Source organism: Benincasa hispida, chromosome 9 (genome assembly GCF_009727055.1).
Source record: "Benincasa hispida cultivar B227 chromosome 9, ASM972705v1, whole genome shotgun sequence".
NCBI classification, from domain to species: Eukaryota; Viridiplantae; Streptophyta; class Magnoliopsida; order Cucurbitales; family Cucurbitaceae; genus Benincasa; species Benincasa hispida.
The window spans coordinates 17,389,671-17,461,759 of NC_052357.1; the positions used below are offsets into that span (position 1 = coordinate 17,389,671).

Below are 72,089 nucleotides of genomic sequence, written 5' to 3' on the forward strand. Positions count from 1 at the left end.
ACAAAAATCCATAAAGATGTGCAACATAATTAGTAATAAAAAATCCATATATCACTCGACAGTATTGAAAAGTTGATTGCATGTCGTTCTGTTGTGACCCCTTTACCCACATCTAGAACACCTGTGGACTTGAAGAAATTCACCTATAGAAGGAACCCTTGTTGTTCGTGGGCAACCTACTTTTGGAATACTTTTTGAAGGCAATGTTTCCACATCGACGAAAGCCGATGATTGCTTTCACTCCAAAAAGTGTCCAAGTGATCGTATAAGTTCAGCATACACAGCCAACACTGATTCAAAAGAGTATACCTGTGAACAAAGAGAGATATGATCAATATGCCGAATCCCGCATGCAGCAATCGCGTGTGAACAAGGGATTTCATAATAATCAAACTTGCGACAAATGCATGTTCTTGCGTGAATATTTACACGGCCTCCTAAACCTCCATCTATCACCTCGAACTCATGTTGGTCCATTGGCCTAACTTCATGTTTGCTTGCTTTGTCTGTCACGTCATAAATTATTGCCATTGCATAGTTCAACAGTCTTGACGTACTGTTTGATCATTCGTTCGATGTTTGTAATACAAATCCTATAATCAATCTCTAATATGGTCTAGAAATGACGTGATTGGTAACTATCATGCATCTTTTAACACTCCATTTATGCACTCTGTGAGGTTTGTCGTCATTTGATTGTACATTCTATTACATTGGTACACCCTAGCCCACCGCTGAAGACTAATATCTTCTAGGTATTTGTATGGACCTGGATACCCTACAAATTGACTCTAATGGTAGTTGAACACAGACTCACGACTTGCCTTGGCTGTTTTGTCTAAAATATCGAAAATATCTTTATTCTTAAAATTAGTTAATAAATTAGCTTTCAAGTGATGGATGCAGATACCATGAAATATTTCTGGGAAGACCGTGATAATTGTCTTTTTTATGCTTGGGTGTCTATCTGATACGATAACCAAATCACGAAGTTGCCCAATTGCACATCTTAATTACTGAAAAAATCACACCCAAGATTCATCAGTTTCTCCACCAGATATATCGAACGCGACTAGGTATATTTGATTATTTCCATCGACCCCAGTCGCAAGTAGGAGTTTACCATTATACTTACCCCTTAAATGTGTTCCATCTATAATTAAAACAGGGCAAATGTAGTTCAAAACCCCCCCTAATGGAAGCACCAAAAACCATGAAGATGTACTTGAAATATTTATCTTCTTGCAAATCATATTTAAATGTTGAACTGAGATTTTCAATTTGTAAGGCTTCACTAAATTTAGGTAACTTCTTGTAGGATTTTTCTAATGACTCCTAAACAAGCACTAACGCTTCTTCCCTTGCCCTCTATTCCTTGTCGTAACTTAAACTCACACCATACTCTTGTTTTATATCCTTCATAATGTCTTTCGGTCTATATGAACGACTAACGTCTTCAAACTTCAACAAAATTAAATGTTTGAGAACCCAACTAGAAGCTTGTCTATGATCGTTAGTCAATATTTCATTTCTACGTGTGTGGACATTGTCATACTTAAAGATCTTAAATATTTCACAATTTTTCAATTTAATGGCTCGAAGTCTCCATTTGCATTCTCAACTAAGCATATAACTTTGTATAATGTTACGGTCGACTTCTCCACCCTAAACTAAAAGCTACCTCTAATTACTATAGATAACTGCATCTTTAAATCCTTCTTAGATATAAATATGTCACCAACTTGCACATCTTTAGAAGAATAAGACTGGCCTAGTATGGCGATTGTGCTACTAGATAGATGTGATAAGTCATGACCCATTGCATGTGACGAGCCTCCATAGTCTTCGATTGTTCGTTATTCTGCATGAGGTGTATGGTAGGTATTAATCTTGGGTTCCTTTTCATCATCCTTCTCCCTCCAAGACCAATCATTGAAATATTGATCTTGGTCTACATCATCCCCTAAGTTATGAGTCGCCAAATTATTAGGCGACGAAGTAAGTGATGGGCTAAAATATGTGGGGAAAAAATGGACTATTCGACTCCATCTTGCAATGTACTGGCCTAGATGTTGAAGGGATTTCTTCAATTTGTTGGATATATGATTTTTTTGGATGAAATCCTTGATTACTTAAACACTTTGGAAGTGTGGATACGTAAAGAGGTATTACTGAGACTTCTTCCCACGTGAGGAATGTGTGTAGATGTTCATCATTCCGAATTACAAATGCAGGGGCTTTGGATCTCAATTGAAGTATACATCTTATAACAAGATTATACTCATCTAACATTATACCACTTATCCTATAAATTTCGGTCAGGAATTCATTATAGGTCGTGCCAACCTCAATGTCAAACACCTGTAACTATCCTCCATCATAATCCTTTTCCCTCTCATTTCAAACATCACTGAAACAAATCCAAACACGAGGCATTTTTCTACAATTTATAACAAAAATGTATTAATGTAATGTAGTTAAAGAAAAAAATAAAATTAAAAAAAAAAACTAAAAAGAAAAAAATTGGCTCGGTCGTCCACCCGACTGGGTACAACACCAGGCCAAAAATAGAATCCTTACTTTTTGCGCGCTTGGCCGAGTTAGTGTTAACTCTACCGAGCCCCGAACCAGTTCCAACTCAGTTCTTATCCCGTACCCAGAAAGACCGGGTCAATCAATTTATTTCATACCTGGTGAAGCCCGGTCGGGAATCAAACTTATTCCAACAATTATTTTGTACCTCATGAAACCCGACTGAGTAATTTCAACTCATTTTCTTTCTACTCGGTGAAACCTAGTCGGGTATCCAACTTATTTTATCAATTACTTTGTACTCGGTGAAGCTCGACCAGGTAATTTTAACTCATTTCCTTTTTACCCGATGAAGCCCGACCAAGTATCTTAAAAAAAAATTGCTATTTTTTTCTTTTTTTTTTTAATAAATTTACAAATTTAGAGTTCAAGGTATTATAAAAATATGAAATATCAAATGCAATGCATTATTAAAAAAGAAAAAAAACAATCAACAAAGCAAGCATAAATCAAACTCCAAAAATGTCATTTATTTTTGTCAATTTTTCTAGAAATCGAACTATTGAATACATATAAAATGAAATACATACCTTCTTACGGAGTGTACAAAATTACAACTTCGTGAAATACAAGTTTTGGACTTGACGAAATTCGTTCTGGAAATAATTTGGTGAAGAGAACTTTCTGTGGGGTTATAAACAAATCAAATTTGGTGGAGAATTTTTTGTGTAAATATTTTTTTGTTAATGGTTTTTTGATAAATTAATTTTTTGTGAATAAATTTAGGTGGAGAATTTTTGGTAAATTAATTTGGTAGGTTGGTTGTTGAAATTGAAAGTGAGAATTTTATAAGGGGCATAAGAGCAATTGGAATTTTTTGTTAACGATTTTTGGATAAATTGATTTTTTGTGAATAAATTTAGGTGGTAGGTTGGTAATTGAAAATGAGAATTTAATAAGGGACATAAGAGTAATTGTATAACCAATGATTATTATGTGTACATCATTTTCATGATCAATGAGTAAAAACAAAAACTTGTTTTTCAAAAGGTCAAAAAAAAAAAAAAAAAAATCAAACTTCCAACCAATGAGTCATTTTTGTCAACTTTTCCTTTAAATATCTCACTTGGAATTAAATTCAAATTTTCAAATATTTATCTCTTAAATGTGATTAACTTCTAAATGTGAATCGGTCTTAAATGGAAAATGATTATGATTGGAGCGAAGTGATTTAGAAATGGAGGAAAGGTGGTGGGAGAGAAGGGGGTTAATTGTCACTTAAATAAATATTAATGGAATAAGTTTTGATATTAAATTTAAGAAAGATTAAATAAATGTTAGATGAGATTTAAAAAGATGATGTGAAATTGAATATATATAAATAAATAATTTATGAGTCGGGAAATATGAGATATCTAATTTTTTTTTTTTTTAATTAATTTTTAAATCATCTATGCTATAAAACTGAATCCCAATAAAATATTCCCTTAACAAAATTAAAAATGGTCAGATTTGGGGGACAAAATTGAAAAGTTCGGTAGAGAAATAGGTCCTCCATCTCACCTAATAGCTATAAATCATAAATTTAGAGGAAAAAATAAGGTCAGGGTTCATTTCTAGTCATTCTGTGCAATTTTCTAACAAATTATTATTATTTTCAAAAATTAAAAAACTAATAATAAAATTTTGAAATATATTTTTAGAATTAGTTAAAAAATATATAATAAATAAACATTTTAAAAAATCAAGGATTTGTTTGAGAATGAAAACTATATTTAATAACAGTTTGTTTGCTTTTAAAGGTAAATAACACTTTTCTTAATGTAGAAATAATCGTTTCGAAATTACTTTTCAGATTTATTACATCGAAAATCATAAGCCGCCATGAAATGGGTTAATTCTAAAAGAAAAAATAAAAAAGAGTCACCATCCTTTTTTTACGATGTATTGGACAACGAATAAAAGTTAAGAATATCCTAATTTAGAGTCGAGTTCGAGAGTCGTTTGTGTAACAACACCGACTTTAAATTATTCTTTAAAGAAGATTAAAACAATGTTTGGTTATTTTACTCGTCATATCTCCAGTATTTAGAGTCATAATCCTATCAAATAAGTGAATAAACCATCCATTAATTTGACTATATTAAAATTTAGGAAAAATTCTTCACTTCAAGAATTTGAGAAAATATTATAATTTCTCAAATAATTTATCCTAAAATAGCCTTTTAATAAAATATTTTTTTTAAAAAATTATTATTTTAATTAAAATCATTTTATTTTAAATTCAAATCTCGGATTCTCAAAAATTATAAACTTTCACCGTATTTAAAAAATCAGACTCTCAAATATTTCTAGACTTCATTATCAGAAATTTGAAGGAAAACAACATTTGAAAACCATTTTATAAGGTAAGAAAGATTAAAACATTTTCTAAACAAAACTAAAAAGATTAAATTTTTGAAAATAAACTTAAAAAGTGTTGAAAATATTAAAGGAATACTACCAAAAAAAAATCAATTTAATATGCAAAGTTACAGTGATAAAATTAAAGTGATAAATAAACAAGTAATAATATTTACAAGTATATTAGAAATTTAATACAAATATATTGGAAATCGATCTTGGACTCCCAAAGACTCGACTCTTCAATTCAAAATTCTAGAAAATTGAACTCCCAAATATTTCTAAAATCTGTTGTCAGATAAAACTTTTTTTTGGACAAAAATAAGATATTTATTAACTCAAAAGAAAATGCATGAACAATTATCGATGAAGTAAAAGAACAAAAATGCATGAACAAACACTAAGAACATTATTCAATTAGTTTCATGCCACAAATATTTTAAATGTAAATAGACCATAAATTGCAAATTTTCATAAAATAAACATACTTAACAAAACGAAAATTTGGATGAAATCATGATTTAATGTAAATGAGATATATCAACATACATCTAAAATTATATTTAATGAAACAAAAGGTGATTTAACAAAAGAGACAATCTATGATTTTTTCTCTTATTCACAATCGAGACAAACTCAATTTTAAAAAAAATTGCTATGAAGCTTGAATACTACAAGAAAAAACAATGTGAATTTAGAAATAAGAAAACAAAAGAGTGAAAGAAAACGAAGGGAAAAAAGTGGTAAACAATTGTCGGGGTGGGGCAGAGGGGAGACTCTCTATCCCCGCCCCTGTCCCTGTCAATTGAAGGTGGGGACGGGGACGGGGATTCCTCGCTGGGAAACGGGTCCCCGTGGGGACCCATCCCCCTTTTTTTAATAAATATATAAATATTTGTAATTAATATATATATATATATATTAAAATATAAAAAATTAACCGGGGATGGGGACGGGACAGGGATGCCCTCTCTGTCCTCGTCCCATCCCCGACTGGGACCTGGTTAGGATCTAGTTTGAATCCTATCTCTGGTCAAATAAGGGATCTCCATCTCGATCTCGATTTCGTGGGAATTTTTTGTCAATTCTATAAAAGATAGAGAATGAAGATTTTCTTAATCAAAAGAAAAAAGAAGAACAAAAAAAAGTGGAGAGAACTTAGTAGAGGAGAAAGTTGTTGGATATAAAAAAAAAAAAAAAAGAAAATTATATAAAAGGGGAATGGAGAGAATGAGGAAAAGAAAATGAAAAAAGTTTGTAAAAATAGCCACTAAAAATCCTTCTAGTTTTTTTTTTTTTTTTTTTTATTTCTTTCGTGATGTTGTCTCTTTAAATGACCCAATGATCACCGATACTACCCTTTCAATTAAGAATAAAATCAATAAAATCAATAAAATCAAATAAATAAATTATGTCATTTGTTTGAAACATAATTAATTCTCTCTAAAAAGTTGACAATTCAAATTTTATTCTCCCTCCAAAAAAAAAAAACTTCTATTTTATTAAATTTGATAAAAAAAAAATTAAAAAGAAAAATATTTTAATATTATTTACACAAAGATTTATTCGTTTTCTTTGTTTATTTTATCTTAAAACTAGAAAATTCCAGATTCTGTAACTAATCATAAAAATTAGAACGATGAAATAAAATACTACAAATTTATCACATGTTTTTCATTCATGTTTTTTGTTTAAAAGAATTTATAACTTTGAATAAAACACAATAGCAAAAAGATATTATTTTCTAACCACTCTTGAAAATTAATTAAAAAAGACCTAACTTTTTTTTCTGGTAAGAAAATATTCCACAAAATTGTTTAAAGCCTTGGTTACGTTCCAATTTTCCAATTTCAACTTTGATGTAATTGTGACTTTTCAAAAGCTTTCCAGTAATATTTGTACTAGATTGATGCCATCCACTCACTTGGGCATCATTTTCTTTCCCTTTTCTTTTCTTTTTTCCCTTTTCTTTTCTCCTAAAAAAAAAACCTTGTGTGTGTGAAACATGTTTCTTCTTCTTTTTTCCCCCACAAAAATACACTAATTATTATGTCTCAGACTTTCCCTAATATTACTGCTGAAAATGTTTGCTTTGTTGACATGTAAAAATCTTCAACTATAGAGAAAATATTGTTCAACGATAATCGGTGTAAAGCATGGTCGGTATCAACTATTAAAAAACGTCAAATTTTGTGTCAACGATATATAAATCGAAAAAAAAAAACTCATGTCAATAAAGACTAAAATTGTGGTAGTATGTCTCTCAATTTTATCATTTTAATTTGAGGTCTTGAAATATCAAGATTTAGGAAACAAAATTAAGATGCATGATATAAATAACAAATAAAATAATTTCAATTATCATTCCAAACATTAGTACATCGATGTCCACTTCCATAACTCTTAGACTCATATCTTATCCTTAGGAATTGCAAATATAATAATCAGATCTAAAGTATTAGTAAATATAACGCAATACAAAAAAAATTGCAAATATAGAAAAATTTAGATTAGCTTCTTAGAGTCTATTAGTTATTTAGACCATATCATTAATAGGAGTATGTCATTGATAAATTTTACTATATTTGTAATTTTTCAAAAATATTGTTATATAATAAACTATTAATCTTAAAAGTGCGACCCTTTATTAAATTTTATATTCTTTTTCCTTCAAAAGCCTCTTTGGTTTCTTTTCTTGCATGCTTCTCTCAAACTTCATTTTATTAGAAAATGAAAAATTAAACATCCTTCATTTTTTTTGTAAGGGAAACAAATTTATTTTACTTGATGATGAGGTGTAGTTAGATTTTAGAAACGGTCAAATTTTTTTTAATAGAAACAAAATTTTGTATCTGAATATATATATTTTTTTAATAATATATAACTATTTATCGATAATTTATTTAAAAAGACATGTAAATATGTTTTTCTCCCAACATTAGAGGTCACCTGACAGTTTATTATTATTATTATTATTATTATTATTATTATTATTATTATTATTAATTTTATAATATAGCAAATAACAACCTCAATTATGACTTATGAGATATAATGTTAGATTTTAAGAAGATATATTTGGTTACCAATAACTGCATATAAATATAATTTAAAAATTCTCTGTAATATAATATATTTGGTTACCAATGACTTCATACAAATAACTGTATATCATAATGCACTAAAAAAAAAGCGATAAATTACACAACCCATCACAAAATAGGTTGCAAAATTTGTTAATTCATTTTTGTTGTTAGTTATATTCTTTATCTAATTCAACCTATTTCATTTTTTCCAAAAAATTTAAGGCCAATCAATACAACATGTTGGCAAAAATAAAATTTCAAGATAAAAAATTAATAATAATATATAATATGTATGTATAGATTTATCAAGAGGCGCACGTGCCCTCCTCAAGTGGTGACGTTTATATATTGATTTGTATTAAATATATAGAAAATTGTAGTTGTAATTATATATTATAAAAAATTATTTTAAATGACAAAACTGTTAAAAATATTCGCAACTAATAATAAAATCACATGTAATAGTCTATTGTGCTATCATAGATATTTTATTATTATTTATAAATATTTTAGTTTATTTTTCAATATTTTAAAACCGTCCTTATATCATATATTTATAAGTTTCTTTATGGTTACATTATTTTTGCCTCCCCCGTCATATATCCCAGGTTCGAATCCTGGATTCTTTTTTTTTTTTATTAACTTTATATATATAGAACTTATTGTTGTTATTATTATTTAGTGAAAATTTATATATTATTTTAATTTGCAATTAACTTCCTCACACATTTTTCATATTTTAAAACTCTCAAATATATACATATATTTTAAGAATTATTCACCACACATATTTATATATTTTTTATTTTTGAAAAGTATATGTATATTATCTTAATTTTTATCACACTTGAAATAGGCGAGAAAATTTAATTTCATTTTAATTTTTCTCATATATATATGAAAATTGATGGATGCTTTTTTTAGATTATTGAATTATATTTTGCTTATATATATTTAGATAAATAATTCTATAAGGGTTTATACTTTATAATAATTTTGTAATTAGTATTATTTAATTTAGATATCATATATCAATGCATTTTAAATTATTTTTATATGAATGTTATATTAAAGATTTAGTCTCTAAATTTTAAAAATTAAATTTATAAACTTTCAATTTGACTCTAGTGCCTTAAAATGTCTAATAAATCTATAAATTTTCAATTTCATATCTAACATATGTCAGAAATATTAAAAATGTTTAAAAAAATAACCAAATAATACAAAAAATGCGTTGAATATGTAAGAGACCCATTAGAGCAAAATTGATACATTTTTAGGAATTTATCAAAAACAAAAATTGAGAATTCTTGAACCTATTAGACATTTTTTTAAGTTTAAAAACGGCATATAAACAAAAATCTAGAAATTCATCCACTAAACTTCAAATCTTATATACATCTGTACCTCCCTAACATAAAGTTCTGTATCTGTCACTTTTCCAAGTTAACCTAAAACGAGATAATATATATACTTTTAGATACTATATTTATTTTTCAAATTTGAAGTAAAACAATTAAATCTTACGTGCATATGTCTTAACTCATGAAATGATATATGTAATTGAAATAATGTTGGCTGAAAAAAGTATGAGAGACTAAGTAAATACTAAATAATAGAATAAAAAAATTGACCAAAATGATTACTTATATAAAATTTAAAAAGAAAAGTAAGTCAAGGAAAGCTTAACTATTAAAATATATTTATACCATTTAAGAAAATTTACCAAACCCATGAGAAAATAAAATTAAAAAAAATAAAAATAAAAAACATCATAGGAAACGTGACAAATGATTGTTATTTTATTTACACGTCTCATAAAGGTATATTTAAAAAATAGCTATACGGCGATTGTGGCTTATATGTAAGTCTACAAAGTCTTCTGTTTTTCCATTCTTTTAATTATATATATTTCATACTAATGTTTCGATATTGAATTACTATGGTGCCCTTCAAAGACTTTTCCTTAAAGTCCACCTCTTTCGATAATGTCATACCCCGCCCCGAGCCCCCGCTCCTGAGCCCGAGGTAAGGCCTGATATTAATGGTTAATATTTTGGCTAATCTACTAGTTTCTTTTATTATGTTCACAGTGGAAAATATTACATGTTTTTATTAGAAACTAGTTCACAAATTCAAATTTACAAAAAACATGGAAACCCTATCCCGGTAACCAATTTCATTCATAACTATTTCAAAACTTGTGGCAGACCTTAACCAACACCGCAACCTGGACTCGTCAGCTACCTGCAAGAAAACCATAGAGACAAACCATGAGCTTTTACAAAGCTCAGTGAGTGGTAACACAAATACAAATCTTCCACAATTACAATCACGAGGTTCCCAAGCGAACCTCCAACGAAACATGAAGCTTTCATGAAATTCACCTACACACACGGTAGATGTTTAACATACAATATCATAATTACAATATCAGCCTATGTGCACATAGCTCTTCCTATCATAGGCTCAGAAACTAGACCCGTCGGCCCTCTGACCATCCCATTTCAAGGATTCTCTATCCCACACGCTCAGACACTAGACTCCTTGGTCCCCTGTCCATCCTGTAAGGATCCACTTTGGGCTCAGGTTCTAGGTCTTTAGACCCCCTGACTATCCCAACATCATACATATCCCACAGTATATTAATTTACAATATGCTCAAAATAACAAGGGAAGAAACCGTTCACAGTGAGTTTGTGGAGAACTTTCCTCGCAGTTGACCTGGTTTCCCTGGTTCTACCGTTGGATCCTATTCAAGTTTTAAGCTTAGATTACTAACACTTCTGTGTCTTATCTCAAGACATTTTCTTCTTCAAAAATGTGTAAAAAGGTCTTAACTACAATACCTTAAAGTTTCACCTTCAAATTATTTGGTGAAAGTTTCGAGTATCAAATTTATTCCTCCTGGCTCGACTGTCTCCTTTCTTATGAGCACCTCTAGGATTTCCTTAATTTTGATAGCCTTAGATTTAGCATTTCTTTGAAGCAGCCCTCATACAGAAACTACATTTAATTTAGAAGCTTTTGGTTCAAGAATCATCTGATTTGCACGAGTAGTTTGGAAGAACTGCTTGTTTGAAGTTGGCTTTCGCGTCTGTCCGAAACGTTCTGCCTCCTCTGCGTACTTGCTTGTATCTCCGACCCACACTTTATTTTCCCTCTTCTTATTTTTCCTCTCTTTATGATCTCTAAGTAATAACTTGATGTATAGGTCGAAGTGGGGCGTCCTTCCCTTTTATAGGCGTCTAAAAGCCCTCTTTGTTCGACACTTCCCCATCCAAGTGTTTCCCTTAGCGATTGCCAACCTCCAGCCCTTTCCACCTCCTGCTTGAGGTGTCTTCACCTCACCCCATCAACGCAATGTAGGGTGTCCTTCTCCTACATAGCCAACGCATGGGACTTACTTTTGCATGTCTCCTCATGCACCCATCTCAAATCCTTAAGACTTAAGACTTCTTCCTAGCAAGCCACATGTCTGATGACGTCCTCCATATGAGCTCATCCTTCATATGCGTCCACAAACCCTTGGATGTTCAACACATAGTATGCCATCAGCGCATAGTTGGCCATCAACGCATAGTCTATGATCAACGCATAGTGTAATCATCAACGCAATTAATGCATAGCAATCCTTGGTTCCCTTTGGTTTTCAACACAGCACCATCGCAACCCAACTTACTCAGTCATTGCAAGCCTTAACCATCGCAAGAGCCAACCACCATGCGTCTAACCTAGCCCATCGCATGGCTTATGTCCAACATATCCATCGTGCATGCCATCATCAACTTCCAACGCATAACATGGTCGCACGACTTCGACGTATATAATGGTTGCTTAGCATCAACTCATAGCTTGCTCGTCATCAACGCATAGGTCGCTCAACAACATCGACGCATAGGTCGCTCAACAACATCGACGCATAGGTCGCTCGACATGGGCGCTTGGCATCGACGCATGGGTGCTTGGCATGGGTGCTCGACGCATGGGCGTTGTGCATCGATGCATGCCACCCTCCAACACATGCCTTGCCCGCGTCTTCGCCTATTCTTGCGTTCGCAGGCCCTTTGCACCGCCGACCCTCGTGCCATCTAACCTTCCAACGCATCACTTCAACTTTCTTCCTTCAGCCGCATACCACCCTCCAACGCATCCATTGAGCCTAATGAGTTGGTCTAACCTCCAAGGCATGCGTCACTCCCCCTTCAACTTCTTCCTTTGCCCAAGTAATCTCTTCAAGATCTTATGGCCAATATATAGCAATGCATAAACACTTAGTAAATTTTACAGTAGGGTTTTACTTAACCACATCTTCAACATTTAGGGTTTATTTCCAAAGTACTCAATTCCTTTTTATTTTATGCTTATAAAAGGAAATGAGCTCTGGGTTTCATAGATAAATATAAATTTGTTGTGAATTTGAGGAGTACAACAAGAACACGGATGATAATAAAATATAATATTAAAATAAATAAATATAATATCAATAGATGGAATAAATAAATAAATATTAAAATAAATTAAACATAATANAAATAAATAAATATAATATCAATAGATGGAATAAATAAATAAATATTAAAATAAATTAAACATAATATATATAAATATATAAAATAAAATAAATAACAAAAGTAAATAAAATATCAAAGTATGGATTTCTTCGTTTTCTCCAAACTTTTTGAAATTTACCCCATGTGCGTGTCTTTCAAAACTCACCAAATGCCACTATTTATAGGCAATTTGGCAAGTAGGAGGTGGATTACATGGACATTAAGAATGAGTATTTACAAGACACATGGACAAAAATTTGGAAATTGGGACATGACACATGGTTAATGGACATTAGGCATGAGCATCAAATGGGCATCTATTCTCTATAATATTTATAATACTCTCCCTTTATATGCACATTATATATATATATATATATGAAATATGTCTCGCTAAAACCTTACTAGAAAAAACCCATTGGAAAAAAATCTTAATGAAGGGAAAAAAATAATATTCCATATAATCTAATACTCTTAAAAAGAATATAGTATATATACTCCCTCTCATGGAAACATCACTTAAGATCTCCGAGTCGCCGCATTTCAATCTTGTGCACCAATTTTTCAAAGGTTGTTGTAGGTAATGACTTTGTAAATAAGTCCGCCAGGTTATCTTTTGAACAAATTTATTGTATAGTGATGCCACTATTTTCTTCAAGATCATGAGTGTACAAAAGCTTTGGTGAAATATAGCTTTGGTGAAATATGTTTTGTTCTATCTCCTTTAAGATATTCTCATTTGATTTGAGATATGCATACTGTATTGTCATCGTATAATATTGTTGGAAGATTTTTACTAGAAGACAAACCACATATTCCACAAATATGCTAAGTCATTGATCTTAGTCATACACATTCTCGACTAGCCTCGTGAATTGCAAGAATTTCAACATGATTTAAGGAAGTGGCTATTATGGTCTGTTTTATCGATCGCCATGATATAGCAGTTCCTTCACATATGAATAGATAACCTATTTAAGATCTAGTTCTGTATGAATTAGATAAATATCCAGAATCTACATAACCAACTAGATCAAAATTCGATTTATTTGAATAAAATAAATTCATATCAATCGTTCCTCTGAGATAATGAAGTATATGCTTAATTCCATTCCAATGTCTCTTAGTTGGAGAAGAACTATATCTTGCTAATAAATTTATTGAAAATACAATATCTGATCTTGTATTATTAGCAAGATACATAAGTGCACCAATTACACTAAGATATGGTACTTTAGGGCCAAGAAGTTCTTCATTATCATCCCGAGGTCGAAATATATCTTTCCTCACATCTAACGAACAAACTTCCATTGGAATGTTCAATGGATGTACTTTATCCATATAAAATCTTTTCAAAAATTTTCCTGCATAAGTTGACTAATGAACAAATATCTCATCTGCTAAATACTCAATTTGCAAGCAAAGGAAAAGTTTTGTTTTTCCGAGATCTTTCATCTCAAATTCTTTCTTAATATATTCTATTGCCTTTGGAAGCTCTTCAGGAGTTCTAATTATATTTAAGTCGTCAACATATACAATTATAATAACAAATTCTGACTGTGATTTCTTTATAAAAATACATGGATATATTTGATTATTTTGATATCATTCTTTCAACAAATATCTACCCAGACGATTGTACCATATACGTCATGATTGTTTCAATCCATATAATGATCTTTGTAACATTATTGAATACAATTCCCGGAATTTTATTTATATGTTTCATACAACTATATCCATAAGATGCATATCCAAATTTTCATATACAGTTAGACCAATTAAGTATGGCCAATTAAATATCTTAATGTAATTGCATCCACCACCGGAGAATACTCTCCTCATAATCAATATAGGTCTTTGTGAAAAACCTTATGCAGCTAGTCTTGATTTATATCTTGTGACCACATTATTTTCATTTTTTTTCTCACAAATACCCATTTGTATCCCACAGGTTTGATACCTTCTGGTGTTTGGACTACTGGTAAAAAAAAACCTAACGTTTTGAAAGTGAGTATAATTCTGTCTCGATTGCTTCTTTCCATTGAAGCCAATCTTTTCTATGTCGACATTCTTCAACAGATTTTGGTTCAGATTCCTCATTTTTAAATATAATATCAAGAGCAACATTATACGTATAAATATTGTCAATAACTACATGAGTTCGATTGCATCTTTTTCTTGTCATGACATAGTTTATTGAAATCTTATTATTATATTTAGGTATTTCACCTTCCTCACTAGTCATATTGAGAATTTCTTTATGAGTATTTACATCCTCAACCAAATCTTCTTGATTATTAATTATTTTTCTTTTTCAAAGATTTTTATCTTTGGAATCCACTGGTCTAGAAGTTCCAAACTTATTAGTGACAACTTGCTGTGTTGGGATATCAATTTTCAATTAAACATTTGCAACTGGTATAAGTGATATAGTTACTTTCTTTGCATCTATAGATGCATCTGGTAACCGATTTGCTATATTTTATAAATGAATTATCTTATGAATTTCAAGTTCACATTGATCTGTACAGGGATCTAAATGAGACAATAATGATGCATTCCATGTAATTTCTTTTTTCAACTTCTTAATTCCTCCCCCTAATGTTGGAAATTTTGTGTCATTAAAATGACAATCAGCAAATCATGAAGTAAATACGTCACCTATCAGGGGTTCAAGATATTTGATAATTGATGGAGAATCATATTCAACATATATTCCTAACATTCTTTGAGGACCCATCTTAGTATGGAGTAATTGGAAAATACATTGCACATCCAAAAATTTTCAGATGGGAAATATTTAGCTCATGGCCATAAGCTAATTATAATGGCGAGTACTTATAATAAGCAACTGCCTAATGCGTACAAATGACGTTGCATGCAAAATAGCATGTCCCCACACAGATGTAGGAAGCTTAGCTCTCATAAGCAATGGTTTAGCAATTAACTGCAAACATTTTATGAATAATTCTGCTAAACCATTTTGTGTATGAACATAAGCTACAGGATGTTCAACATTTATCCCAATTGACATACAATAATTATCAAAAGCTTGGGATGTAAATTCACCTGCATTATCAAGACGAATGGTATTAATTGTATAATCAGGAAATTGTGCTCTTAACTTAATTATTTGAGCAATTAATCTTGCAAATGCAAGATTTCGACTTGATAATAAGCACATGTGTGACCATCTACTATATGCGTCTACTAATACCATAAAATATCTAAATGGTCCACTTGGTGGATTAATAGGTCCACATATATCACTATGAATTCATTCTAAAAATGTAGGTTATTCAATCCCCACTTTAGCTGGCGATGGTCTAATTATAAATTTTCCTCGAGAGCAAGCATCAAATGATAATTCATTAGATTGAAGAATCTTCTGGCCCTTCAATGGATGTCCATTTGAATTCGCAATAATTCTCTTCATCATTATAGATTCTAGATGACCCAATCAATCACATGCCAAATTGTAAATATGTCTGGATTCATAAACTTCAGGTTCATTATTGCATATATTTCAATTACTCGTATATGAGTATAATATAATCCAGAAGATAAAGCAGACAACTCTTCCAATATACGTTTTTCATTTAAGACAATAGATATGATATATAGATATTTCACATTATTCTTACTATCAGTCTCAATATGATCATCATTGCAACTTATATCTTTAAAATTAAGTAGATTTCTCTTTGGTTGACTAGAGAACAATGCATTGTCAATTGTAAATTTTGTTTCTCTAAACAAAATAATATTTGCTTTTCCAAAGTCTTCAATCAAGTTTGCAGAACCTGATATTGTATTGACTTTTGTTTTCAACATTGTCAGTTTTGAAAAATATTTTAACTTATAAGTATTGTATGTGTAGTTACACTGTCTGCAGACATAAATCTTCTTTACTCATTTTTTAATTATCCAACATATGAAAATGATCCAGGTTTTTTCTTTAAAAGAAAATAATTACAATAAGAAATATATAAAGGTTAACAGCTACTAAGAGAAGAAAAAAAACACGAATATGAAAAAAAAAACATTAAATCTAGATATTTTGAAAGTCAAATAAAATACTTGATGTTCCATCAATTCTGTCGATTTTCTCTTCAGGAGATTCAAAGAAGTCTACCACATCCAAATTTATCATATGTGATGGGTCAAATATATCACTATCCTGCTATGCAAATTTGCTTCCACATTTTTCTCTTTTTCCTTCATGGAGGCTTGATAGAGATCAACTAAGTATTTTGACGTACAATAGGTACGTGATCAATGCCTAGTCATTCCGCATCATAAGCATTTATTTTCAACACTTTTTGAACTCTTATCTTGTGAAACTTTTCCTTTGTGATCATCATTTTGTGGAGTCTTTGAAATTTGAATGATTAGAATGACCACTACGAAAATAATAATTATTTCTTCCTCTGGCACGGTCACGACCACGACAACGATTATTATTAAAGTTCATAGCATTCACTTTAGGGAATGGTGTCGTTCCAATTGGTCGAGATTCGTGATTTTTCATCAATAACTCGTTATTTTGTTCGGCCATGAGAAGACATGAAATTAATTTAGAATATTATTTGAAACATTTCTCTCAATATTGCTGCTGTAAGAGCATATTTGAGACATGAAATGTAGAAAACATTTTCTCTAACATATTGGCTTTAGTAATTTTCTCTCTACATAATAACAAATTCAAATTAATTTTAAATAATGCGGAATTGTAATCACTTACTGATTTGAAATCTTGTAGTCTCAAGTGCATCCACTCATAGCTTTTGTTTTGTCCTGACTGGATGTTGTATTTTCTTATTTAATATCCTCTCCAAGATTCATAGCATCAAAGTGGATTTCGGCATTAAGCACACATGATAAATAATTTTTGTCATTAATATCAAAGGCGAAAAATTCTAATTTTTTGTGATTTTTCATGACAACACTATCATAAAATATTGTATGTATGTTAGAAATTTAATATATATTAAATATGCAAAATAACATTAAATTTATTAATTATAACGAAGATAAAAAACCGCATACCTTTATGACTTACGTAACAGGAAAAACGACAGGAGCTCGTGCTAATAACGTGTTGTGAATTTGAGGAGCACAATGAGAATACAGATGTCAATAAACTATAATATTAAAATAAATTAAACATAATATATAAAAATATATAAAATAAAATAAATAACAAAAGTAAATAAAATACCAAAGAATGGATTTCTCCATTTTCTCCAATCTTTTTGGATTGATCACCAATATGTGTCTTTCGAAACCCATCAAATGTCACTATTTATATGCAATTTGGCAAGTAGAAGATGGATTACATGAATACAAAGAATGAGTATTTACAAGACACATGAACAATACTTTGAGAAATAGAAACATGACACATGGTCAATGAACACTAAAGACATCTATTTTCTATAATATTTATAATAAAAGTGACATATATTTCATGTCATTTTTAAGGAGTTAGGTATATTATGAAAATATATTTGACTTGGTTTATAAAGTTTGAATTAATGTTATTTATGTTGGGATATAGTGCGAATTAAAAAAAAAAATCTATGTCATGTGTATTTAATTTATGAATTCGTGATTTGTAACAAGTTAGAAGTGAGATGGAAAATATAGGCTTCATAGGTTTATGTAAATTTTTAGTATAATATATATAAAACTTTATAATTATGTCATACTGGCTAAGAGTTTATTTCGACTAGCTAAGTTAGTTCGTTTTTTTTTTTTTTTTTTTTTTTTTTTTAGTATATACAAAGGACTCAAATTTGAGTTTAAATGCAATTTGTATAAAGTTTTTGTTTAAAATTCAAGGTTTTTCTTTGCTAAGTCATATATTTAGTAAGAAGGAAAAATCTCGAACTATTTAAATCCTTTTATATAAATGCAGTGGATCTAGGCAATAATTAACTTAATCAAAATAGAATACAAAGACGAATAAGTAGACAAGAAATCCAATAAAAAAAAAAAAAGAAACCAAAAAATGAAAAAGAAACCAAAAAATGAAAAATACATAAAAAAAAATATTATAAAAGAAAATACTAATTAGGAACAAATCCTAATTTATTTTAACATCATCGACTAAAATTTTAAACTAATACTTGCATATATTAGTTAAAGACAGTCTCGATAAGTGATACTCTATTTATAATATAGTGGTATAGAATTATGTGGGAAGTACATGTTTGTAAAATAAATGTTGAAAATTCAATATTTAAATTGTGAATCATGCCAATTTATTTTAGAAAAGTTTTTTTTATTGATCATAAATTTGACTAAAAAATCAATTTTTATAATTATCTAGTTTTAAAGATATTAATTATTTTAAAATTATTTACATTTATTTGGGGCTAGTGTACTTTAAACTTATTTTATGCTCTATGGATTAATGAAGTCTTAATTTTTAAATTATATCATAGTTTGTTCATAAATTTAAAATATGTAATTTTAAAAAGTTTTAAAAATCAAATGGCGTCAAATACTACAACTTAGATATTCATAAAATGTAATTTTAATATATATATATATATATATATATTCAATGTATATAAAAATGATTAACTTATTTTATGCTTTATAAATTAATGAAATCCTAATTTTAAAATTGTATCATAGCTTGTTCATAAACCAAAAGAAAATGGACAAAGAGAGAATGCACATTAAGGTTTCTCAAATTCTCGCCTTCTTCTCCTACATTTTTCATCTTCACTCAGGAAAAATCCAAACAAAATTAAATGATTTACTATGAATTTTAGAAAGTAATAAATTAATATATAAAAGTAATAAATATATCAAAATAAAAGACCATTAAAATGAATTCAATGCCAAAAGATAGTTGATTGGGAAAAAAAAAACAAAACTTATCTCAATGTAGTTAATGTAAATGATCAAATAAACACCTACATTTAAGGAGAATACACCAAATAAATATTAAAAGAAAATTTTTTATAGATAGAAAAAATGTCGAACTATTTTGCAGAAATAACAAAAAAAAATTATAGATTTCTATCTGCGTCTATAAGTGATAGACTTCCATCAATTTCTATCACTAATAAACACTGAAGGGTTGTTTGGAGTGCTAAGTTGAGATAGGATATCTAAAGTTCATATGTTTGTGGAGTTCATATGTCTATATTTGGGGTGCAGAGTTATTTGGTGTGAGTTCATATATTTGTGTTTGGGGTGTAGGGTTGAGTTCATATGTTTGTGTTTGGGGTAGAATTGAGTTTATATGTCATAGTATTGATGCAGTTTTTTGAACTCTAAATAATATGCTTTTATGATTACTATTTTTGTTTTCAAAATTTTTTATTCAATAATTCTACTCATTTTTGTTTGAATAAAATATGGATTGCAATTTTTTGTTTTTAATTTTTAAAACTTTTCTTTCTTTTTTTTTTTCTTTCTTTCTTTTTTGGCCAACAATTACTCCTTACATTTCTTGTAGAAATATGGTTAAATAAAATAAGAAACTAAAGTGAAATCGCGACTTTTGATTCTAGCAATTTTTTTTTTAATGAATTTCATTATTATCATCTTCTTTTTCTTCTTCTTCCTATTGTTAGCTCTATATGTTTACCATGTCATGATTTTTTTTTAATAAAATCTCGCCCTTCATCGTAACAACCCATAGAATGTCACCACATTTCTTAAACAGTTTCACTTTTATTTCCTCTAAATTTGGAGGATCATCAAAGAATAAATCTCAATTTTGTTATATGTTACATACTTTTTGTTTAAATATTCTTAACACTCATTTGATATGTGAATTCATTACGTATAAATATTGCACTTAATGTAGACAAATAATATTTTTATATAATCAACAACCCTACAATACACTTTAACAGTCATCAGTTTTATAGTAGTTGGAAGTTTTCAAAGTTGATTATCATAGATGATTTTTGCTGGAATTTGTAGTCGAAGGTAGTTGTCGAATCTTGAAGTTGGTCGCATGAAAGTGTATTGGAATTGGTTGTCGAAGTTTGTCATCGGAGGTGGTTTTCGAATCCAACAGTTGGTTGAACGAAAGTGGTCGTCGAAGTTGATCATCGAAGATGATTTTCACTAGAGATTGTAGTCGGAGGTGATTGTCAAAGCCCAAAGTTAGTCGTATGAATGTGGTATTAGAGTTGGTTGTCGAAGTTTGTCGTCGAAGGTGGTTGTCGAAGCCTCAAGTTAGTCGTCGGAGTTGCTCGCTCAAAGGTGATCATTGAAGGTGATTTTCATCGGAGTTTATAGTCAGAGGTGGTTGTCAGAGCCTATGAAGGTGGTTTTCGGAGTTTGTTGTTGAAGCCAATTGGTCATCAGAGTTAGTAGTGCGAAGGTGATCGTCGGAGTTAGATCACCGGAGGTGGTTGTCAGCGGCTTGGGTTGTCGAAGTTGGTCGCATGAAGGTTGTCGGAGCTCAGAGTTAGTCGTCGGAGCTATCATCAGAGGTGGCTTTCAGAGTTCAGATTTCGTCGTCGATAGTCATCGGAGGTGGTTGTTAAAGCCTGGATTTGGTCGCCGAAGTTGTCATTGGAGGTGGTTGTTGGAATCCGGAGTTAGTTCTTGGAGTGTGATAGTAGGCAATGGGTGGAGCCATTGAAAACATGGAAAAAATGAAGAGTTGGGGTGAGTTGATAAAATATACCAACTCAACTCCACCTACATTTATAGTTTGTGGTCCAAAGAATGAGTTGGTATATTATACCAACTCAATTCAACTTACGTTGATAAGCCAAACACCCCCTAATAGACTTCTATCAACCTCTGTAAAAGAATATTAAAATTTTGTTATTTTATGTAAATAATTTTTCTTATTTTTCTATTTTTAGAAATTTTCCATATCAAAACATTGTACGAACAAAAAGTTAAAGTAATAAACATATCAAAATAATAGAGAAAGAGTTAAAGTAATAAACATATCAAAATAATAGACTAAGGGCAACAATTATTGTTACTTGGAGAGGGGTGGTTTCTTCAAGTTTCTTGACTTTCCATATATAATATTAACGAAAAATTAAAGGACATATATTGTTATTATTTTAAATATACGTGAGGTGGGAGAACTAAACATCTAATTTCGAGATTAATAATATAAGAACTATATTAATTGAGTTATCTTCATTTCGATAAGGACATATATTATTTAAGCTAAACTAATTTTTTCTTACAGAATATTGAAATTTAATCCTGAATAATAAACATAAGTGATAAAATTGAAAATATCACAAATTACTATTCTACCTAAACTCTAAATTTATTATATAACAGATAAAGAAATAGACCTAAATAAAAATTGGAATTGCTAACGAAGCACATCATGAGTATAGTATTTAAAAATTTCCCCGGATGCTGCTATATTTAAAATATATATATCTACAAATTTAGTACCGATTACAAATATGTTAAATTATAAATTTGATAGAAAGTTAAAATTTAATTTATGTAGTTTGAAAAAACATTATTTATTGTCTCTACAATTTGATAAAATTCTGGTTAATGTTTAGATTTTTTCAAATGATAGAAAGTAATTTCTAATTAGTTACTATAAACAATTTGTACAAAATTCAAAAGTTCTTCGAATCAATAAACCAAAATTATGATATAAACATTAAAAAAAGAAAGCAAAGGTCCCGTCATCCCTTACTGTACTATAAAAACTACAACCACGAGTATGTTCAGCATTTTCGGTTAGTAATAAATGCTCCAAGATTTCATTAATTTTCATTATTCTTTTCATTTTCATATTTAATTTTCAGCTCAACTGCCGTTTAGGCAAGAAATTTATTATTATATTTCTAAGTTATTATAATTGGATTATAATAATTTATGTTTGGAGTATAAATTATTTTAGTATGAGTTATGATAGTATGTATTTGAGATATAAACTATTTTAGTTTTAGAAAGAAATAGTAAACACAGTAGCAAATAATAAAAAAATGATGAATGTAAAATAGTAAAAACAATAGCAATAGTAAATATTATAGCAAATAGAAGTTTTGAAATAGTGTTGATTGTAATTAATTAAAGAATACAAAATAGTATTTATGGTAGATTATTATAATATTCTAACAGTCTTTGCCCTAAACGCTCCCTTATATATTATAGTATTTGTCAACTATCAAGGCATCATTCTATTCCACTATCCATTATATTATATTAGAAAAAACTATTGCTTTTTTTTTTTTTTTTTAATTTTGTTTTATGGCACATACTTCAAAATAAATAATTTTAAAAATTAAGATATCAATATAAAATAATATAAATCCTCTTTTCCATTTACTTTCAAATGTTCAAATTTAGCTTATGTATTTTCCAATTTAGTCCATTGAAATTAATCTTTGTTAAAAATTGTTATACAAAAATAATAATAACTTTCATGCAAGAAAATCCTCTATGTGAATATGTTTTCAAAATTTATAGTAAAAATGTAAATGGTAAAAAGTTCTAAAAAAAATCAAACAAACTAGGAGCAAGGCTAAATTCAAGTTTTATGAGCCAAAAGTACAAGAACTAAAATATAGTATTTGCCAACAAGAGCGTAACTCAACTGACATAATGTTCATACTATCAATCTCGTGGTTTGAGGTTAGATTCCCCCGCCCCATTTTAGAGATAATATTTATAAATGTTAATGTAATGGATATTTCTGAAAGATATAAAATAAAAAACATTTAAATTAATAAACAAATAAATTTACCTTTTTTTTTAAAAAAAAATAGTTTAATGCTTTTTAAACAAGTTAACTATTTATTATTTACACTATATTGACATATGTGTCATTTTTTTTTTTTTTTTGCAAAATGTAGTGGGGAGAAATCAAAGTACTTTCAACCTTGAGGTCAACAGTATAAACATTATTTCAGTCGAGTTATGTTTATCATTTTGTTTTTTTGGAATAAAGTAAAATAATGTTTGATAATTTTATTTTTAAATTTGAAAAACTAGTTCGAGGTTAGATAAATTAATATCAAACATTTATAATTTAATTATATGAATAAAAGTAGACTTACTATTATAATTATTTTCATATTAATAATTAAATTATAATTTATTATAACATTATATTTTAACATTTTATACGATTTGTATTTCAACTAACTTTGTTTAATCTAATTTCTTTGATAAAAGTTTAAGAAAAATAATTGTTATATAAAAATATGAATCATTTAAATTTTGAAATCATATGTGTATAAATATATTAATATGAAAATTATTATTATAATATATTTATTTAAATAGTCAAGAAATTAGTAGATTTGTAAAAAAAAAAAAAAAAAAAATCTGAAACTAAAATTACTACTATCAAATTTAACGTTTTAGTTAGAATTTCAAAAACAAATCTCTACGATTGCAAATGCAATCCCTAATTAGGGGTGTTCACAGTTATTTGGATGGTAAATTTTTTCCACCCAAATAATCCTTATTAAAAAATGAACTCAACCAAATACAACCCGTTTGGGATGGATTGGTTCGAATTTACTTGGATCATTTATTTATTTATAAAAGGAAGTAAATTATTAATACGTAAAAATTTGATTAAATTATTTTCATAAATTGAATTAAGATTAACAACTCGATTTCAATTCATATAATATAAAATCTCTTTCTAAATGTTAAAAAAATATTTTTAAGAGTTGGAAAATAAATTACCAAAAAACCCAATAAAATTAAATAAAACTATATGTATACTTAATTTTATCATAAGTAAGAAAAATATATTTTTAAAATTTATAATAAATTTGAATTGGTTCGAATTTGTCTAGATAAACTTATGAATGACTTAATCTATAATTTATTGAGCCTATCATTAGTTTGAAACTGGGGAAATGAATGGTGTGGGCCCAAACGTGACGAGCATGTTAACCAAGCACAGCAATTGTGACGTCACCATGACTACGTCACTCAAACTTCATCATCGTTCACGCTGTTTCGAACGTCTTCAAGAAAATGATGACCCGCAACGACTCCCATTATTATTAATAATATTTTATTATTATTCATACTTCTAGTTCTCTTCCGTTAATTACTTCAATACCCTCGTATACCCATAACTCCGCCGCTAATCAAAGGCCATTTTCGTCTTTCAACTCTAACCTCTAACACCTTATAAATAATGCCACTCCAATGGGGAAATTTAAAACTGAAAAACAAAAAACAAAAAACAGCGTGTGAAAACTTTCAGTTTTTATATATATATATTATATTAATTTTACACGGAGAATTGGTAAATTGAAGAGAGTTTGTAATGGAAAACGAGAAACTGCAGCCGGCGCCGGAGAGAATCGCCGAGGAGGAGGAGGAGGAGGAGATGGAGATGTTTTTCGCTTTGGTGAGGAATTTCAAGGAAATGCGTGATCGGCGGAGGAAGGAGTTGATGATCGGGGAGGAGGAGGAAATTGCGGCAGAGGAGAAGAGGAGGAAGAGGATGAAGTCGGCGCCGGAAGCGGTGGAGAATCGGTCGACTTGGATTCCGAAGTTCGAGAGAGAGGATTTCGATGAGGAATTTCAGGTGAGAGGACAGGGTTTCATTCTTCCCAATAAGCCTTATAATCTTGTTAAAGAAGACACCTCGGCGGCGGCGGCGTCCACGGCGGCGATGAAGAAGAAAAAGAACGTCAAAAATGGAGATGATTGTTTGGATCTTAATCTCGCTCTCTAGTTCTTCTTTATTTATTTTTTTTTTCCTATTTAGCACCGAAGAATTTAATATGGGGAAATTTTGATTTTGTTTTTGTTTTTTGTTTTTTTCTTTAACTTTAGAAATATCAAATTCTCACCTAATATTTGTTATAATAGCTAATCCTTAGTGCACCTAAACACATGCACTTAATCAAACAACATGAATATAATTACCTACAAATTACTCAATTACGACAATTATATATATTAAAATGTTAAGTACCAATAAGTTTGAAGGTTAAAATATACCTTTTGAAACGTTTGTAATTTCGAAAGTTTAGACTTGGTCCGGTAACGATTTTATTTTTACTTGTTTTACAATTTGTTTTTGAAATTTAGTTTAAAACATTCTCTAGATAAAGAGATTGTCATGATTTTAAAAGCAAGGACAATTATCTTCACTGTATGAGATTTTTCAGATGAAATCTATGAGGCCAAATAAAATATTAGTTTAGATACTACTTTGGTTCTTATACTTTTTGTTTTTGTTAATTTTGATCCCTCCACTTTTTAACAATTTATTTTGTTTTCTATACTTTCAACTTTGGTTCATTTTGATCTTTAAATTTTTAAAAAGTGATCATTTTGAGCATTTAAAAATGAAAATAACGAGACAGAAATGGCCACTTTTAAAAAGTATGAAGATAAAAATGAACCAAAGTTTAAAATATAAAGATTAAAACGAATATTTTTAAAGTATAGAGACTAAAATGAACCAAAGTTGAAAGTATAAAAACAAAAATGAACATTTTGAAAGTAAAATGACCAAAATGAACCAAAACCGAAAATACAGGAAAAAAATAGTATTTAAACCTAAAATATTTAAGGAAAAATACCTTTTTGATTTTAGGTTTAAATACTATTTTTTCCCTAGGTTTTAAGTCTTATCTCATTTGGTTTTTAAGTTTTAAAATATTATACTTTTAGTTCTTAAGTTTTAAACTTGATTTCAATTTAGTCTTTAGATTTCAAAATCTTACCATTTTACTTTTAACGTTTGAGTTTTATTTTAATTTGGTTTCCAGATTCCAACATTTACATTTTTAAATTTTAAATTTTCACTAAATACTCACTTTTAGTCTTAAATGTCTATTAATTAATTCAAAATAATTTAAATTTTAATAATGATGAAAGATAGTAAAACTTAATTAATTATAAATCTCTTTATTTTTTTAAAATAAATCAATAGACATTAACACTAAAGATGAAAAGTAAATATTTAATGAAAATTTAAGCTTAAAAGTATAAATTTTGAAATATATAAATCAAATTGAAACAAAACTCAAATAACAAGAGTAAAACGGTAATATTTTGAAATCTAGGGACTAAATCGAACATAACCTTAAAATTGAAAGACCAAAAGTATAACATTTTGAAATTTAGGGATCAAATTGAAACCAAATTTAAAATTTAAGAAAAAAAAACTATTTTTCCAAAATACTTATCTGAATACTTAGAATTTAACAGAATAATAGTTCTATCAATTTATAATTTAATTTCTTTTAATTAATATTAATAGTTGAATTATGTAATTTGGTAGGAGAATGACCTTCGATATTTATTCTTTTTCATATTTAAATCGTACACTTTCATTTTTTTTTTCTTTTCTTTTTCGTGCAGGCACTAGCTTTGAATTTCATATCTTCTTTTAACAATGATGTTGAAATTGGTTGTATCATGATATATAGGAAGATAATATTTGGAGTATCACGTAATAATATCTTACTAAGTGTATTTTGTTTTTTTCTCTCATTAGGCAAGTTATGATATATTAGGTGTCACAATAGCTTATTTGGTTGGGGTTTAAAATAAATGTTGATTTGAGTTTTTAAAATTGGAAAAAAAAAGTGACGTGGATATTCATTACTAAAAGAATATATTACTATAAAAATGAATTGTATTGGTATACCACATGTAATGATCCTATCACTATTCAGTGTAGGGTATTTAGCTCATCAATATACATTGAGTTGAGTTGATATAATATATCAACTCAATGTTTGGCTCATCAACTTTGAATGTTGGTGGAATTGAGTTGATATATTTTACTAATTCACCCAAACTCTCCATTTTTCTAATATTTTTAGTGACTTCACTTATCGACCACTGTCGGCGACTAATGTTGTCACACTCTAGAAAATAACTCAGGGCTCCGACAATCACCTACGACGACTAACTCCAGGCTTCAACAATCATTTTTTATGACAACTTCAACAATCACCTTCGCATGATCAACTCTGACAACTAATTCCAAGCTTCAGAAACCACCTATGATAACAATTTTGGTGGCCCAACTTCTACGACCACCTTCGTGCGACCAACTCTGACGATCAATTTTAGGCTCCGACAACTATTTCCGACAACCACCTTTGATTACAAACTCTAATGAAAATCACCTTCGATGATCAATTTAGATGATCAATTTCGAGCGAGCAACTCTGACAACCATAAAATAAAAAATATGTAATATATAACAAAAAAAACTGATAAAATGAAGTTTTTTCCTTGAACACTTTTCTAACAAGAATTAGTGAAAAATAGAGATTGTTCTCTGATGGAGGAATTGAAAATGAAATTATTGAAGAAATGTGATGACATTCTAGTGATTGCTAAGATGACTGGGAAGATTCAATTGGAAAAAAATTGATGACAGAGTAAAAAAACATTTAGTAGGTTGATTGTTGTTCTCATTTGATTTAACCCTATCTCTGAAAGAAATGTAGTTGGCTAATTGTTGTTTATTACAAAAAAAGAACAAAAAAAAAAGGCTTTAAAAATTAAAAGGAAAAAAAGTTGCATTCCATATTCAAGCAAAAATGAGTAGAATTATTGAATAAAAAAGTTCTAAAACAAAAATGGTATGCATGAGAACAGATTATTTAGAGTTCAAAAAACTGTATCAGATACCTTAGACAAATGAACTTAAATCTGTATCTCAAACACATAAATATGAACTGAGACCAAATAACTTTGCACCCCAAACACAAATATATGAACTCCACAGACATATAAACTTTAGACATCTTATCTCAACTCAACGCCCCATACACTCTTTATATATTTTTAAAGATGTGTTATTGAGTGATTTTTTTAAAAGAAAAAGAAAAAAAAATCATTTTTTTATATGCTTTAAAATAACTTTTAAACATGTTTTTAATAATCCAAAATCAAATTTTGATTGTATAATGAAGATCAAAATATCAAGAAAAGTAGGAATTGAACTGAAACTCATTGACATTGATGCATAAAACTAAGGTAAATTGGCACGTTGAATCAGGTTGGGAAGTCATTGAGTTGAGATGTGAGGTCTTATACGGAAGTCTAACACGAGTATGTATGATATTGTGTCTAATAATGTACCCTAATGCATAAGCTAGTACACTATGATTAAGATGTTAGTATCAAAATTAACCAAGAGTGATATTGTATTCATGTGCACATATAATTAGTTCCAATGTTTATAAAAAGCCTGAAGAGATAATTACGATATCTAATAATTCCATACTTCAATATATTAATCGACCCTAAAATGAAGTTGGATGTCCATATACCGAGAAAAAAAATCTTAGGTTGAACGCAAGCAAGTTGTGACATGAGGATCGGTTGGACAATTCAGTCGTCTCTATTCTAGTAGACACATCTCCAAATTTGATGGATTAACTTTTATCATGTAGTACATATTGTAAATGACACATACGTAAATAATATTTTATTTTACATTATACAAATTGAAACATATATGAAAGAATACAAAGGTTAAAAGAAAAAAAAAGATAGTTTTAGTTTTGATAAGCAAGTTAATAAACCTAAAATAGAAGAAAATGCATGGCATCCCCTTTGCTCACCAAGAAAAGGTGGTATCTTGAGATATAAGCAAAGATTAATGAATGCCAACTGAAGAGTCAAGATAAAGCTAAGTATAGAGAAAATCAATTTGTGGGCCTTTTAACTTTAGACATTATTGGGCAAAGAATTGTCTATACAAACAACTTGACAAGTTCTTTACACAAATAATACAACTTCAGGGCAAATAAATAAATAAAATTCTTCCTCTCTTATCCTTTTATATTTGTCATCATCAACTTGTTTTATGTAAAAGGATTTCCTTTTTCCAATAGAATCCAATATTTTAGCAAAAGAGAATGGGGGACTTATCATTGCTATGGGTCTAAGAATATGGAATATGGAACAAGTTAAATATGATATGGACAATTCTTTTTGGCAGATTCAATGACTTTATTTTTCATTTACTTGAGAATAATGTTTAATATATATTACTATGATTGAACCATCGAAAAGGGGTACCTTATTAGTATAAGTAGTAACTTTCAATTCTTTTAAGCTTTTCTTAACTATACTTTTATGTCTTAAGGATCTTCTCATTCAGATGTGATATTGATTTATTCATATATCCCTCTGAACTCGGGTCGTTACATTTCATCACTCTTAAAATATAAATTTAAAATTTCATTTCATATAGAATTATTTTAAATTAATTAATTGACATTCGTGTCAAAGGCTGAAACTAAGTATTTAGTGAAACAATCCCAGTTAAAGTGTGAATCTTGAAATCTAGAGATCAAATTGAAACAAAATTCAAATCTTAAGATAAAATTGTAATACTATGAAACCTTGAGACTAAGTTGAAACAGAACTTACTCAAAATTAATTGATTAAACATATGACATTTTAAACCTATAGATTAGATAGAAATTAGGCTCAAAATCTAAAAATGAAAAATATATTTTATCAAAATTAATTGAAGTTAAACGTGAAAACCTTGAAACCTATCAACTAAAAATTAAAGGATATTTGTAATACATAGTAGAATAAGAGAAAAACTCTAAATATATATTACATCTTTAAAATATTTGCAAATGTGGATGAGTTGACTAGTTAATCTTTGAATTTTTATTTAATTTCCAATTTCGCCCTCTTTTGTCTTATCTTTTTGTACACCTTTTTGTCCTTTTATTTTCTTTCTCTTCTTTGATTTTTGCTTCTTCCCTCATTTTTTCATTTTATTTTCCTTCTCAGTTTTTGCTTCTTCCTTTTTTTTTTATTTTTTTTTTTATTTTATTCTTTCCTCTATCCTTCTTTCCTTTATTTTTTTTATTTTCTTTCATTTCTTTCCTTTTGCCTTTCTTTTTCTTTCCTTTACTTTTTATTTTTCTTTTCTTTCTTTTCTCCGATTTTTGCTTCTTCCCTTATCTTTTTTTTATTATTTTATTTTATTTTCTTTCTTTGATTGTTTGCTTCTTCCCTTTCTTTTTCTTTTTTAGTTTTTCTTTCATTTGTTCGGTTTTTTGCTTCCTTTTTTTCTATTTAATTTTCTTTCATTTTTTCAGTTTCTGCTTTTTCTCTATCTCTTATTTTTAAAATTTTTCTTTCCTTTATTTGAATTTTTTCTTCTTTCCTTTTTTTTTTCACAAGAATTATGAGGCTGAGTTCCGTACGCAAGACTTGAAAGTACTCAATTCATAAGTGACTTAACACTAACAAGCGAACCATCAAGTTTGATTATTATAACAAATAATAAATATAAATAGCAAATGAAAGTCTATCAGTGATAGCCATTAATATTTTCTATCATTGATAGCTTAATCTTTGATTATATTTTTGTAGTTAATAGCCACTTATAGAAATCTATCATTGATAACCTTAGTAAATTTAATTAATAAAGTTGAATCTCGAACTAAAATGTAAGTGGAATGCCTAGAAGTTATCACTAATAGCATGTTTATCAGTGGTAGAAGCTATCATCGAAAAAAAAAGACTTATAAATGTTTGGGAACGACAAGAAAATGGCAAAAAGGTGTTCAGTGGCTATGATTGATACAAGCTACTACTGATAGCATGTTACCAATGATAGAAGCTAATACTAATAGCATGTTATCGATGATAGAAGCTATCCGATAGCACGTTATCGGTGATAGAAGCTACCACTAATAGCACATTATCAGTGATAGAGAACTATCATTGATAGCATGATATTAGTGAGATCATTGATAGCATCTTATTAGTGATGTTATCAGTGAAAGAAGCTACCACTGATAACCAAAATATGAGTGATGTTAGTGATATCGGTGATAAAACTTAGGTGATAGCTATATATCGAGTTTCTTTCAAAGGTGATAACCAATTATAGAAGTCTATCATTGATAGTCTTAAATGTTATATTTCAAGGTTAATTCTAATTGATGAAAGTCTATCAGTGATAATGACTGATAGCTGCTATCAGTGATAACCATGATAAATGATTATTAGTGATAACTACTATGGTAAACAAAGTTGTTGGTCTTCTTTCAAAGTTGATCACTATTTATAAATCTATCATTGATAGCCACTATAGCCTTAAGTAGTAATATTTCAACGTTGATTCCAATTGATGAAATTGAATCAATGATAGCTACTAATAATTGATAGCAAATTAAAAGTTAATATTTCAAGATTGTATTAATTTTTCTAAAATTGAAAGCTATCGCTGATAGCAACTATCATCAATAGCAATTGATAGAAGCTATCAGCGATAGCAGCTGATAGCAGTTATCATTGGTTATCATTGATAGCTTTTAATTTGAGAAAACTGAGAAGAAGCGAACAAACTTGTGGCTAGGCATGGGTTTTTTAGTCTTTTACCATTTTTTGATCTATATATGCAATTATTTTATCCTTATACTACTTATTCTATTATTTTGGGCTTGAATTCTATTTATGCAACTAGCCCAAAATTAAAATAAAAATTAAGTCTTACTAGTATTGCCTCGAAAGAAAAAAGAACTCAATGGTGAAATTGTAACATTTTTAAATTTTAGTTATATTACTTAGTAGTGTATATTGATGATATGTCGAAGATAAAGTGCAAATCTTAAATCTTATATACCAAATTGAAACAAAATTCAAATCTCAAGATAAAATTGTGACATTGTAAAATCTTTATACTAAATTGAAATAGAACTTACTCAAAATTAATGGATTAAAAATATAACATTTTAAAATTTAAAAATCAAATAGAAATTAAACTAAAAATCTAAAAATAAAATTATATTTTATAACAAATAAAAATAACATTTGACAATCTCAATACTAAAAGCAAAGTTTAAAAGGATAAAATGAAATAGAGATAACAAAAAAAAAAAAAAAAAAAAAAGGGGGTAATTTTAAAAGGGGCCCCCCCCAAAAAAAAAAAAAAAAAAAAAAAAAAACCACCACCATTTTCCTAATTTATTTCTAAACAACCCCCTTTACCTCATTTTTTTTTTTCAAAAATTACCCATTTTATCCAATTAACCCCATTACAACACTGGTCAAGAAATGAAAGCCAAAGACGTTTACGTTTCATGTGCCCACGAGAGAGTGTACTATCACTCTATAACATAGAGAAGTATTGTTCGGGTTATCTGTTGATGGTGAGCCATTTACCAGAGTAATACATAATGACTGGCTGAATATTTATCAACTGCTATTCGGTGTGACCCACCTAGAGGTTAAGTTTAGCGTGATTAGGGATACAATTTCATGAGCTTGCTGATAATGCAGACGAGGAAGCTGTCATGAGATATACGCGATCGTATATAATACAGATAATAGATGGAAGTTTGTTTTCTGACAAATAAAGTCATTTCGTTCACTTGATGTTCCTGCCATTGTTAGCCAACCTCTATAATGCGGGATGGTATTCTTGGGGTGGAACATGTTTGGCAGGACTGTATAGCCAGCTATGCAAAGCAATAAAACTTAAGTTCATGAAATCGCTGGGCCTTTGATACTTTTATAATTATGGGCTTGGGAATGATTTCCATCAATGGCTCCACACTCTGGCATGTAAATGATGCTCAATTAGTTGGATGAACTACGGTTCTCGGTATGTTATTTTAATTCAATTTAATTTAACAAATATTTTTATATGGCTGATCTAGTTAATTTAAAATTTAAAATATTAATTTAATAATATAGGTGGAGAGACAAATTTTGTGTAACTAAGACAACTACACATATAGTTAATTAGTATAAGTACATGTTTGATCTACTCCAACCTGATTAGGTACATTAATATTGAACCCAATCGAATTTTTTATACATATTTTTAATGTATTTTTCTTTAATAATTTTTTAATATAATATTTTATGTTTCAGATTATTTGGGAGTCTTACAAAGGTGTTATGGACACTTTGTCCAACTTATGTATAAATGATCAAAACATATGATAGATGATAAGTCCTGTCATATGTTTTCACATTGGTGAGTGACATCTTCTTATAGGGTAATGAGAGAATTTGGTTCCCGGTATGTCCCATCGCTTTGTAATACTAAATCCCTATTGCATGACATCGACCTAAGAACTGGAGATTGGTCTAAAAAAGTTACACTTTTGGTAGTGGGATGACACTATTATGCAAGGTTTATTACAATGAGAGTTTCTATTAGGTAATTTGATAGGGATGACACTTAAAATTACATCAATTAGTACAATAATATTGCAAGGCGCTATGTTACTCGTCCGAGAGCAACTGTGGGTCATTTGGTACATAAATAAATATTGTTTAATTATTTTTAATTTAAATTTATTTTAAATATTATCTAATCGTCTTATAATTCACAGAGATCAAACGAGAATAGCTTTAGTGATGTTACAAATGATCCCAACTAGGTTTTTGCTATATACAGTAACAATGAGAGTTATATGGAGGAGATACATTATATGTACGATATACTTATTGCTCTTCCGCCAGTTCCTAGATGTAGGGAACTTGCTCGAGTAAAAGAAGATGAGTTTGATGAGGTCACCCACAATGTGGAAGAATTGCCTTCTATGATGTAGACACAGATCCAAACTGGTTATGTTAGTTTGATGATGATGATGCCAACATTTGGTTCAAGATATTATGATTAAGAGGCTGATCCATCGTCTTCATACCTGCATGGACATGAGCATGACCGTGGAGAGCATAATGAATATTTATATTATGAAGCACCTGCAAAGTATTAGAGCGACATCAAGAGGAACCATAGCAATCTCAAGTTCAAAGTAGACGACAATAACCAGTTCGAAATCGACGACGTCTGTCTTGTGGGACACATTGATTTATTATTATTATTTTTAACTGAATGAGATATATTAAATTGTTGTATTAATATGAACATTTTAATTTACATTTTATTATTTTCCAATTATGGAAGGAAAAATGATTGAGAATTTATCATTTTCTATGATGTCTGTTAGAGCTGAGAGTTAAGAATGTAGATTTTATTTATTATTAAGAAATACAAGAACATCCTTTTTGTTACTATTAAGAAATATAATTGCATAGAGTACCTTAAACAAGGTAAAGGAATAACAGTATTGGAAAGAAAAAGAAATAACAACGTGATTTTAAAAGAAAAAATAAAAATAAAAAAAGGAAGTTGGTTGAGACTTCAATACTCAACATACATTTTTCTTAAAAAATTGAACCTTTATCGAGTGTTGAAGTCTAGAATAATGGAATAAAAAAAAAAAAGCATACTAGCCAAATCGAAAAACTACTGTATCTGTCTAAATAGTTTTGAAACTATAATATTTGACTAATTAGTTTAAAAAGTACAATATTAATCCAATTTTCCCCCTCCACCCATCTACGTTTGTCGATGCATAGCTATTGTCCTCTTTTCCTCCTTTTTCTTTTTCTCTTCCAATTCTTCTTTTCTACCCCATTGATTTTAAAGATGATAGGTCATTGATTCGTCATATTTGTCGCCATCACTCCTTATATATGGCCCAAAATTCAATGAATTTTGTTTTAATTGATATAATTTTAAAAGTTAGAGTTTAAGATGATTATTACGGGTAACACTTTTAGGACTAATGATTAAATGTATAGTAATATTTCTAAAGAATTGCAAATATAGCAAAATCTACAGTAATAGACTTCTATGAATGATAGACTATACCGTTTATAAACTCTTATTAGTGATGTGGTTTATGATTTTGAAAGTTAGATCTAAATTTTGTTATATTATAACTTCTTTTGCGTTATGTTGTATCTACTAATACTTTAGATCTTATTATTATATTTGTAACCGTCACTCAAGTTTTTGTTTCATATGTTTGAATTAGTAAAAGCGATGCAACTGGTGATATTCGTAAGACTCAAAAGTCAAAACTATATGAAAAGTTGGTAGCAACAAAGGGTCAAACAATTGCTTAGTCAAGATTAATTTTCAAACTTTTCATTTCATTAAATTCAACAACAAGCTTAAACTAGTGGGGAATTGAAAAATAGTAATTTATTCCAATAACTTACAAATTCTGTCATATAATTTTAAATGTACCATATCAGTTAATTTCTCACATTTTCAAATATGCCAACTTATATTAAATACAAAATTCTAAATTAAAAAACTTATTAGATATTATTAAGGTTTATAAACTTTATAGCACAAGACTAAGAGTTTTAGAGATTGGTTCTTTCTTTTTCCTTTTTCCAAAGAGTTTCTAGTATATATTTTTAAGGGGTTCAATTTCTTTAAAATACAAATTTAGAATTCAAGCACTAAATTTATTCTTAGAAAAATATATTTTAAAACTTTTTTCTACTCAGATGAATCCAACCAAAATAAATTTTGAAAAATTATTTTTTTTTAGTTTTTTAAACCATTCTTAAACCTGGATAACAAAACAAAGAAATCAATAGATTAAAATAATGTCTATTTTCAAAAACTAAATGACTATCACATAAGACTGTAATACTTTTAATTTCGATAGTGTAAAATGTATAATGATATATTCTTTACTTTGACAATAAGATGAAATATCAATGAGTTGAATCACAATATCTTCATATGCTAAATTGTTATAATTTAGAAGTATAAAATCTAAGTCCATGTTTGATAACTATTTTATTTTTTTGTTTTTTACTTTTCAAAAATAAACCCATAAAAACTACTTCTATTTCTAAATTTCTTCGTTTGTTATCAACTTTTCACCAATGATTTAAATAATCAAGTTAAATTTCGAGAACTAAAAAAAGTAATTTTAAAAAGTAGTTTTTGTTTTTTGAATTTGACTAAGAATTCAATCTTCATATAATATAAGAAATATGAATGAAATAGATTTAATTTTTGAAAATAAAAACAAAAAATCAAATGATTATCAAATGGGCCTAAATGATTATGATATTACATACGCACAAAATTAAACCGAACCAAAATGTTTTTCAACCTTTCCCTATGGGCCTTTGGTGACCATGAAGAGTTCAAATAAATGGGCTTTTTCTTTTTAGAAAAATAGAGAAAAAAAAAAAGAAGAAAGATAAAGAAAAAGACAGAAATCCTCCAATCATAATTTATTAATTTTAAATGTTATTTTTTTCCCGTCTTTTTGAAGCGGAAATTCCAACGTGAGCTACGAAGCTTCCAATCGGCTCGTCGTCGTCGTCACTCTGCTCCGCCTCCATCTCTGATTCTCGAATCCCAACTTCCATGGCGGCGATCACAACGAACCCCACCGCTCTTCTTCTTCATTTCTATTCTCCTCTTCCACAGTTTCATCACTTCACTTCTTCCTCCTCTATCACTTCCAGCTCCACCGCCGTCAGATTCTCTCACTTCCACCTTGCCAACAAGCCTTCCAATCGCCAAATCCTCCCTCTAGTCAAGGCCGCCCAAGGCTCCCTCGGTATGTATCACTCACCTCATATTGGATCGCTCTTGAGCTTCTCAATTTGTAATATCCGGTTTTCTTGCTGTTTTTCTTTGTAGATTATGTGCCTGATTCCAAATTCTACAAAGTGGAGGCCATCCTCCGGTACGGACGTACTCCATATTGTTTTCTGCTGTTACATTTGAAGTTCTTAAATGTTGATTTCGTCATCTAGTGTGTATTCGATCTTTTGAAGTCTTTTGAGTAACCTTGCTAAGTTTGTTGCATCTGATGATACGTATTTATCTGTGTGCTATGTTGGTGTGTTTGGACGGGATAGGCCATGGAGAATCCAAAATGTTTCTTCGGTAAGACCTAGTTAACCTTGAACATGGTCATTCCTAATTTCCATTTGGAATATGCAAAATTTCGTTTGGTTTTATTGTTAAATATGGTAAAATTAGTATTCCTTGAGACTCTGGGGCAAGAGAGTTATGAAAACTTTGAATTTTTGGTATCAGAGGAAATGTGGATTAGGATCATAAGACCATTCAAGGTTGGGAAAACTCCCAGTTGCTATCATACTTTCATTTCTAGATTGGTTGTATACTATCTTGTCAATGTCATAGAATAAAAATGGCTAATCTACTTTATGAAGTATAGCGATCGTGCTCGTCCATAGCCAAAAAGAATCAAATAGATATTGCTTTTAGCCTGACAAAGATGTATACGTTTTACGTGTTTGAATGGTAGCAAATGAATGGAGATTATGCAGATTGTCGAAGTTTTAGCATCCTATTTTTTGTTGGTATTAAATTGTTCCGTTGTTTCTTGGAAAAAAAATGAAGGCATTGCTGAAAATGGGTATTCGAGGTGTAACGGTATCTGATGTGAAGGGCTTTGGTTCTCAAGGTGGATCCACAGAGAGGCATGGTGGTAAGTTTATCTTTCACGATTCTTTCTGTCTTAGTGCTTGGTGAGGGGAATTTATTTGTACATGTTTGTCTGTTTCTAGACTCTCATGTCCTTTTCCATTAGTCATTACTGATGTTTGCTTAAGATTCCATATAATTTTATACTCCTTTATTTTCTGTTCAGGGTCTGAATTTTCTGAAGACAACTTTGTCGCTAAAGTTAAGATGGAAATTGTGGTCGTTAAAGACCAGGTAAAATAGTGTTCTGCTATTGTGAGAAGTTCAAAATTTGTTGCACATATCGCTTCCTTAAGCAAACTGCTGCATTTGAAACCATGGGTGTTATTATTAAATTTAAGTTTCCTTTTATCAGGTTGAAGCTGTCATCAACAAGATAATTGAGGAGGCAAGAACTGGTGAAATTGGCGATGGCAAAATTTTTGGTAAAACATAACTTTATTTTTTTGTTAAATAGCTCAGCTCCTTATCTGCTTATGCCGTAATTGTTTGGTTAATTTCTATTCTCTGAATCTCCTGTCCTGTTTGTTATGCGGTTTATTACTGTTGTATTTTTATTTCACTTTGTTTGATTTTTCTTTTTCATGCATTATCATTAACACTAGTTCCACATGTTAACTGGATTTGCATCATATACGTTAATTATTAGTAATGAATTAAAAAAAAAAAGAGTAAGTATTTGTGATGCATCATATACGTCAAAACAAAATTGCTTAGGCTCTTCCTAAGACCGAGAATCCATCTCAATGCTAGAACTTAGACTTTATACGTAGAACTTAGACTCCTCTAAATATAAAGCCAATACTGAAGTTTATATTTACGATAATAGAAACGTGAACAGACATTGTAGTAAGGACAACAGTACAATGAGGAACACACATTTTTGGCACAACTCTTTTTGAGATCTTCAAAAGTCGTGACCCTAAAAATTACCACGAGCCGAACTATATATATATTCTTGATAAGGAAACAATACTGTAAAGGCAAAGAATCATTCAGTGATCAAAAACAGAAAGTATCTTCCAAAAATTTGCAACAGAGAAGGAAAAAATGTTCTCCAGAGAGATGGTTCAGACAACCAGGATGTTCTTAACAACCGTGGCGACATGTTGCAAAAACAAAGCCTAGACAAAAAAAGAAAAAGAAAAAAAAAAACTTAGCTAACATAACAACAATAACAAAATTGTTTATTTTTTACAAGTTTAGCGATGAAATCTCTTAGTTCTAGTCCAGCAGTATAAGAGTTGAAAATTCATTAGAATTTCTGCATAACTAGTTTGGATTTGGAATGATTTTTTAAATGCTTAAAAACTTTTTTTTTCTTCAAATTTTTTATTTTTACTTCAAAACACTTTGGGAGTGGCTGGGCATAGAAAGGGCCATGGGGCATATGATGTTTTGGTTAAGTTGCTGGCTTTGGCGTAAAATTTCTTCCTCCCGGAGAAGTTGGTTTGTTTTCCATCATCTTTGAATGTAATGCTCCCCAGTATTTGAATCTCTAGACTCTTAAAACTTAAAATTGTTATTGCTATAGACATGGAATGACAGTAAGGTGTTAGAGGGATGTTAAGGGTGTGTTAGTAATTAGTTAGGAGAGTTGATTATTGAATTTGGTTATAAATAGAGATAAGGAGAATAGGAAGACGAACAATATTTTAGGTAATGAATTAGGGGTTGAGAGTACTTCAAGATTGGAAGGGTTCAAGTATCTCGAACACTTGGTTTATCCTTATATTCTTGTTATCTTTTATATTTCAATATGTTCGGGTTCTATCAACCTCTTGTAAAATTGTTGGCTGAAGGGGTAGTTTTAAATTTCCACTCTTACATAGCTGACTCTTAGTTGATTTTAATACAAAGCACATGGACTTTAACATAATTCATTATTAAATTTGTCATGCCCTATGCTTGCAATCTGAGGACATTGAAGAAAAACAAATCTCAGAATTCAAACTTCTAACACACTTTTCAATTTCACACAGTGATACCAATCTCGGACGTGATTAGAATTCGTACAGGTACCTTGTTACTTTGAGCAAGTATCAAAATTTCAAGTTGCCTACTCTATGGAAGTTAAGAACAGTAAGATTATATTTCATTTTACATTGGTATATGACATGCCTTATATGATGCGTAATTCACAGGCGAACGTGGAGAAAGAGCGGAGAGGATGACCGGAGGTCGATACGATATGTCTGTTAATCAAGTAGGACATTAAGAAAGAGAGAATGTTTTGAGTTTGGAACTTTTGTTCCATGGTCTTGTCGCTACCTTCCTCAGTTTGGTCCTGTGGAGATGAGAAATAAAAGAAATTGTAAGTTAGATAAGTTTCTCTCTTGAAAACATCGGACTTGTAAATATGTAACTTCCTCATGTTGTCATAAAAATGAACCTCGTTAGGTAATAATCAACGCGTAAGCTACTGTACCATTTTCCTGATGTACCTCTGATTTGGATTTTGATGGTGAATCCAGAGGAGACGACTTGCCTTGTTTTTTAGGGCCGTTTGGAGTAAGAAAAAAAGTATTTTTATTTTTTAAAAATTTCATTTTTATTTAAATATTTTTGATAAAAATAGATTAAAATATACTTGAAAAGTTACTTTTAGTGATTGTTAAGCACTCCAATTTCTTTCGAAATAACTTACTTTTTAAATTACACACTTAAAAATGTATTTCAAATATACCCTTGAACTTTTGTTTAAAATTTTACATATGTGGTTGTATTTGATGTAAAATGCAAGTTTTTCTTTTTTCTTTTAAGGCCATGTTTACATGGGGAATGAAAAATAGTTTAATTTGGGTTGATTTCAATTGGACCATCAATCGAAATGGGCCTCAATTGTACCAGTGTGATTGTGATTGTTAGTATTTTATACTCATCTAATTTTTAAAAAATAATATGATTGTGATTGAGCTTGGTTATTTTAAATTATTAATTCAATGGTGGAACGAAAATGATGAGACTACTCTCATCACGCCATTTCTGATTGGCAACATCGAATATAGCCATTCACCCCACTTCAAATAATCTATCAATTGTTTTAACCCATTTTCTTTACTTCTTCACGATTTAGCTCTCGATTTTCATTTTTCAGTGTTCATTGATCATTTATTCGCTTGTTCTCAGGTAAGTATAACATATTCTACCTTTTATTTTATTTCAATCAGTAATCGTCTTCGATTAACTGTTCATAACACATTCTAGCGGTAGATTGATAATTGTAGCATGAATGTGATTATAACAAAAATGTAAAAATTCAACAATCGGACCGATCAAACGAAATAAAATCGATAAAAGCATTGGTATCTTAATCGCTATCGACTTTACCATAATCGGTAGATTGGTAAAACGAAGAAAGAGGGTTATAAAATTGTCAAAGCGGCCAAAATCACTATCGATACTTCCATCTGGAAAGTGGTATCTCCTCATTTCAAAGGGCAAATGATGGAAATTGAGACAAAAATATTCTTAGTAAATATGAGGTCCATCCCAAACTTAATCAAATTATAAGATTTCATTACAGATGGTATAATAGACCTCACTTTTAATTATGATTACGAATAGATGTGTAAACAAAAGTTAAAGTAATCCAATGGGGCCTACAAACCAAATTGAGATTGATTAATACTCATTCCCCCGATGTAAACGTGGCCTAAGTTCAATAATTGTGGTTGTGTGGTTGTGGGTTGAGATGTTTGTTTACCTCTCGGAGACCGCTTCAAATGGGACAATGATCTATTATTACACAGGGAATGAGGAGGGATATACTACAAGAAATTTGATTTTTCCTGACAAAAGTTTTTCCAACACTTAAAAAAAACGTCGGGAAAATACAAGGCTCTTCCGACGGTTGATTCAATCGTATCAGGAGAAATAGGCTATCCTGATGTTGTTTCTTGGATTGTCGACATAAAAAAGGTTAAAAAATTGTGGCGTCGGGAGATAGATATTATCCCGACGGTGTAGGAGGGCCGTTGGGATTAAAAAAAAAGTGGATTTTTTTTTAAAGCTCTCCCGACAGAAAATTAAATAACGGTCAGGAGATCCTTTTTTGGCCAATGCCATATAAAGGCGTTGGGATCAGGTTATTTAGTTTCTCCTCTCCCAAAATTTTTTCCCTCTTTCGTTTGAAAAAACATCCGAGACCCATGCAGTATGCACATTCCTGTCGCCGAGCTCACGTCCTCGGAGCTACTTCAAAATCCGGCTGTCGGTGCTGCGTCTCAACTTCCCGCCGGTGCTGCTAGCTGCTGGGGTTGTTGGTTGCGTTTTATATTCATTCCATTTGTGGATTTGTTTTTTTGGCTTGATTTTTGTTTTTTCTGTCCTTTGCCTTTCATTCACTCGATCTGTAAGGAATTATCGGCATTTCTGTATGTAGCATTGTTTTGGACTGCGTTTTGTTGTTTAAAAGGTAGATTTATGAGTTTTTTCGCCCGCATTGTGTGGTTTATGTGGATTTTTACAATTTGTTTGATTTACTCTGTGTTTTTATCCAATGTGTTCTTGAGATTATAAGTTTTGCTTACAGATCTTGAAATTGATGACGTTTCTTACCGCAATTCCTTCAAAATTTCTTCCTTTAAACGTTTACACCAGCCCAACATGCCAGCTAAGAACACCTTTCATTTGTTTCTATATCAAAATCATTGACTGAAACACCACTTGAAGACGTAGACAAATTTTGGGTATTCAATGATATATCCAAGAAGAAAATTTGGGGAATATATTGATGATGTATTCACTTGTCTAATAGAGGCTCACTGATTTCTTTAGGTAAATATGTTATGCCTATCAAATTTCTTGGAAGACAATCCGCTGCTGATGATCAAAGTGAAGATATTGAGTTGGTGGAAAATAAAAACAACAACAATTATTATCAAGTCACGACTTTTGTAAATGCCATTTCTGGTAAGGCTTCTCGCTTCATTAGATATGGAGTTGATAGTTTGTTCATTAGATAAATATGAATGGTAATTTCATAAGTAATTGTAAGCAATCAGGTATATGGTATGATAGGCAACCTCTTAAATTCCTCTTAAATCCGTTTTTCACTCCTGGAAAAATAGTCTGTACTTTATGTATTTAGGAATTAATTACATCTTGGGCTTCAACCTTGCTGTGGTTTAGTACAAATATTCTTAATTTTATTTTATTTTCAATATTCCAGCGACATGTTTCCTTGCAGTAGACGCCGCAAAGGCTGAAACTTTAAAACATATGTGGGTAAGAGATTATAGTCGTCGTGTATTGTGTTTCTAAAGCCACTTGAATCTATATTCTTTTAAGACTTTAATTCCCTATAATCCATTTATTTAATTTACTTTTGAAGATATTGAATACTATTTTCACCAATCCTTAAGAATCTAGATGATAAAATCTGTGTTGTATACAATTATAACTCTATTTCGTCTTGGAGAAATGTAATGTTTATTGATCTACACGTCGAGATCTTGAACTAGATGACGTTTCTTGCCACATTTTTTTGTTCTGTACTTTATTTTTGCATTTTATGTTCTTGAATCCATGGCATATGAAGAATTTCTGATAGACAGGATTCGGATCTATGGATTTTGTAGTTTATTTTGGATGTTTGTTATACCCCGATGGAAGATTAAGAAGCTATTTCGTATGTTAAATCAACCAAATTCTCTAAGCCTTGTTTGTAAATTGGTGTAGCCCGATGGCCAAATGCCAGGCGATCCTACTCTCGGCGGAGGTGACGATGCTTTCAACACCCTTTTTAGTGAAATCGGTGTTGGAAAGCATGTTCCTCATGTTGTTTTTGTTGATCTTGAGCCTATTGTTATCGATGAGGTATTTTGTAATGGTTATATGTTTCTACTTTACATGTTGTTTGTTTCGTTCTTACTTATGAGACATGGGTCGCAAAAGATGTTTATTTTGAAGTCTCAGATTGTTTTTCAATTATTTTAAGATGATTTTGTTGTTTGTTTATAAATGTTTTTGTAATCCATGCTTTATTGACAATTAATTTTATGCTAGTTATTTTACAAGAAGTTCCAAGCAACGTATTTTCCTAAAGTTTATAAACGCATGCTAGTTACAAAGTTTATGAAGTATGCTTTGGTACAATGGTTGAACCATGGTAGTTCTCAAAAGAAGATTCTATGACTATGTTCATATTTTAAAGGAAGTTGCTTGAAATGTTTTCGAGTATGTTTACATGTTTTATATTAATGAAAAGCATGGTATGTCCTGATTTCTAGTAGTCACTCACTGGGCAACTAGCTCACAGTTTTCCTATGTTTTTCTTTTCCCAGGTAGCAGTCAGATTCCACAAGGTTGATCCTGCTACTGCTTGCCATTTAAAGACTCAGCTAGTTAAAAGAATTTAGGTTAATGGTCTATAACGATGTACACATGTTGTGAGGGGAGTCATGGTTTTGTTAGTAAAGTTTGGGCCCAACTGTAAATATTTTATCTGTAGATATTGTGTTATGGTTTGTTAAGCATGTGATTGTATGGAAGTTAATGTTGAGCCTTCTTGATGTGGGCTAACCGTATAAGTTAATAATATTTATCAGGTTGGCACTAAAGGAGTTAAGTAAGTAAGTAAAGGGAGTAAGTGCTGGCGATAAGGCTAGTAACTGCTACCGTCACATCTTTTTTCTGGTTAAGAGGTTAATCTAGGAGAGGGTATGACAAGTTCGTACTCAACAACATTAAGAGTACATATGCTTTAAAACATAATACAAATACTTGTAACTTAAGCATGTCATAGAATCTTCTTTTGAGAACTACCATGGTTCAACCTTTGTACCAAAGCATATTTCATAAACTTTGTAACTAGTATGCATTTATAAACTTTAGGAAAATGCATTGCTTGGAACTTATTATAAAATAACTAGCATAAAAGTAACTGTCAATAAAACATGGATTACAAAAACATTTATAAAACATTTATAGTCACTCCTACTCGTTCGGGTTCTTAATGGTTTGTAGGCTTCTCCTAGCTCCCTCTTGGCCTGAAACAACATAATTCCTTGTTAGATTCCTTAGGATTCCCATCAAGATGCTTCAAATAGTTTGTTTTACTAGCAAGACCTTCATCAACGAGATCATCACTAGTAATATTACTACTAGCGAGATCATCATTGGGAGATCAACACTAGTGAGACCACACTAGGGAGACCATCACCAGCGAGAACCTCACCAGTGAGACTAAGCACAAAACTAGTGAGACTTTCATGTTTAGCGAGACTTAGCATAAAATTTAGCGAGACTAGCCAAAAAAATCAGCGAGACTTGGTGACCAGTGAGACTTACGTGATACTCGTCTTGCTCTCGCTCCCTAGGTGAGCTGCTAGCTTGATATGCAACAAATTCCCGATTCGATTTAAAAAATTTATAACTCAAAATCCAGAACTCATTTTAAGAAACTTTCTTCTACAAACTTGTTTAGAATCGAGTTAGCAACATTACCTTAAAAGTTCAACTTAAAAATCCTAGTGGTTTGATTCGGAGCATTAAATATTCATCATTGGCCCCAATTCAAGCAACTGCCTGCTTGTTCAACAATTTCCAGTTTAAACTTAAAAAATATATAACTCGAATTCCAGACCTACTATTAAGAAATTTCCTTCTACAAAGTTGTTTGGAATTGAGTTAAAAATCTTACTTTAAATTTTCAACTCAAAACTCTTTGTGATTCGTCCTGAAGCCTCAATGATTCACTCGAGAAACGGACCTTTCGTTCTTTTCTTGCTCCTCCCACCTTATTCTGACGATTGTTTCCTCTAGTAACCTGGCCACAAAAAGTAGACACACAGAGCTTTCGAATGCTACTAGAATTACATGAATAGCCCGAGTAGTTTGTCTAAACCGACCCAATTAATTCGGCCTTCCTGCTTATACCACCGCCCAAAATCTTGCATGAAACCTCCTTGTGCTACTTTGCCCACTATTGGTGATGAAGGGCTAGGATTTAGCAAATTTTCTTTTCCTAACTCCATTCACAATATTACTTCTACACTACACCTCATTGGATGGCATGGCCTCATCCATATGCTTATTATGCATTCCATCATCAAGCATGACCTTCCCACATTCGGCCAGCCCACCTCATGCTCGACTTACTACCCAATTGCATGTTGAGCATTAAACTCAAAATTTTCAGGTTTTTGGGCGGATTTTAGTAGGCATTTGGAAGGTTAAACGATGTCAAATTAAATGTTTGTCCTATGGATTTTGATGCCCCGGATGTGTACTTTCTGATGGTTCAAGTCTCAAGTCGTTTGGTATTTTCTGTGGAAAGTTATGGCAGTTTGAGTAACGAATGGTAAAAAATTACTGCAACTTTTGAAATCCTGTCTTAATTATTGTAATCTCTTTCATTTGCTTTTATTAGTGATTATTGAAGGAATTTAGGGAGACACTTTGTGAGACTATATATAGTGGTATTGTAATCTTTGCCAAGACAAAGTTGAGAAAGAAATCAATAGAAGATTGAGTATTAGTGTCCATACTTTATTATTTCTCTCTTCAATAAAAAGCTCCATCACTCAAATAATTTTGTTTTTTTTTTCATTGTACACTAGCCCACACATTTCTCCATCTCCAAGCCCTTTGTGCGTGAGCTCCTTCCTTAGCCAACAATTAGCTGAATTTCGCCCTACTTTTACAGTTAGCTACCTGGGAGCTTATTTCTTCTTGCTTCCATCTTCTATCCTTTCTAAGACATGATTTCATTTAGCTTATTAGAAGACATCACATCACTTATACTTATGTACTTAAGGTAATTACGGTTCGGGTTTTACAAAACACAATAAGTATGAAAAGTTTGAGGTAATTATGGAATTCAAGTCATTTATTTGTTCTAAAGGAGAAATTTTCTTTTAATATTTCTTTTAAAATTTCTAATTTAAAGCATCATGTTGTAGTTGGACTATGTATTATTGGAATTAATTAAACAATGCATTATTTGGTTTAATCTTGAAATGGAATTGAGAAATGGGATCTTTTAAGGAATGACATTAAAAGATTGGTTATCATTTTGCATCCTTATTTTAGTTGATCTTGTTTTGTTCTCCCCATAAGTTTAGTTCAATTATAATTTGGTGTTACTGTTAGCTTGGGGTTGAATTAGATTTATATTTAGATGTGTAGAAGTTGGATTTTAATTTGTTCATGCTTTTAGGTTGAGTTTAAAATTTTGTATTTAGTTTTAAGGTTGGTATAAGAGTAAATGCAATCTTGTAATCTTATTATTTACTTTAAGTTTTATTTGAATTTCTTATGTTTTATGGATAATATATAATGTTGTATTGATGTTTATGTTTTGTGGATTAATGTAATCTTATTATGGGCTTTATGTTTTGTGGATATTATGTAATGTTCAATTAATTTCGATGGTTTTTTCATGATCCATCGGGATATGTTTTGTGGATATTATTAGCGATAAAGCATTGTTATGCTTAAGTTTGAGTTGAATTTAAGTTTTATATTGAGTTTGCGATTGGTATATGAATAAACACATTTAGCTTGAGGTCATGGTTGTTTAAATTTTATTTGAAATTATTAATATTACTATGTTTAAGTTTTATATTGAGTTTGATATTGATATATAGATAAATTCATAGTTATATTTAAGTTTTGTATTAATGTTGCTATTTGTATTTTGTAGGTATCTCGGGGTTTATTTTCAAGCAAGAAGTAGAGAAGAATCAAGATATGTTTTGTGGATATTATGTAATTTAGATTTGTATTTTGTAGGCATTTTGGGGTTTATATTTTGTTGATATTATGTAATTGTAATTAACTTTGTGCAACTAATTAAATTGTATGTTATGTACGAAAACCAATTAAATGTAAAAATTGTTTATTTTAGTTTATTTATTTAAATGTGTAAGATTCAAGTGGGTTTTAATTGTTGCTTTTTATTAAAAAATTAATTTTAATGCGTTGGGAAAAACATAGTAAAATTTTGAAACATTTCCCGATGTCAATCTAATTTGGCGTCGGAAAAGGTAACCTCTCCCGACACTAAATCAAATTGACGTGGAGAAAGATACCCTCTCCCAACATTAATCTTTCGAATTTGGCGTTGGAAAAACCTTTTTATCCCACATATCCAACCCTTTGTCGATGCCAAAGAAGTGACATCAGTATAGATTATTTGTCCCAATGCCAATAAAACAATTTTTAACATCGGGAAAGGTGACTTTTGCCGACGTTATCATTTTGATGTTGGCATATCTCCTCCCAATTCCAAGTATCGCCAGATCCATTTTTTCCAATGAAGGAACTTTTTTGCGTCGGGATAGGGTTTGCTCGACGAGGCTATCTCTACGACCTTGCTGACGCTAAAAAATGCGTTGGAAAGACATTTTTTGATGCTTTCTTGACTTTTTTTTGACGATTTTTTTCGTTGATAAAAGAATTAATTTCTGAAGTAGAGAGAATTATCTCTGTTGGCTAATGGGGATATGGATTTATATATGCATATATTATAATTTTATTTTTAAATTGAAAACTTGTACGTTGGAAACTACGTTTGTAATATTTAAATTGAAAAATGTTCTAATAATATTGAAATTTAAACATTTATTTTACTATAAATGTAAATTATATTGAAAATTACTCATTTAAGCATACCGTTTTTTGAATAATTTCCCCCCCCCCCCCCCCCCCAAAAAAAATAATAATAATAATAATAATTGGTCAAAAAACATAACGTTTTGAAAAAAAAAAATCATTGTATCTAGTTGAAATTGTTTATATATATATACACGTATATATATATTTATATTTATTTTTTTATTTTTTAAGAAACTGGAATAATTTTTGAATAGAGAATTTAGAGAAAAAATAATTTTAATCATAAACCTATTAGTTTGTATCTATTTGAATTCTAAACTTTCAATTTTATCAATTTAAACCTTAAACAAGTGTTGCAATTTTAACTTTTCTTTTTTAATTAACAACTTGCAATTTTAATTTTAAATTTTAATAGATCTTTGCAAGTTTCATAGTCGAGTAAGTTGTACTCCAAAATATCCTTAACAAAAATGCATTTAATAAATTATGGAACATATGTAGGATATAAAAGTGATAATATATATATTTTTTTTGTTTAGAAGAAAAACAACATTAGAGCTAACTTTATTTGGTTGAAATTTATGAATTTTGAGAATACTATTCAATAATTAATTTATGTGTTGACATTTTTTTTTATTGAAATGAATGAGTTTATGAAGAATTTTACGTTGTTTATTCTTTTGTTATAATTTAAATTTAAAATCAAAATTGATATTTCTCCTATAATTTATTGTGATAAAAATCTAATAACATTAATTTGTAATACCAAACAAAATTAGTTTTAGTGTTGGACAAAATGACGTTTGGTTTTTGGGAATGGGATCGATACTATCCCCATCCCGGATAAAGAAACCGACCCGAGATTCGAATTTTTTTCCTTCCCAAACAGCACTTACAATTTAAGCAACGTCATAACGGCGTCACCGAACCAAACGGAAAAATAAGAAGAAAAGTAAAAACCGAGCAGTCAAACGTTACTTCACGTCATGACAATATTCAAATATTTTTTTTTGAAATAATTAAATTAAAATTATTTTCGTTTATAAAAATAGAGTCCTCATAATTAGCGAATGCGCATTTGATTGTGAAGGACAGCTTCTCTCTTGTGTTCAAGAGAGAGAGATCTATCATTCTATTTGGGGCCGATCTCTCTAATCTTCTCTCTTCAATTCCGTAAGTTTTTCCATTCAATTTCCTTTCTCATTTCTCTTCAAGATCTGTCCACAATCCTGTTGATTTTACCCTTAATTTTCATCCCTCCTGCTTCGATCTGTGCTCCTGGTGATTCCCTCTTTTGATCTTCGGTTGATTTTGGTATTGATTGTTCTTTAGTGGGTTTTGATTGATTTGTATTCTCTGATCTGGGTTTCTGTTTTCTCTGCCTTGATGTTTTGTTTTGGATCTGATCTGACGACCCTTTTTGCTTTGAATTGCGTTCGCCATGGATTTGTGTCGATGCATGTGTTTAACCGATTGGTTGGATGCGTTTCCTTTGTGCTGGATCTAGGGGTCTTATTGATTTGGTTGTGCTATAGCGATTACTTGTTTTTGGTTTTAATTGTGGATGAAAATGGCATTATGGTCTTGTTTGGAGTTTCATTTTGAATCTAGGCTATTTGATTTTGGAAATACAACATCGGATCCTCTTCTCTTTTGGGTTTTATTTACATTTTTTTTTGGCTGATTTAAGAATCTGATGTCGTTTGTATTTTAAGGGGTAACTGATGCTGGCTTGTTGTGTTTGTATTCAGATTACTTGAAACATGGGGCTGTCTTTCACCAAGCTTTTCAGCCGGCTCTTTGCCAAGAAGGAGATGCGTATTCTCATGGTGGGTCTTGACGCAGCTGGTAAGACGACGATCCTCTACAAGCTCAAGCTGGGAGAAATTGTCACCACCATTCCTACCATTGGTAAGTCGATGTTTTTATATCCATGATTACTGATTTCATGGATTAATAAATGGCGAAATTGATGTGTTTTGTTTACAACAATTTGATGCTTTATCATTTGTTTCTAGATCGTAGCCATTGAACATGTTTGCTTAACGTGGTAGTTCCCTGTTTATTTGCGTTGTTGTAGTTGTTATAATAAATCAAAGTTACTATAATGAATTGTTGTTTTATCCTTGACGAGATGAATTTATAGAGGAACACTGGATAATTAATCTAATTAAAAACCTAGGATCTGTAATGGCTTGCGTTTGCATCTCTGATTCGTACGCCTCCAATTATTATCAATAGGGAATGGGGAATATCTCTTTTGTAATTTTGGGTTAAGTAGAGGCTGTGACTTTGAGCAAACCTTACAACCACAACTTCTATCCTAGTTAGACACAAGATTCCAGACATGAGAATTTTGAAAAAGTGGGCTGGTAGAAACAGTGATCCCTTCATAGACTAAAGACTTTGACTTGACCGCTTATTGTTATTCCGGTTTCTGTATAAGAAACTTTTTGTCATTACATTTTTAACTATGCACAATCTTAGTTAGTGATTACTATTGTTGAAAAAAGGAGAATGTGATATCAGAGGCATCGCTGACATGTGTATGACTGCAGGTTTTAATGTTGAGACTGTGGAATACAAGAACATCAGCTTCACTGTCTGGGATGTTGGGGGCCAAGACAAGGTAACATTGATCAAGTCTGGGATATGGGCTTTCTACTTTCTCTATTCGATCATTTCGAGGTGCCAGATTTCTGATTGTGTATTTAAATGATGATGTTGTTGCTGTTGTTGTACAGAGTTCCTTGAGTATGGTACACATGTAACTTGATAGATGCTTGTTTTAAATCAATCGATGTTGATTTGATTGATGTTAAAATCTGGCTTCTCATTTTCTTTTTCCGTGCCTTACCTAGCTTTTTAGTTAAGAAGCATAGGTTTTACCAGCGAATCCCTTAAAACTTTTGAACTTCTTAGGAGTGTTGGAGTTAGAATTTTTCTATTTAACATGTTTAAATAATTTGACATTTTGTTCTTCCATGGACTCATAGTTGGTAGCCAATCAGATAGCACATGGGTAATATTAGTTGTTCGTTCCACTGATTTAATGTCTGTTTTGTTCCAAGATCCGACCACTGTGGAGGCATTATTTCCAAAACACCCAAGGACTTATTTTTGTGGTGGATAGCAATGACAGAGACCGTGTTGTTGAAGCTAGGGATGAGCTGCACAGAATGTTGAATGAGGTACTTAAAATAAAAACTGATTAATCAAACTTTGATAGCCTTTGCATAAGCTACCCCAAACAACTTTTTCATTCTAGTTTGTTGTCTAGATGATAACATGCATGATAACATGCATTGCACTTGCAGGACGAGCTGAGGGATGCAGTGCTTTTGGTATTTGCCAACAAGCAAGATCTTCCCAATGCCATGAATGCTGCTGAGATCACTGACAAGCTTGGTCTTCACTCCCTCCGACAACGTCACTGGTACATTTGATGATCATCAAACTCTTACCACTTGCAATGGCTTAAAACTTTAAGGTAGTAATATGTACAATGTCTTGATCCCATTTCAGGTACATCCAGAGCACATGTGCCACATCCGGTGAAGGGCTTTATGAAGGACTTGACTGGCTCTCAAACAATATTGCCAATAAGGTAAAAAATAACAATGTTCCTTGTTTAATTCAATGCACAAGTTTTTACTGCAAGACATAGTAGAAGACATCCATCTTTTCAATTTGGGATGTTGAATCCTAATAATTTGGACTGATGGACTCTCTTAACTTTATTTTGTCATTTAGATGACGATATCAGTCTTGCCTTTATTTCTAAAATGCAAAATTTTACTGAATAGGAACAATTCGAAAGAATAAGAAGAGGGTTAAGGAAATGGCTTGTTTGTCGATCAATTTTAGTTGGGTTCAACTTCGTTGAGTCGATAAAATGATTGTTTCTTCTTCTTCATTTGCAGGCTTAGATGATGGGGTTTCTTTTGAGCTGGGATTGCTTTTGGAAATTCAAATTGATGTCATTTGAACATTGTTTACGGGCATTTTTGTTGGATTACCTGATCTATACAATGTTCCTAGTTGATGGTTTCTAGGTTGGTGTTGGATTCTGAATAATGAAAGAAATTTTGAAGTATTTTGTCATGTTATCGACTCAATAGCATTGGTTTTATGTAATGAATTAATGTTCTTAAAATAGGTGTATTGTACGAGAACCGTGTTTGTTATTTGGAATGGATTGCTGAAAAGAAATCACTCTGAAACTTTTTGTATTATTCTCTTCTGCTCCCATTTCCATTATCAATGGCCTTGCGCTTGTGCTATATGCTCAAGGAGTTCTCTTTTTCAATGTTTTTATCATATAAGACCATTTTTTGTCCTATAGTTATGTTTTATTATCCACTTTAAGAAAATGTAGTCTTTAAAAACAGAAAATAAAAAGTCTAAACAAAATGGTTATCTAATCGGCTTACTATTTGGGGTTGGATTCTCCATACTATGTAGTAGAAATCATCCGACAAAGAAAGCATTTTGGATACTCGAATCAATTTAATCTATGAATTTTAAGGGAGTGTTTGCGGGGATGGGGATTAGTGCACTAAGCTTTCATCATCTTCAATGCTCTCATTGTAACTTTCCACATGGCCATCATATATGGCGAGACTACGGTCGGCGGCCAACTCCAACCATGTTCGACAACCATTGATGGCCAACTCCGATGACCTCCAACGACAACTACTTTTACCAACTTCAACGATCATTATAGTCCGTTCATTCTTTGGTGGAGTGTTTAGACAATAAAAACATTTGTAGCATATAACAAATCCAACAAACTTGAATATAAAAACACTCTTGAAAAAGAGTTACCAAACACAGTATTTTTTCTTTAAATATTTTTATCAAAACATGGAAGCTTGTATCATGACAAAAATATTATAAACTAGAGTTTGGGAAGTAAAATGAAGTTGTCGAATATATATGATATATATCTATCGGATAAAGGATTTGAATGCATGTTTGTGTTTTTTTTCCCCATTTTTTATTGGTGGACTTAGCTATTTGTTAGTACATATAATTTTGTTTGGAGAAATTGTAGAGAAGGGCCAAAAGGAGACACCCAATTGTAATGTGTAGGGCCTCATATTCCTAATTTGTTATCCAATTATGCCCCCAAATGTTTTAGCAAAATTCACAACATTTTTTAAACTTCCAAGGGAGTTTTTGTTGGGATTTAATTTCTAATTAATAGATATGATTACAAATTTAATGGGTTATTTTTTGTTTTGGTTCGCAATCTAAGACAATGTCGATTTTTATAAAAGAAAAAGAAAAATTCTACCATTCTTCCCTTCTGCTGGTTGTTTTTTTTTTTTTTTTCCCTCTTTTCTTTTTTCTTTTTTAAACTTTAAATATTTAATTGTTTATTCTAATCTCTAACCCTAGGTATTTCTTAAAAGAAAAAAAGACTTCTATGCGTCAAATTTGCAAGCTTACTTATCCCAAAGTCGGATTCAAACTAGTCAATGATTCATGTTTGCTTTCCCCCTAAATCCTCTCTCAAGATGACCATGTCGGGTTAGACTCTCAATGCTTTCAATGAAGTTTATTTCTTCTTTATTATTTGCAAAAAAAAGGTTATGAATTCGGATCATTTATTTGAGAAACAAACCATTCGACACTATTTATTTTAAAACCTACATGGCAATAATTCCATAAATAATGTACCCGGCAAGATTGAGTTCGAGCCAAAAGTTTCCTACTTAAAATGTATGTATGTTTTGTTTACCCTAACCCCTTCTTTTTTAGAAGAATGATTAGAATGGATTTCGTCGCCCAAATCCAAACCAAATAATTTAATCGTATCCATCACAACAAACTGCTAGTTTTAGAGGCAAGACCAAGTTGAACACAAGGAGCTTTAGAATTTCTTAATTAAAGTGCTTTTAGCCTGAGGGTAATGGGGAGGGGAGTTGAGAATTATTTTGAATTTAAATGCATAAAATAAAAGTAAAGTAGTTGTGATAACAATGAGAAAAATGCCTAACTTGGGTTGTTACATAATTCTCCAACATGAAAATTCAAGTTGGCATAATTGCATTAAAATCTAGGGCAGAGTTAGGTTGAATATCTAACAAGAACAACCTTAATTAAATATTCGGTTGATTCGATTATAGGTTGGTTAGAACAATACTAATCTAAATGATTTGCTAGCTATATTGCTTTTAGTTGATTAACACAAGATTAAATATCATATATCAAATGTCAATCAAAAGCGATAATTATAAAATTTTCAAGCGTCCAATAATATAATCATAATCATTCAAGGACATAATCAAATCCGAAAATTGCAAATAACTAGTTTGAAAAGTCACTGATACATCAAATAGGTAGAAAGATCCTAAAACCCAAGCTTGAATCAATTATCTTAGCCCATAATATTCATAATAATCACCAAGAAATCGTTTTGATACATCCTACCGACTAAAAAGAGAAGAAGTGATGAGAGAAATTGTGTAGAAGTCGGCTGGTTTGCTGAATAATGACCTAATTTGGCAAGAATTCAATTTATACTAAGGTCGCAACATAATGACGCTGATAGGGGCGTAATTACGCTCTAATTGAAGCATAAGGGTAGCATTGTTAATTTGAGGCGATTTAAGTAGTCGCACTCGTTTCTATGTGTTTTCCGTTAAAACACATAGCATAGCTATGTTGTAGGTAGCGTAATTACGCTGCATGAAATGTGAGGCTACTGCCTTGTAGCGTAATGTTGGAGCTAAAGGAACTCTTATTCAAGAGAACCAATGAGCCCAAGATCTTTTTAAGCCCATTGTGACAGAATTAAAGGCATTCACAAACATATAGAACAGTTATGCATCTTCTAACAAATTACATCATGCTTTAATAATTAAATACAAAAGGGAATGAGAGACATACCCTTGAAGAATGTTTCTTCTGAAGATCTCTCGATCTCATGAAGAACTGGACAACAATCTCTTGCTCTCGTCCAGATCGCCTACCCAATTGTCTGGTCAATCTCTCACTGTTACTTAGATCACGAACAGTCTTCTCCACAAACAATCACCTTTAGACACGACCACTCGGCAACCTTGGTATTCTCGAAGTGAGAATCTAGGAGGTGTGGGCTCTGTTGGATTTGGTAGCAGGGTGGAGGAAGGCAACGATCAAACTATACGACCAAGCAAGTAGGAGAAGGAGCTGTCTATCGCATAGACTAAGTATGCTTGATCATTTTGTAAATCTCGCTAGGTACACGATTGTTTAGAAAAACACACTTGATCTTTTACACGATCGTTTAGTGGATTTAGCTTAGCACGCGATCGCTTAGTAAATCACACTAGATCGTCTACACGATCGTTTAGTAAAAGGCGCTTTACACGATCGTTTAGGCTGTCAGTTAGAAGGCTATCGTGTAGTCTCTCATCAGCTAAACGATTAGTAATGCACACAATTAAGCGATATCTTTTAAAATGAAAACACTTTTCATTTTATCCTTCAGTTATGAAAACTGAACATAACTTCCCACTTTCATGGTTAATGGAGAATATAACCAACCACATTTATCACATAATTATTTAATTATAAATAAATATAATAACTAACTTATCATATTATATTTATAACCTATAGTTTTAATACCACATCATATGTAATATTTAAACCATATTTCTTTTCACCACACTTTTCATTTCTTTTCTCCTTTATTCAATATAAGTCATATTTATATCAAATTTCTCCAATTAATGTATCTCATACATCATATCAATTATATCACATATAATTGAACCAATTTAATTATATCATATATAATCAAACTCCCTCTTGTCAATTCGAACACTTCAAACTAACCCAAAAACTTATTCTCAACTTGAATTCATTGAGCTACTAAGGGGACCTTATGGACCTATAGCTTGAAGCTCCAACAGTACGTGAATAGCAGACTAAACTCTTTAATCACGAGATCTACCATCTGTTAACTACTGGGTACTCCATTAAAGACCGACAACTGCACTCTTTTCACCACAGATATATTTTTGTGTCTATTGGATATAACCAATCAACAGTACGATAACCCTTCACGAATCGCTCGTAAGTACAACTGGGTCAATTTACCATTTTTCCCTTGTAGTTACATCTAACTTCTTAAGTACCACTGATTCCTCTAATGAATAATACATCATAGTCCTACTATGATTGAACACCTCTCGAGCTATGAGAAAGTGTGTGGCGCCACATCGTTCAAGCCTCGAAATCAGCCCTTAAGGGAGTAATCTATCTATTTACCTTTGCTTCGGGGTAAGAAGTGAATTTCATATTGTGTAGCTGAGTTCCCAGCTCCCAAATCAGACGAATCCCCAAAGTGGTAGGTTTGAGTCAGAAATCTGACCACTCGCACTCCTGTAAATCAAAGGACCGCCCTTATAGGTAGGAGTTCCCAACTCACTCAGGATTAAGGTCATGTTACCTATGGTTATCCTAGTGAAATGAAAGTCTCTGTCATGAACAACGTTATATAACGAGACTAAACACTTCGTGGTCTGGTCTTATACAAACTCCTTTGTATAGGACACCTCCGCTCGCATGTCTCCACATGAATGATCAGGATCAGACCATCTATAGCATTTTACAATACTTATAACATCTACAAAGCGGGCCGTATCCATAGTGTCACTAGGATAAGGTTTCTCTCTTTTATCCATATACTACAGACCATTTAGGTTATCACTTAAGGCATGATCCAGTTGTATATCTCCACATACATGCTTAAGTTACAACGATAACCAAGGATCTTAGTTTATTGGTTTATGGTAAATGCAACTAAAATATCTCATATTTCATAGACAACAGTGAAGAAAATATCTCATATTATGACATCACAAGCGTTTATTCATGCAGTTGTTTACAAACTGCTGAACCCTAGGAGATTTAGGGCATCAACCCCAACAGGAGCGTATAGCTAGCGTAATTACCTTACGATGGTTATCAACATTTTATCTTCAAGCGTAGCTCTATGCCGTGGAGAGGGTAGTTATGCTTGGTTCAGGGGAATTTTAGTAATTTAATTTCTTTGAAGCTCGGATGCTCAAATTAACTCCAAATTGCTTCAAATTGACACCAAATGACTCCAAATGCTCGATTCCACCTCTGGAGTCCTCAATACCTACAAAATAGCATAATAAATATGTAAAATCCTAGAACAATCCTAAATTATGTGGAGCTAGATAATACATTTTCGGTGCTATCAAACACCTTCAACTTTATTCTTGATTGTCCTTGAGTAAGGTAGAGTAAAACACACAGTCATACAAATGATATGCTATTCAAATTGCATGGTTCGTTACTCAAGCCTCAACAGTCTCCTAGGATTTAATTTACAATCAACAATGAAATAGATTTACAATCAATCAATGAAACATAATTTAAAACTAATTCTAGACTTATTCATAAAAGGTAAGTTCAAAACCCTTTTAATTAAGTCCCAATAGCCCGGAGTGGTTTTAAATGGCCTTCAATTTTTTCCTCTACATTGGCTCATGCACCAACCATCAAGCATAAAAAAAATCAAGATGGTAATATTTCAACTACAGTGCCTGAAATTTAACTCTAGGAATCCTTAAACTTGCATTTATCTTACTTAGGGACATTAGCTTTCACACAAGACTGCGGAGAACTATACTCACTATTTTCTCGCGTGTGTCCTAACTAATCACAACAAGGTAGCTCTTTCTATCCTAGTCATGCATAACATTATAAGTTCATTTTTTTTTTCTTTTTCACAATATTTTCTTTTTAGTGCAATATCAACTGATTGATTTTTTTTTAGCAGGCATATAAATCATTTTCTCCCTTAGTATTACATTACAACCCATCATACAAGACACGCTCTAATCAATAGGGCTTATTAGAGTGACAATAAAAATATAGGCAAAGTAATACGATTTTAAGCATGCAAGGCCTAATTTAGGCAGGTGAAGAACTTTAGCGTGTATGAGAAGTAGATTTTTTTTTTTTTAAAAAAAAAAATTTAAAAAGGGCCAAAAATCATGATTATTCATATCAAACATCATGTCATACAAATTTAAAACACAAGGGAGTGCGCCATAGACTAGTCATTGTAATGAACCACTTTACATGAGCAAACATGTATATAAGCACACAAACAAAATAGCCCGAGCTTAGATGCTCAAGAGCTTCAGCCAGAACACAAACAAACCCCACCCCCAACTTAAAATCTAACATTGTCCCCAATTTGATAAAGAATAGAAAACAAGGGACAAAATTAAAAAGAAAACAAAGAACCTCCCTGAAATTTGGCACATTGGTTGAGTGATATCTAGCTCATCAAAAATATAATTCTCTCCATATTCTCAAGGACAACTAAAACTTAAAGATCAAGAAACATAGGAAGAATTAAGCTCAACAAAAATAAAAATAAATAGAAAAGAAACCTAAACTAAGAAAGCAATAAATAGATAAATCCTAGCTACCTCCAGGTAGCACAATTGTTTAAGGTTGGTATGCTCGATTCGACTCGGCTTCATCAACCGTAACCATCACGAACAACCAAGTCTCCATCTCTCACCCGGTTGGCCATTATCCTATAAAATATTAGTACTTGAATACATAGGAATAGTGGGGGAAGAAGAATCAATCATAGAATTTTTTTCAATTTCCTCTTTACGCCTAAGAGTTAGGGACCCTTGAAAGGATATGTGAGTACCTGTTGTGGAAGTGATCACATCTGAATTCTAATTTTTCATAATATACATAAACTATAAAAAATGGAAACAAGATATACAAAATCTATTAAGCATATATTTGTGTAGAAATTAAATAGGAAAAAGAGATTCAAAAGTCACATATCCTTGAAGACTAATCTCTTTTTAATTCTTCTCTAGAACTTGAATACAACGAACACTTTGATCATAAAATGCAACAATCAATCGAACATCACCATGCAGAAGCCTCAATATTCTCGAGGTAGAAAATCAATGAGAGTTATTGGCTTCAAAATTAATTTGGAGAAGGATTTGAAGGAAATAATTTGAGAGAACAAGGTAATATCATACCCCATATCCAAATTCTATACACTTTAGGTATATTTATAAGTGGGCAAGAGGAAGATGAAGAACAAATCTATTAATCTTCCATATGCCAATTAATGAGAGAATATGAAGAGAAAAAGTTCTTTAAAACCAATTCTCTAATTAAAAGATATTTAAGTAAACAAAAAAACTAATTTTTCTTTAATTAATAAATATCCATAAATTCATTCATCTTTCATATGCTAATTAATGAAAGAATATGAAGAGAAAAGACTATTTAAAACCAATTCTCAAATTAAAAAAAACATTTAATTAAACAAAAAACTAATTTTTCTTTAAATAATATATATATCTATACATAAATTAACTATTTTAATATTATATATATATATATAAACAAAACACATTCTCTTATTTAATCAACAATATTTAATATGGATCAAATACATATTAATATTTGAATCATATTCAAATAAGTATTTTTTTTCTCAAATAAATCTTTATAGTATAATGTGTCATATACATTATATTATATCTCATAATTATATCTTATATGATCAATTCTCTTTATTAATTTGAACAATTCAAATTAATCCAAATTAATTCGATTCTGACTTATCCCAAATGAGCTAACGAGGAGACCTCATGGACCCATAGTTTGAAGCTCCAATAGTGCTCGATTAATTCTATTTGATTAGATTAGCCAACTTCCATTAATTGTTGGTCACTCTACTAAAGGCCGACAGCTGCACTCTTCGCACTATAGATATATTTCTGTGTCCATTGGATATAACCAATTAAAAGTGCATCGACCCTTCACAAATTGCTCGTAAGTACAACTAGACCAAAATTACCGTTTTACCCCTGTAGTTACATCTAACTTATGTAAAATTGACCACTCTAATGAACACTAAGTTATAGTCCAACTATAACCTAACCCTTCTCGGGCTAGGAGAGGATGTGACGCCACGTTGTTCAAGCCTCGTAACCAGCCCTTAAGGGATTAATTTCTCTACTTACTCTAACAATAGAGAATGGGTGAATTCCTTCTTGTGTAGTTGTCTTCCCAACTCCCCTCCAATTAGAAGAATCCTCGAAATGGTAGGTATATTGAGTTGGCAAAACTGGCCACTCTCACCCATACAAATCTAAGGATTTCCTTCATAGGTAGGAGTTCACAACTCACTCAGGATTCAAATCAAGACATCTATGGTCATTCTGGTGAAATGTAAGTCTCATCTATCAATGGTGTTATATAAAGAGACTATTCATTTTGTGGTTCGATCTTGTACAAACTCTTTGTATAGAATACCATTGCTTACATGTCTCCACACGAATGGTTAGGATCAGATCATTTGTAGTACTTTACAATAATTGTAACAACTACAAAGTAGACTATATTCATAGTGTCACCAAGATAAAGTACCCAACCTTATCCATCTACTATAGACCGTTTAGGTTATCACATAAACATGATCCAACTTTATGTCTATACATGCATGTTTAAGTTACAGAAGATAACTCTGGATTTTAGTTTAATAGATTATCGCATAAGTTTGATAAAACTAATCGAGCATTGATTTAACTAACATATAACTACGAGACTTTAGGGCATACATCCCAACAATCTCCAACTTGCACTAAAGCTGGGAAAATATAAGCCAGTGAGATATGTATCCTAGGGCATACTCTATATCCTACATGCTCTCCCACTTGTTCTAGTACAATAGAGACATGTCTCATAATCCTAGATAGTTTAGGAGATTCTCTCACACTTTAGCCTAGAGAATCCTTTTATATAATACAAACAATTATGTCAATAAAAACCATTTGGTCATCAACAAGATATTTCTCTCAATCCTACAACTTGGAGCCTACCTATGTCCTCAAACTCAGGTCTTGCACCACATTATCTCATAAAGTGGACAAACTATGTTATTTCTAAAACAGTTTTCAAATATCAAAAGACATACTTGAGATATGCAAAATATTGCTTCACAAGTAAGACATTGCTTATCATCCAATATACACCTATTAGGACAAAACACAGCTTTCTCTAAATCCAATCTAAAATAGTATATTTTGTAAAAGCTCAAATCTTGAACTATATATATCAACGTTTCATTATTCATAAGTTTTAATTTTCAAAACTCAATGGTTACACCATTGACTTTACCGATTTAACTAACCAATTGTATATTAAATGTTAATGAAGTGTCATGTAAAATGTACATCTCCTCAACATATGAGGTGTCTTAGGAAACTTTTCCCTTAGACAAATCAACTTCATTGTAGAATGGTACATTACCATTCTATCTGAAGTATTTGCACCGAACAGTAAACAACTTCTTTGTAAACATAAGATGCATGGCACCAATTTAACATCAGGTACTAAACATTTTTATGTAGATTTTAAATATACAAAAACACTTCAAATCAACTATTTGAATTTTTCTAAATAGTCAAAACTTCCTATTGATTTCTAATTCATCCATAATGAGCAAAAATCAATATAAAAAAGATAAATATCCACGTTCATTTCTTGTCTGTACAAGAACATCGTCATCATTCAAAGTTACTGGTTATGATACTATATCAAATCCTTATTTTCGAAGATCCCAATTGTGAAATTCACAATATTTGCAAACATTTATGCAATTCAATCTTATATGCATTGAACTCCTGTTCACAAATGAAGTTATTCATTCTTACACATCTCATATGCAACAACGAATAATAAAAATGCATAAAAACTCTATTATAGGAACTAGTTAGAAAATTGACTCACAGTCCATTTTCACCCAACAATTCTAGCGCTGGTTTTCACCCGACGCTAAGAGTCTTACTTTGAAGATCTCTATCTCCAACTACTATAGTTTCAAGCCTCCCTTTTGTAAATCCATTCATATCCTTTGAGGTTGTCCTCATAAATGATAATCGACAAAAAATCTAACTGAGATTAAATACACTACTTTATCTCAAATTTATGACTTTAGCAAAATTTCTCTTTGTTAACTTCCTTCAATTTTTGTCATTTAGCATGACAACTTTGACTTCTAATAAGTCACAACTGAAGTAGAGTCATTGCATAACTCTCCCACTACTGAAAAGTTTATAAGTTTTCATCTTGCCTTTTTATATGAGAATAAAGACTTCAAGTAAACCTTTGTAAAGGTTGAGCTATCTCATAACTCTCCCACTACAATGAAGACTTATATGTTTGACAACTAGAAATTGACATTCAAATGAAAACAAATGGTTAACAACACTTGTTAACTATTATGTGGTTTTATTTGGAATTAATTTATCAACACAACTCAACCTTTTTACAGATCTGCAACTTTTAACTTTTCAAATGAATCAGTATTTATCATACAAATATATCATTTTACTTTGGAATGTTTAAAAGGTCATTTTAAATTCCTCATGGACTACTTACAGCTAGGCGTATTTTTTAACATTTATTTCACCAATGATTTTTTTAACACAAGTGTCTCAACTTACCAAAAAAAAAAAAAAAAAAAAAAAAAAAAAAAAAAGAAATGTCATAAACTAGTTTTACAATACTTCCATAATTCAATACTGTTTCACAAAAATTTTGGAGGAAATAATGTTCAAACAATGCAATCTCTATTGCATTTTCCTTCATGGAGTCAAACATCAGTTTAATTCTAAAAGATTAGTACTTTGTTTAATAAAGTACTTAAAATGTACAAAGATTAACAAGGCCATATTTCTACTGCTGTAGAACAATATCATCCAAATTATACCTAATGTTCAAAATTGAGATCTCATCTCATCTCTATTATTTAAGCTTAGTACAACAAATTAAACTTGTACTAATTATTATGATTGGATCCTAATGTCACAATACAATTTCTTAAATGACTTAAACTTTAGTCTAATTTTTTTTTAATATTTCAAAGAAAATAAGACTTAAGTTGTATTAGAATAAGATACATTTATTCATAAATACTCATCAATCACATTAATGATTTATTTATGAAGTGAAACTTATGCTTTTGATCACAATACCACCAGGTCAAAGCAAGTCCAACATTGGCTAGGTAACTTTATCTAATAAGGTTTTAAGGACATACTTTCATGAGAAGCAAGATTTAACTCTAGCTGTTAGAGAGTTACTTGTAACTGTCCTTTAAAAACCAAACATATGTATCCTATTTAGGAGAATAAAATCTGTCTTTCGTTATGGATTCATTAATCCTTACTCTCTTAGTTTAATACGTAAATTTGTTATTCTTTAACACATATAAATGTGTTTTTATTTAAAGTAACTGATACTAATCATAATAAGTCTATACTCAATTCTACCTACACACATGGTAGATAGTTAAACTGATAAACACATACTCTCCTGCGTTCCCTATGTGCACATAGATCCTTGCTTATGGGCTCAAAAGCTAGACGATGTGCTAGATGATGGGTGTTGCGCTAGGCGATAGACACAAGTGCTAGACGATGAGCGACAGCGAGATCAGCTAGACGATAACCTATGCGATGGACGCAAAGCTAGACGATTAAGGCTGGGCGTGCATTGAGGCAGTTAGACGATGAACTATGCGATGGGCGCAAAGCTAGACGATTAAGGTTGGGCATGCGTTGAGGTAGCTAGGAGATGTGTAAGACCCTAATCCTTAAATCTAGACGGTATTAGGTTAAAACAAAGAAATAAGTCAGGGGCAAAGAAGAGGAAAAGTTCTAAGTGTTTGAGTGGTTTGCTTAGTAGTTGAAATAAGACATAACTAATAAAAATTTGGTTAAGAATATTATTAAAAGGAGCTATGTGTTGGAAAAATCAAGAAAAAATAGCTTCAATATTAGATATTGCATTGGTCTTGTGCTAAGTGTATGCGTTGGTTTTAAGCATTTAGAGGTTATTTGGACATTGAGGGGAGCCAAAAGGTGGCAAAAAGGAACGCATGCGGCAGTAAATGTATTTAGAGGCTAAGAACAATGCATGCGACGACCTCAAGTTGCGCTGGACGTTGGACACGATGGATGCGTTGGTAGCAGCCAAAGGCTTGCGGTCGAAGGAAATGCGTTGGTGGTTGCGGTGATGCAAGGGCATGTGGTGACGTGAAGGCATGCGTTGATACGGAGCAAGGCATGCGGGGATGGGGGCTTGCGGCGATGGGGGTATGCGTCGATGGTATACGATAGTGCTATGTGTTGATTGTCGTTGCGGTCGAAGGTATGCGTTGACGGTATGCGGCAACGCTATGCGTTGATGTCATGTGACGAGGCTATGTGTTGATGACATGCGGCAAGGCTATGCGTTGGTGGCAATCGACGGCCTTGCTACGTGAGAGTGTGCGGCCAAGGATATGCGGTGATGCGATCTAGGGTATGCGTATATGCGGCCAAGGGAATGCGTTGACAAGCAGTGATGGATGCGACAGTACTACACGGTAGCACACGGCGATGGATGCGATGGATAAGATGGATGCGACAATGCCATGCGACAATATATGGCAACACTATGCATTGGGAATGTGCTACGCAATAGACGTGTTATGCGTTGAACACTCGAAGGTATGTGGGCGCATAGGATAAGCTAGTAGTATGCGTTGAAAGAGTGATAGTCAAAATCTTAGATGGGCGCATAGGCAAAAGGAAAGCTATGCGAAAGAGGGCAAGGATGCAATGCTTTGAGTCGTGACTCAAGGGATGCACTGATAAGAAAGCCTCAAGTGAAGAATGGCTAATCAAGAAGAGGTTATAAGGTTAGAATAAACCTTGTAAGCACCTAGCATATGCGACCAAGTTGCACAAGGGAAGGTTACACAATCAAGGTTAGGTCACATATAGGAAAAAAGGGCTATGCGGTAATAGTTGAGGGGACAATTCAAGGGCGCAAGGATTGTTGGACACATATGCCAAAGGGGATTGTCTAGACGTGGTGATGTTGCGGTGATCAGATGGACGCATTGATGATTGGATGAACGCAAGTTGGCTTGCGATCATGAAGGTATGGAATGCGCTCATAAATAATGCTAAATTATCCGGATAAATATTCTTAAACATTAAGCAGATGAGGCGGCGGAAGAATATTACATGCAAAATGATTCTTATCTACTTAAGTGGTAGGTGTAAGGCTGAGATTACATGCAAAGTAAACAATTTTGTTGGAAAACCAAGATTAATACAACTCAAAGCTCTGCTCGCAAAGAATTAGTGTTGGCAGCTTAAAGGAACGACATTTGGATTTTGAGTTGTCGTAAGGGGAGGAGCCCGAGGTATCTATAAATAGGAAGGCTTGGCGTGAACAATTACTCACCATTTCCAAAATTCCAGTGCTAAAATCCTAAATAGAGAGTTAAGATTAAGTGCTCAGGCTGCCATTATAATTGGAGTTCGGAGGAATCAGAAGTTACGTTGACAAGTTGGAGGGCCAGACGGACGCATAAGCCAGCACCCGTTCAACGTATCGATCGGACGTCGTGACCATCAGTGCAACGCAGTGCGTGTATGCCTCTTGCGCAAAGTTTGACGCCGCAACCGCCTGCCCAACACCTTTTGCGCGCATGGCCTCACCTTAACACAAGCAGTAACACCCGGTTTTGGTTGGAATAACCTCTAAACAGACTATTTGAGATTTTTTTACTGAAGTTTTGAGTAGGGTAAACTGGTGATTTTGATATAAAAGGGTATTTTGAATATTTTAAAGTTATTTAGTGAAATAATGGTATTAATTGGAAATTTTCATTGAAATGGAGGGAATTTCAGGAAAATACTTCCAAAGTAAATTGCAGTAGGAAGCCTTGCAAACACTGTGAGTGGTTATTACGTATTATCTGATTAATACATTTCTATGTATATATAAATATACATATAGAGGGTAATATTAAATAAGCATGAATGATTACGATGTCACTATGCTTGCTATGATATTGCCTGTATGTTTGTGATGGAAATTGGAATTATACCCAGGATATATAGTTAGCATGCTTGAAAGGGTAATTGGTGGGAAAATATAGTCAGCTTCGATCGACGGGAGATGATAGTCGGTGATGATCGACGGAAAATATAGTCAAGTTACCTAAGCATAGCTAACGGGAAAGAATTAGTCGATGTGCACATTGGCGAGAAAATGAGGTATAGGAAAGGTTTCCATAAAAGTTGTTATGTTGGTTTAAATTACGATCATGCCAGAAATAATTTGCAGTTTGGCTGGGAATGTTTGACCAGTGAATGAACTGGGGATGATTCAGGGGTTTAGCTGGGAAAATAAATATAAACTAGTGGTAACGTATTCATTGATTATGTATTGATTTTCCAAAAGTATATTTCTGTAATCAAAGTTATTGTTTATTTAAAAGATACCACTCATTGGGCTTATTAGCTCATGCTTTCCAAATGTTTTCTTCCCCCTCAGGTAGCGGAGTGGAGCGTTCAGGGAAAAATCATTCAACCACCAAACACCAGGAACTTGGTAATCTTTCAGGGCATGACTCGGATTGGATAGTGGAAAAATAAGTAGGATAGTTAGATTATTTGTATAAAAAAAAATTGTATGGTTATTGTAGACATGTCAAATTTTAATCTTAAATAATAAAAAGGTAGATATTATAGCTGTCATAGATTTAGATTGGTATTTCTTCATGCTCTCTTCTAAGTCTTGGACTAAGGCTCGGGAGGGGGTGTGACGATAAGCACAAGAGCTACACGATGGGCTAAGCCACGATGGGTGCATAATGTAGTATCTATGCGTTGATGGGGCTTGCGATACACAAGACTTGCGAGGTTAGATTGCGTTGGTCTTGTGCAAGAGATTATGGGCGTTGTCAAGCAACAAGGACATGCTAGCGTTAGTCATGAGGTATACGTTAGTAAGAGGCTAGGCATTGGTAAGACAAACCATGTGTCAAGGGTGGCCATGTGAGAAGAGGAGTTCTAGGGTGCTGCTAAGGTCGAGATTTGCCACGCCACAACCAAACTTCCGGTTTTAGAGTTGCTATTGTAAACATTGTAGTTTAAGCCTGAAAGTTGTAAAAATGTTATACTGTTTGAAATAAAATGAGTTTAGTCAAACAGTTGTTGTTTATATCCCTAGCTTAAAGTTTTATGAGTGTAAAAAGGTTCAGAGGGCAGTAGGTATCACAAAAAGGTGGTATCTTCCGTTCTCACGCCTTCTCTCGGGCTCAAGAGGCGGACTCGAGAGGGGGTGTGACAGTTTGGTATCAAAGCATAAGATTTTTGGGAAAGGGTATATTAGGATGAAGCTTGGTGATACTATAATATGTCTAATGTGTGATATATTATAAGAATCATGCCTCGAAAAAGTGGCAGACCGTGCAAGCAACCAGCAGGAAGTCATGATGCTACCTCGAAAATGACAGAGGGAGACCAGGGTGGATCGGGTCATCCATAAGCAAGAGCGGAAGAGAACGAGCAACTGCTAGAAAAATTTGCTCGGTATTTGGCAGAAAGTTTAGGAGGGATGTTAGTAGACCCCGAAAAGCGTTTTGGTATTGAGCGGTTGAAGGCATTAGGGGCCACAACCTTTGAAGGAACAACGAACCCAGCAGATGCGGAGGCTTGGTTCGTGACAGTAGAGAAATCTTTTAGGGTGATGCGATGCCCTGAAGATAAAAAGGTAACACTAGCTACCTTTTTATTTCATAAAAGAGCTGAGAACTGGTGGCGTATGTTTGAGAGCAGAAGAAGAACAGGGGGAGAAATTACTTGGGAGGAATTTGATAATGTCTTCCATGACCAATTCTATCCCCAAAGATTTTGCGACGCAAAGTGAAATGAATTTCTGGACCTCATGCAAAGTTCATCATCGATAGCCGAGTATGAGCAGAAGTATATAGAGCTTAGTAAATATGCCACCGGCATAATTGAGGATGAAGGTGAAAGATGTAGAAGGTTTGAAAGAGGGACCGAGAGGTCTAGTTCCTGAGCCTGTGAGAAGAACCTCGTATGGGATGGTCAGAGGGCTAACAGGCCTAACTTTTGAGCCCATAAGTAGGGATCTATGTGCACATAGGAAACACAGAAGAGTATGTGTTTATGATTAGTATCAGTTTAACTATCTACCATGTGTGTAGGTAGAGTTGAGAAAAGACTCATTCAAGGCCGAGGCTTGAGTGTTAACCTCGTAGTTGTGATGTGCTTGTATTATTATGAGTTAAAAGAGACTTTAGAAGTTGTTTACCACTCACCTTGGTTAGGTAGGAACCTTTCTCTCTAGAAGTTCCTTGGTTTCCTCGGGCTCCCTTTTGAACCCTAAATTCTAGATTCAACTTCAAGCTTAGATTACTCATCATTCTAAGCCTTATCTTGAGACATTTCCTTTTACAAACTTAGCCTCATTAGAGTCTTATGCATTAATGCTTCCTAACACCAAACACGTGGTTTCTTTTTGGCTTTATACATATACTCTAATGCCCATCGTGGCTTGGCCTATCGTTTAGCTCATCATGTAGCTTTTGCGCTCATCGCGTAGCTCATCGCCTAGCTGCCTCAACGTATGCCCAGTCTTAATCGTCTAGCTTTGTGCCCATCCCATAGCTTATCGTCTAGCTGCCTCAACGCACGTCCAACCTCAATAGTCTAGCTTTGCATCCATCGCATAGCTTATTGGATGATCTCGCTGTCGCTCATCGTCTAGCACTTACATCTACCACCTAGCGCAACACCCATCATGTAGCGCATCGTTTAGCTTTTGAGCCCATAAGCGGGGATATATTTGCACATAGGGAACACAGGAGAGTATGTGTTTATGAGTTTGACTATCAACCATGTGTGTAGGTAGATTTGAGAATAGACTCATTATGATTAGTATCAGTTTAACTATCTACCGTGTGCATAAGTAGAGTTGAGAACAGACTCATTCAAAGTAGAGGTTTGAAAGTTAACCTCGTAGTTGTGATATGCTTGTATTATTATGAGTTGAAAGAGACTTTAGATGTTGCTTACCACTTACTAAGCTTCTTGAAGCTCATTCTTTTCTTTCATGTTTTTTCTTCCTAGGTAGAGAAAGGTGAGGAGTTCCAGGGTGTTGCTAAGGTCAAGGTCTGCCATGCCACAGCCACACTTTCGGTTGTAGAATTGTTGATGTAAACTTTGTAATTAAGACGGTGATTTGTATAAACGTTATACTGTTTGTAATAAAATGAATTTAGTCAAACAGTTGTTTTTTATATCCTTGGCTTAAATTTTTATGAGTGTAAAAGGTTTAGATGGGCAGTAGGTATCATAAAAGGGTGGTATTTGCCGTCCTCATGCCTTCTCTCGGGTTCTAGAGGTGGGCTTCAAATCTCATGTTTTATTTTCATGTCTTCCTTGCAGGTAGTAGAAGAGTCCAGGTTGTGGGAAGTGATCAATAGGTCTAGTTCCTGAGCCTGTGAGAAGAACCTCGTATGGGATGGTCAGAGGGCCAACAGGCCTAGCTTCTGAGCCCATAAGCGGGGATCTATGTGCATATGGAAACACAAGGGAGTATACCGGGAAGTCCAGAGGAACCTGCGCCTGTAGCGCCACCCAGACTATCAGGGGGCTACCACTGGGGTCAACTGTGGCTAGAGTATTTAGGAAAACCAGAGGGATGTGTGGTAGAGTAGATTCCAAAGCCACTTGAAAGCTTAGAAGAGTTTATTTTTCAAGGTAGGGCTGCCAGAGAAGAATTTCATTTCTTATATGGTGATAAAAATACCATATTCAACATAAATAAACAACATCGTAATTTAATGCATAAAAATGTATTTATTTAAAGTTGAATATATTTTCAAAACAACCTTTGAAAACATGTCTTATTACTAAAACTTTTCATACGTTATGAAAAATTTAGTAATAGAGCTTGGAGAAATAGAATTTCTTTTATGGTGATAAAAACATCATATTCAACATAAATAAACAATATTTTAATACCTCTTACTATTTTAACTGAGATGTGTTCCCCATTGCCAACTAGTAGACTTATTCCCTTAAATTGAGTATTTTCCAAGATTTACAATCTACTTGTAATGAAGAAAAAATTCTGATAATGAAACATTACTCAGCAATCAAGGTGTGAATCTGTATTCTCCACCAAGAATTCAGTAAATTAAATTTACTTGTTCTTATTTTTCTTCTCTTTGAGGTATTTCTAAAATTCTTCATCATCTAACATCCCAAACTAATTGGAAAACATTTTCCTAATTAGTTACAGTCATAATAATTTTCTTGGATGCCAAAAATACTCAACTTTGCAGGTCATTTAGTTTTCCATGGCTCTAACATACAATATGTTTTTTCATGACTTTATCTTATGTTCCAAATACATCATATGTAAACTAGAAAATAAAAGTAAGATATCATCGCAAAGATTATTCATGAACACTTCATAAATTGACAACAATTCTTTTTGAGAACGTTTCCCAAATTGAAAGACAAAATTACACCATCTTTATTTGTTGATGACACATTTCAAAGTAACATATTTACCAAAATTTTAAGGGGCTGTTTGGGACGCTGAGTTGAGATAGGATGTCTGGAGTTCATATGTCTGTGGAGTTCATATATCTATGGAGTTCAAATGTCTTTGTTTGGGGTGTAGAGTTATTTGGCCTAAGTTCATATGTCTGTGTTTGAGGTGCAGAGTTGAGTTCAGATGTTTGGGATATCTAATGCAGTTTTTTGAACTCTACTCATCTTTGTTTGAATAAAAGATGGATTGCAATTTTTTTCTTTTAATTGTTAAAACTTTTCTTTCTTTCTTTTTTCTTCTTTCTTTCTTTTTTGGGCAATGAACAAACCCATTATATTTCTTGTAGAAATATGATTAAATAAAATGAGAAACTAAAGAGAAACAAAAACTTTTGATTCCTAATTTTTCTCCATGAATTTCATTATCATCTTCTTAGTTTTCTTCTTCTTCCAATTGTTGCTCTATATTTTTACTATATAATGATTTTTTTTAATTAAATCTCTCCCATCATCTTAGCAGCCAATAGAATGTCACCACATTTCTTCAACAATTTCACTTTCAATTCCTCTGAATTTGGAGAATCATCAGAGAACAAATCTCTATTTTTCACTAATTCTTGTTGGAAAATATTTCGAGAAAAAAATTTTCATTTTATGTTTTTTTTTATATGTTACATACTTACTTTTCGTTTAAATATTCTTAACATTCATTTGAAATGTGAATTTAATCAAATAAAAATATTTTTTACAATTTTTTATGTATAAATATTGCACTTAATGTAAACAAAATAATATATATTTTTTTTATATAATCAACAACCCTACAACATACTTTAACAATCACCAGTCTTATAATAGTTGAAAGTGGTTGTCGACGTTGATTATCGAAGATTCTTTCATTGGAGTTTGCAGTTGGAGGTGGTTGTTAGAGCCTGCAATTGGTCGCATGAAGTGAAGGGCCTCTTACCAAAGAGTTCCATGAGTGCGTTCGGATCGCTCCGATCTCACCGTGATCGAAATTCACATTATACATTCAAAACATACAGTTATGCAAACAAATACTAATTATTGGCATGCTATGAACAACAAAATAACAAGAGAATGAGTGCCATACCAGTTGAAGACGTTCTTCAAACTTCAAAACTCGATGCAGCGGAACCCTCCACGTGATCTACCAATGCCCAGCAACAGCGTCAACAATAGCATCACGGACAACCACACGAACACGAATGCCATG

The 72,089-nt window shown here is 31.7% G+C and overlaps 4 protein-coding genes across 9 annotated transcripts; all 4 read left to right on the forward strand.

Moving 5' to 3' along the window:
* Positions 1–24,778: 24,778 nt before the first annotated feature.
* Positions 24,779–25,390, forward strand: LOC120086417 (protein NIM1-INTERACTING 1-like). The gene has a single exon (XM_039043055.1). The coding sequence runs from the start codon at positions 24,843–24,845 to the stop codon at positions 25,254–25,256; it is 414 nt and encodes a 137-aa protein (XP_038898983.1). The 5' UTR covers positions 24,779–24,842; the 3' UTR covers positions 25,257–25,390.
* An 11,226-nt stretch (positions 25,391–36,616) lies between these two features.
* Positions 36,617–40,323, forward strand: LOC120086920 (nitrogen regulatory protein P-II homolog). The gene is made up of 8 exons (XM_039043729.1): positions 36,617–36,933; positions 37,017–37,062; positions 37,238–37,265; positions 37,746–37,833; positions 37,996–38,063; positions 38,185–38,254; positions 39,812–39,847; positions 39,974–40,323. The coding sequence occupies exons 1-8, from the start codon at positions 36,738–36,740 to the stop codon at positions 40,045–40,047; spliced, it is 606 nt and encodes a 201-aa protein (XP_038899657.1). The 5' UTR covers positions 36,617–36,737; the 3' UTR covers positions 40,048–40,323.
* Positions 40,324–41,864: 1,541 nt separating this feature from the next.
* Positions 41,865–44,361, forward strand: LOC120086724 (tubulin alpha chain-like). 6 transcript variants are annotated; one of them, XR_005484300.1, is made up of 4 exons: positions 41,865–42,246; positions 42,364–42,743; positions 43,512–43,649; positions 44,117–44,361. XR_005484300.1 is itself a non-coding variant. In XM_039043504.1 (4 exons), the coding sequence occupies exons 2-4, from the start codon at positions 42,732–42,734 to the stop codon at positions 44,189–44,191; spliced, it is 225 nt and encodes a 74-aa protein (XP_038899432.1). In that variant the 5' UTR covers positions 41,876–42,520; positions 42,609–42,731; the 3' UTR covers positions 44,192–44,359. The 6 variants fall into 6 exon arrangements, 5 of the variants coding, with proteins under 5 accessions (XP_038899432.1, XP_038899433.1, XP_038899436.1 ...); XM_039043504.1 differs by having other exon boundaries at positions 41,876–42,520; positions 42,609–42,743; positions 44,117–44,359; XM_039043505.1 differs by having other exon boundaries at positions 41,876–42,246; positions 42,609–42,743; positions 44,117–44,359.
* Positions 44,362–49,431: 5,070 nt separating this feature from the next.
* LOC120086976 (ADP-ribosylation factor-like) lies at positions 49,432–52,627 on the forward strand. The gene is made up of 7 exons (XM_039043810.1): positions 49,432–49,565; positions 50,144–50,303; positions 50,951–51,021; positions 51,464–51,583; positions 51,710–51,828; positions 51,918–51,999; positions 52,316–52,627. The coding sequence occupies exons 2-7, from the start codon at positions 50,156–50,158 to the stop codon at positions 52,319–52,321; spliced, it is 546 nt and encodes a 181-aa protein (XP_038899738.1). The 5' UTR covers positions 49,432–49,565; positions 50,144–50,155; the 3' UTR covers positions 52,322–52,627.
* Positions 52,628–72,089: the final 19,462 nt, after the last annotated feature.

Coding starts and splice junctions, on each gene's coding strand:
- LOC120086417 (XM_039043055.1), top strand. CDS start 24,843: ATGGAAAACGAGAAACTGCAGCCGGCGCCGGAGAGAATCGCCGAGGAG.
- LOC120086920 (XM_039043729.1), top strand. CDS start 36,738: ATGGCGGCGATCACAACGAACCCCACCGCTCTTCTTCTTCATTTCTAT. Junction 36,934..37,016: donor GGCCGCCCAAGGCTCCCTCG/GTATGTATCACT, acceptor TTTTCTTTGTAG/ATTATGTGCCTGATTCCAAA. Junction 39,848..39,973: donor CGTGATTAGAATTCGTACAG/GTACCTTGTTAC, acceptor CGTAATTCACAG/GCGAACGTGGAGAAAGAGCG.
- LOC120086724 (XM_039043503.1), top strand. Junction 43,650..44,116: donor AGCCTATTGTTATCGATGAG/GTATTTTGTAAT, acceptor TTCTTTTCCCAG/GTAGCAGTCAGATTCCACAA.
- LOC120086976 (XM_039043810.1), top strand. CDS start 50,156: ATGGGGCTGTCTTTCACCAAGCTTTTCAGCCGGCTCTTTGCCAAGAAG. Junction 51,584..51,709: donor TGCACAGAATGTTGAATGAG/GTACTTAAAATA, acceptor TTGCACTTGCAG/GACGAGCTGAGGGATGCAGT. Junction 51,829..51,917: donor TCCCTCCGACAACGTCACTG/GTACATTTGATG, acceptor ATCCCATTTCAG/GTACATCCAGAGCACATGTG.